Source organism: Haemaphysalis longicornis, unplaced genomic scaffold (assembly GCF_048455015.1).
Source record: "Haemaphysalis longicornis isolate Haplotype H1 unplaced genomic scaffold, Haemaphysalis longicornis Haplotype H1 scaffold_4, whole genome shotgun sequence".
Classification (NCBI taxonomy): Eukaryota; Metazoa; Arthropoda; class Arachnida; order Ixodida; family Ixodidae; genus Haemaphysalis; species Haemaphysalis longicornis.
Window position 1 is genome coordinate 113,009,737 of NW_027526361.1, and position 72,089 is coordinate 113,081,825.

The window sequence follows — 72,089 nt, forward strand, 5'->3', positions numbered from 1 at the left end:
CTCAGTCATGACTCCGAAGAACGCGCTGTCTTCATCGGAGTCTTGTGTTGGGGGGTCGACGGGGTCGCGTGGCAGGTAGTCGGCGTCGGAGTGTTTCCTACAGGATTTATAGGCTATTGTAACTTCGAATTCTTGCTTGCGAAAGCTCCGCCGCCCAGGATGCCCAGAAGGGTCCTTCAAATTTGCGAGCCAACACAGCGCTTGGTGGCCTGTCACAACCTTTAATGGTCTACGATACACGTATGGGCGAAATTTGGAAATCGCCCATATAATAGCGAGGCACTCTTTCTCAGAGGCTGAGTAGTTTTGCTCCTCCTTCCACAGACCGCGGGTGGCATAGGTGATTGCTTTCTCCCAACCGCTTTGCTTGTGGACGAGGACGGCACCCAAGCCTACATCACTGCCGTCTGTATGAATTTCCGTTTCGGCGTTTTCGTCGCAGTGAGCAACCATGGGCGTGTTTTGCAGGCGCAGTTGCAGCTCGCATGAATGCTTTTTCTTGGGCATTTTCCCAGCTCAAAGGGGTGCTATCCTTCGTCAAGCGTGTGAGTGGCTCTGCAATGAGCGCGAAGTTTGCGACGAAGCGCCTGTAGTATGCGCACAGTCCGCAAAGTCTTCGCACGCGCTTCTTTTCTTTGGGTCTTGGGAAGTTCGCTATGGCTGTAGCTTTTGCCGCTTCAGGCAGGACTCCCGCTGCCTTGACGACGTGGATCAAAAACCTGACTTCCTCGTACGCGAAACGGCACTTTTCAGGATTCAGCGTTAAACCCGACGTACGAATGGCCGCGAGTACAGACTCCAACCTTGCGAGGTGTTCGTCGAAAGTCCGGGCGAATACGACAACGTCGTCGAGGTATGCGAGGCAGGTGTGCCACTTCAGGCCAGCTAGCACCGTGTCCATGACTCGTTGAAACGTTGCTGGCGCCGTGCACAGCTCGAAAGGCATCACCTTGAGGACATCCGGGGTTATAAATGCAGTCTTCTCTCGGTCTCTCTTGTCCACTTCAATTTGCCAGTAGCCGGTCTTCAGATCAATCGATGAGAAGTACTTCGCGTTGTGTCGAGGGCGGCGTCGATAAGAAGGGGGGGGGGGCAGTACACATTTTTTTGGTGATTTTCTTCAGTCGCCTGTAGTTAACACAGAACCTTAATGTGCCGTCTTTTTTTCTTCACGAGAACGACCGGCTGTATACTGTCGTCGCTGAGCATGTCGTCGACTTGAGTCGGGATGGCTTCCCGCTCGTGTGACGAAACGCGGTACGGTGACTGTCGCGTGCGTCGGGCTCCATCTTCGGTTATTATTCGGTTCGTAGCATGAGGTGTCTGACGTAGTTTTGAGTTCGACAAAAAATACTCTCTGTAGCGACGCAGCAAATCCGATAATTCTTTCCGTTCTTCTTGCGGTAACGCCGGATTCACGTCAAAGGGATTCGGAAGCTCGAAGGTATCTTCAGGTGCGTGTTCAAGGTCAGAAGCTTCGATCACGTGACTGGCTTCTTGCGTTTCTTCGGGGAACGCAATTGCAGCGCCCCTGTTTAAATGCTGATATTCCTCGCCTAAATTAGTGACCAAAACTGGAATCGGCGTTGCTTAGAGCTCGTAAACCCTGTTGTGACGGAAAAACTGCAGTCGAGAAGCAATCTTTGATCGCTCTCTGCAATAGCGTCGAAGTCGGCAGTAGCATCTTCGCAGTAAACAGTGATCATCAAGCTTTGGTGGGGTGGCAGGGGGACATGATCATCGCCGATCCTTAAAGCAGCACGGTGTTCGGGGTTCGGTTCCGGCGCCATGGAGCGATCGGGGGACAAAGTTATGAACTTGGGCTTTAGATCAATTATTGCATCGTTGTCCGTCAAAAGTCCATTCCAAGAATTACGTCGCGGGAGCAGTTAGGCAAAATGACGAACCCCGCAGGGAACGTTGTGCTGTCTATGGGGATGCGCGGTGTGCGCGTTCCACTTGAGGGCACGAGGTCGCCTCCTGCTGTGCGAATGTGTGGACCGTCCCATCTGGTCTTAACTTTCTTCAGCTTAGACGCAAATGGTCCGCTCATGACTGAGTAGTGGGCTCCCGTGTCTATGAGGGCTACTTCTTCAAAGCCGTCGATGGACAGCTGAACGTCGTACGCTGCCTTCTTCAAGTTCCGGGTGCGTCGTTGCGTGCTATTTCGGCTTGTGCGTGTTGAAGGTTGGGCACTGTGCGTCGTGGTCTTCGCCGTATTCTCTTCGGCAGGCTTGGTCATGTCCGGTACGCGACGCACCATTTTGCTGTCGCCGTGTTCTGGAGTCACCTTAGGGTTATATGATGTCGTGGGGGTCGGGGCATGTCGTGAATCATGGTCTTCAGCGAGTCGCCGCGTCATTGGTGGGTTTTCATTTTTCCGCCGTTGTGCAACTTTGTCTCCCGAAGTTGCTGCTTTTAGTTTCCCCTGCGTGAGCTTGGGGACCTTCCCCGTGAGAAGAAAGCATTGCTATGGCGGCTCCGCGATTGGTATGGGTAGGGGGACGACGAACGGTTGAAACGGGCTGGTCCCCGGCAGGTTTGAGATAAGTAGTCGTCTGTCTCACGTGGTCATTGCCCAGGGAGAGGGCAAGGTTCGTCGACGGAGAAACCACGCAGTCCGAGTCTCTGGCATGGGCAACAACTATAGATGTCATCGGCCTCTCCGCAGTGGTAGCACAGCGGACGATTATCGGCTGTTGGCCAAACGTCGGTCTTCCTGGGCTTCTGGTTTTCGGCTGCGGACGGTGGCATGGTGCACGGCGGTGCCAGTGGGGACGGCGGCGACATTAGACGGCGGTACGGCCAAGCTTCTTGACGACGTGTTGGAGCAGAGCGGGGTCGACCAACAGCCGCAGGGTATGTCATAGCCTGTGGCTCGATAATTGTTTGGGACGGCATAGAAGTTCCCAAAGCGTGTTGCACTTCTTCCCGGATTCCGTCAGTCAGAGAAGCGACTTGAGGTTGTGGCGTCGTCGGGAAAAGTTTCCGCAGCTCCTCTCTCCCTACTGCACGGATGGCGTCGCGTAGTATGCGACGTTAATAGCACCGTCACCAATTGTCTCCGAAACCAGAGCATTCATTGGGCGGTCATGCTGCCTCGTTCGTATTTCAAGCGTCTTCTCCAACGCGGCCGCCTCAGACGCCAATTCGGCCACAGTCTTAGCGGTGTTGCAGACAATGCATGCGAAGAGCTCTTGCTTAACCCCTCGCATCAGAAACCTTAGTTTCTTTTTTTCGGGCATTTCTACGTTTGCACGGCGAAAACGTCACTTGAGCTCCTCAACGAACACGAGCACGATTTCATTGCGATGCTACGTGCGTGTCTTCAGCAGCTGCTCGGCCCCTTCCTTGCGTACAGATTTCTGGACGTTTTCGAGAGCTCGGTCTTGAATAACTCCCAGGTTGTCAGCGACGTTCGTGGTTCACGAACCAAATCCGTGCGGTCTTCAAAGTGGAAACGCACTTGTCTGAGCGTTTTGTCGTCATCCCATCGGTTATACGTTCGGACCCTCTCAAGATGCTCCAGCCATTCCTCAGGATCTTCCGAGGTGATCCATGAAATGATGGTGGTTCCCAGGGTTGCTGCAGGACTACAGGAGGGTTCGATGCGTTGGTCATCCTGGATGCGTTGTTGATGGCACTGGCCGTGACGTCTTCCGCCTTCAATTTATCTAGCAGTAGTCCCAACTCCGGCGTTAGGCCTTGCTGTCGGCGGCTGGCACGAGTCTGGCTTGCTTGACAACTTGAAGAGGGTTTAGGGTGCATGTACCCAGCACCTTTTCCAGATGTGACGATGCCAAAGATAACGCAGTTGTCTTCAAGGAAAATAAGTTTATTGGAGTGAACTTGTGCTCCCCTAACAACTCAAAGAATACAGAGGCGGCGAAGCAGCAGTCAGCAGAGTAACGTACGCAAGCGAGCGTAGGCGATCGGAATACCACGGCGTCTGCTCTGCAGGCTTTTATGTTTAGGCGCGACTGTTTCTCGAACCGTCGATTTACATCTAGATCAAACAAAATTATTCGAGGCTAGTGACATTAAGGGGAAACGCTGTTCGTGTTAGAATTACATAACCCGTGCGGCATGCAAATAAAGAATGGAACACGCACTTCGCTTGAACACAGATGACACACCCGGGCGCGGCCGGGCAGTGAAACAATAAAACAATACAAACCCATTGCTTAGTTCGCCGCAATATTAGCCTGTGACGAACATAAAAGACGTAACCTTGAACTCAACTCTACAAACTGTTAGATGGATGACGCCTGCTTAATGTTGCTCTTGGCGCTTCCCAATGTGACCAATGTTTTCTTATACTGTTGAAATATTCATCCGTACTATTGTTTGGCTTGCCGACCACTCCTGGCGTCTTTTATTAATAATGAGCAGTGTTTAGGTCCAAGATAAGTTGCATTTGCAACTCCTCATTCCGATGAGTGGTAGCCTGAAGCGGCGTCCGGGTTGGTAAGGACAGTAAAGGAAAATATACTTTGATGGTGAGGTCACATGCTTCCGCTAGGCCCATACGCTCGCGTTAGAACCTTTTCGCAACGTCTTTTTTAGCCACGCAAATCTTTGGCTTCAGCTAACATAGACTAGCTGAGAATCGGGATTAGTATTTGCCAGCAAGAAAAAAAAACCCGCCTGTTTGGTGTTTAAAGTAACGTGGCATGCAGCCAGAAAAATCCGCGCGAGAAAGACGAACAGAAAGAGGGGCGGAATAGAGAGCTCGAATACAGCCCCGCACAGAGTTGCAACTGATTGAGAATGACGTCAGGAGGTGCACTTTCCCCATGGTAAATTCAGGATTCCATCGCCGGTTGCAAATGTCGTCTTCGCCTTGTAGATAGCCCTGTAGATACTGCGCAGTTCAAGGTAACTATAGTTGCCCCGCCTTCTACTAGCAGTACGTCTTCTCCTGTGCAAGAGCGTCTACGACAAGATGCCGTGACTATGCGACGAAAACGTTCAGGAGAAACGGGCGAGCCAAAGATAACGCCATCTTGCTGTAGCTTTTTGGAATGACGTGCTTCTAAGCTTTTATTTTTTGCCCGTCCTATCAATTCGCGGGAATTATGAGCATGCAAAATTGACCGAGCTGCTGCCAAAGTATTGCAGCCACATTGTTCCCAGTAATCGTCCTCACAAATTTATATGGCCGTCACTAGCATTTGGATGCAATTGAGTTGTTGAGATGGACTTTCCTATTCCGCACGTCACTGGTCATCAAAATTCTAGAAAACACCACACGGGCCCTTACGGAAGAAGCCCAATAAATATGTGTTTTGAATTGATGACAGTAAATCCTGGGATGCACGTGAATTCTTGCAATTGTGCACAGAGCGCTACGCAGAGCTACGTTTTCACTAAAATATCAGTCTGCCACATTTTTTGCCTTCTGGAAATCAGCTGCATGCGTCCAAGTGCCTTCGCAAAAACTGCTTGTACGAACCTGCCCAACACATACAGCGCTGTGGAGAAAATCCCAGTGGACGGTATTTGAAAAACTTTAAATTCTTTAAACAAAACTTTAAAAACTTTATATTTAAAACTTTAGATTCTTGGGACAATGAAAAGAGTGATAGAAAGAGCGCAGGATGAAAACATCCGATCCTGATTTTTAACAATGAATTTATTTTGATGTACTGGAAGAACATCACAATGCTTTCTTTCCAGGTGACAATGAAGGTGATTTCACTAGTCCTACAGTGGGTGTTTACTTAGCTACAACAACAACAATGGGTACGTGGCGGCTCCGTTTCACAAATTGAATTTCGCTGTAAATAACTCTTAAAGGGCATTTAAGTGGGCCTGAATCTTTTAATTAGTGCAATACCATAATTGCAAATACAGTACCGCAGATACGATGAATTTCACAACCATTAAACTGCTATTATGTACAGAAGCTCGTCTGCTGTGCCTCAAGTGTAGGCGCCCGCAAACTGTATTCAAGTGCATTAACCCGGCGCTTCCGCGGGACTGTTCGGCGGACACGCGTAGTTATGCTTCTAGCGGGAGCGCGCTCTAGAAAATGACCATCTGTAATGCAATCTATTATCCCTTTAAATCTGCATGCCCATTACTTCGCCGTAGATTACATATTTCATTGAATGACGTGTACCTTGAGGGGTACACGCGTCTTGCTAGTAAATTAGGGTATTGGGTGCTGAAAGAGTTGGTGCAGGTTCATTAAAAAAAATACTCTACTTGAAAAAGAGCGCGGAAAAACACAAATATAATGCACGAATCACTGTCCATTAGGTACAGTGAAAACATCTGGACGTCTAAGCATTTCCGAGAAAAAGACTGGACATTGTATGCTGTTTGTGAGCCAATTAGCATCTGTCAAATGTATGGAAAAGTCAGATACAAATAGAAGTCGCAAGAATGTGCGGTTTCAGATGTTTAAATGGATCTTGGATGCTTTGATAAATTTTCTTATATTTTACCCCACCGACTTTGTAAAATATATGCGTCCTGGTTCTCCAGATACGTCGCTCAGGAGAGAGCCTGACCTTTTGAGCCTCTCTTTTTTAAGAGCGAGAGAGCCGTCGCTCAGTAAAACTAAGCGGCCGTTGCTTTGGAGAGACGTGGTCGCTTCTCGCCCACTTACTGAACCATGTCGAACCGAGTGGGCCGCAGACAAGCCACTGATCCAACTCACCCGCAGAGCCAACTGAGAGAGCCGGATCGCCGAATGAGCCGAGTTTTTGGTACGAGTCTCGTGGCATATTTTATCGGTGCTAGAAAACTGCCCGCCACCCCCTTGACCGGGTGCAGTTGAGCGCCTTCCCTGGCTCCTGTCACGTGAGCAGAGAGTTCGAGTAATGAGTGAGCAGGATCTCCTAAGCTGGTAGTCGCTAGAGCCGTTGATCGGGGGTTCTTGGCTCCGGCTGGTGGCGGGTCTTTGAGAGAGAGCTCCTCAGTGAGAAGCGGCTCCCCCGCTGTTTAGTGGCTCCTCGCTCGATCAGACAGATGTGCTGAACCATGTGGCTCTGGACAAATCGTGTCAGCACGTTCCGGTAGAGTAAGTAGAAGCGCATCGGCCGACTCAGCCGGGCCTTGTATTGAATTTTCACATCATCTATTATCGGTGCAAAAAAGCGGACCCATCTTGCTTCGGATAAACTGAGCAAAGTGTTGTTTATGAATGTCCATCTACACTTCATGTACCAAAAATTGCATTTTTGTATCGTGTTTTCCAGAATCTTTTTTTTCTGCTGCCACAGCTCACTAGTAGAGAGCGTGTTCATTAGCTTATTAATAATGCGGACAAAAAATTATAGGCCTGGTTATTTTTTCCGATTTCGGTATACGACCACATTGACTTCAAACTGCGGTGCCTACCCAAAACGACTACTCCAACAAAAAATTCGAGGATGCGAGCTGTCTTGCAATACATGTAGGAGTAACTGCTTAGCGTGACCACACCATTCGGTCTTCCGATCTTCGAGGCTGTAAGCGACAAACAACAGCGCATACGAACCGTACAATTTTAGCATAGTGTTTGTGCAGCCATTGCTCGCATTTTAGCCGCTTCATTGTACAATCAGTTGTATCGGTGCGCCACTTGACTCACGCCACCCGCACAGGAAGAAAAAAAATCGAGAGAAACGGCTTTCCCAAGATGCTATAAAAATAAGTTCTTAATGGCGAACTCTCCTATAAGGCCACCACACGGTAATGTTTCTCTGAAGTAACGTAACCCGTCGATTAAAAACCATGAGCTGTACGTGACACATTTTGGTCGGTAAAATCGTGTGCCAAAGTTTACGTAAATGTGGGTGTCTTGTTCCTACATAAAAACTATCTCTCGCTGTTCTCGGAACAGGGACGACCAAATGGCGCTGCACGTGGTTTGCAGACTTAAGTGCTGGTGTGGCTTTGTTGTTACATGCAGAAGTCTACCTCTAGCCTTGAGCGATGTGATTAGGAGAAGTAGGAAGAAAATACGAAAATAACGTTTTCTTCCCGCTTGTCAAAGCCTGAGATTTAACCGGATCGTTTGAACGTGGTGCTCTGTAGCTCCGTGCAGTGATTATTCAAGAATAACGCGACAAAGAACGCGCTAGCTATTGTTAGCCACGCCACAGTGTGAGAAATATTCCGTCCGCCTAGGGCCGGACTTCAGACGTACTTTCACTTCCCATAGAAATCCAGTTTTAAACAAATGGCTAATGCAACACATTGGTGGCAATAGGTGCAACGCCCAGCCTCTACCATGGCATACTTAGGTTGAAATGAACGTACGTGTGACAATAAAGGTAAAAAATTTCCCCGCATTTCCCCGAGGGGAAGAATGTGAAAGTGCGAATGCACGAGTTGAATTTGCGCGGTTCGGTAATGTTCGCGAAAGAGAGATCACACACACACACACAACTACAAAGAAAGAAAAATGCATTTATTCACAAACACCTATTTGTGTTGTCGTTGTACTTGATTGCTAGAGCGGATCTCAGCTTTGAAATTTCGTGTCAGTACTCCTTTAAGCGGGTGCATTAGCCCTTCTCACTCCCGATTCCTGGCCAATCCCCCACGTGGGTATGTGCCGTGTCAGCGGCCAGGCAGCGCGCGCCCATCTCCCCCCGTTGCCAAGGAAGACGAGGTGATTCCTGGCCAATCCCCCACGTGGGTATGTGCCATGTCAGCGGCCAGGCAGCGCGCGCTCATCTCCCCCCGTTGCCAAGGAAGACGAGGAGCGCGCGCACCCGCAGCTGTTGCTATGTGGACGGACGGCGGTCGCCGGAATTCAGGGTCGCTTATAAAGTGCATTCGCCCGTAAAAAACGTTTAGGCCTCCATACCACAAGAACCTTTGAATAGTAGGGATTTTCGACAAACAAGTCGCTTCTCTAGCCGACACCTTGTGCGCGGTGCAGGGGACGCCCGCCTTATCTTATGCCACACCCACCTACCACCTTTCCTGATCCAGTCTTGGCCAAAATAAAGCTACTCAGTCCTCTCATGGGAGCTTTCCTGCGAGTCAATTTCCAAATCCTCGAATACGTTAAGTGAAGGCCAGCTTTAACTGGTCTAAGGTAAATAGGGGAACCATCGTATCAGCGAACATTAAACAGAGACAAAGGCCTCTGTCTACCTTTGTCTGTGTAATGTTCGCTAGCACGATGCTTTCGGTAGTAACAAACTGCCCAACTTACCGCTTACTGGTCTAAGATAAACCCAACGACGCACCCCACCGGCTAGCAGAATAAAGAGCTGCAGCTGTCCCTCCGCCTCAACCGTTGAAGCAGGAGATTCCAAGAAAGCTTCACCTTCTAATTGCTAGAATCACAAATTGAAAAATATTGCAGTTAAGCAGCGGCAACCGACTTAGCGACGACTATCACCACGCTACGAGTATTACAACCGCATCGAGGGCCCAGGTTTCAGCCCTCGTGTTCCAAATTGCAGGGCAGTCAATGAGAACACTGGGACCACATTTGGTACCGTTCATATCGCCGCGATGACAGGCCTTACTGCGATTCCTAATCAGCCGTTTTGCCAGGTGAAGTGCAAGGGTTGGCCACAATAATTCTGTGTTTTTTTACTGTGGAACTGAAAGTTACCGAAAGCTACCTTGCACTGCGAGGTGTTCAGAAAAAAGAGAATTGCTATTTCAATTTACCCTGCTGCATTATCGTTCCTCTACTCTTCCAGAAACTGCCAGACCTACTGCCACCGCATCAACTGAAAGGCCGACTACCATCAAGGGATCTACCACCAGGCCAGACACGCGGTCCTTCTTATTCTGCACTGTGGGTGCGGGCTTGAAGGACGCCGAAGTGATCGAAAAAGGCTGGTGCGAATACATCGTATATTCGGATCTCACCTATTCGGGAGGTCGGCTTGTCCCAACGGCGAGCGACTCCTCGTGGATCGTTTTCCAGGAGGTAAGCTGGTACATGGTTCCATTGCCTGCCCAATAGCACCTGCGACGGTCGAGCTCTTCCCTCCCTAGAGAAGCAAACACTACAAGATGTTTGCACTCGAGGAATATTACCACGACATTCACAGACATTGTTTTGTTGACATTCTCTGCTTTAAATTCGATACGGCCACAGGGGCGGAAACACGATTGATTGGCATTTCTTCCACCCCTCCCCAAACGTTTCTTTCTCAATGCAGAGATCCTCTTTCTTCATTCGTACACGTCTGTTTTACGAAATGCTAAGTGAACTCTGAAAGCATCGGTTTTTTATATAGATTCCGCCAATAATCCTCCTCTGGGTGATGATTTGCGCAGGAACGTGCTTTTGGTCATATTATTGCCTTGCTTACCCTCGCGCGGCAGATTCTTTTGAACCAATGTTCCAAAGCTTCAACACTCCGGGTGTAATTGCTGCGTATATTGGTGGAGACACTTCTCTTATCGTTGTTTCACTAGCACCTGAAACCTATGTTAAACTAGCCAAACCTTCCTAAACAATGCCCGCTCCGTGACATTTCCCTTGACCTGAGATGTTCTCACTAGGCATCAATTTTTATTTTTTTGCTGTCGTTGCATAGATTCTATGATACTGCTCGTTTAAACATTTCGGTTGCGGACCGTTATGGCTGTTGTGACGATGCAGAGAAAAACAAACGCCGATATGATATGCCCGCAACGTCACGCCGGTCAAAAATAACAAGCTTGCCTAAATTATTGCTACACTGAGGCATTTCGCTTTCGTGTTGCTTACGTACAGGAAAATCCATCAAACAATCGGCTCCGTTGTCCGTGTCCACGTTTTAAAGGCGCTGGTCTTACTTGGGCAACTTGCCCCGTCCGTCCATCTTGCTGTCTGTCTGTCCACGCAACCAGCCGTTGTCTGCCTGACACTTATTCAGCCTACCAGTGAAAGATAAACAAATTCTGAGACGACAAATATATATAGGGAGTACCTTTCCAAACCCATCTGTCTGGTACCAAACTTCATAGGCGTCAACATTGTTAAAAATAAAGAAAAAATTACACATATTCGAGGCAAAGCGACGATTAGTAACTGAACTAGGCAGTGTTTTTATATGAAAATAGAGTTGCGCTTCATATCTGCGATATCAAATAAAAAACTACGAGTAGTAAACAACATCTGGCACAGAAATACAGAAAGAGCTTGCACCCGAGCCTAGGCAACGTGGCAGCATTCCAAGTGAAATAGTAACAAAAGGTTCTGATAGATCGCACCTGAGCAATGCTACGCGGGAAAATTGAAGTGATTGATCTAACATCCACCACGCTTGTCATGGGAGGGGCATACCCCCAACGTGGTGACCGCGGGCTACGCATGACGCACGTCCAGTGTCATGTGTGGCCCATGTGACGAGATCACTTTTATGAGTCGGCATAACACCACCCTTGGACACATACAGAGGGCATTAAAAGAAATACGAACAATGCAGGGCTAAAAATCTGACGAAATGGCACCTCATAATAAATCACCAGAGTCGCTTCGTGATCAACCTCTTCGTCTAAGAGTAGGCTACACCCTCGAGATATCAGCAGGAACTGCACATTTGTGCAAGTTACCGAATTTAAAGCCATCAACCACTTCCCCTAAGAGTAGGCTATACTCTCAAGATATCAGTAAGAACTGCACATTTGTGCAAGTTACGGATTTTAAAGCCATACGTTACAATAAACTTCGGAGGTTGTGCGCTGCATTCTATTTTATTTAATCCCCCTTTTACTACGCCTACTAAATATTCTGAGATGCTACTGACAGCTAAACTAACTGTAGGCCTAAAACGAGGAAATAGAGACTTAATTTAGCAATTCTTTCTTATTTCCCCAAACGCACAATCTGTGTTTTCTAAACTTTTTCATGCCCGAAGATACATGGCACAGTCTGCCTTAACAAACGGTGTTGCTTGTTTTCAACGTTACGGTATAATATAGCAAACCGTATTCACTTTTGCAATAAAGCCGAAGAGAGTCGTTTTGGAACATTAAATCTACTAGCCCGTTTTTGGTGGTTATGTCTAAACGAGTCATTTTTATTCCGGCACAATTAGTTTTCAGAGAAATAATCGCTATGCATATTGTTACATTCGTTTCTTAGTTTTAATCTCTTTCTGTACATACCAGGTGATAATGCAAAAAGAGAGCATAGTGGGTCGCCACAGGTTAGCTTGCACTTATGTAACCCTCTTACAGGCCGGCAGAGGGTCGAAAACGTCTCGTAGAGGCGTAGCGTTTTCGACGGCCAACCAAAACTCACCTTATGGAACCGTCAGCCTAATCCAAGAGTTCAGGCGAGAGCTCAACCGTCTGATAAACAACGGGATGTTGGCCCTTGGAGTGCTTAACTTCACCTTCGCTTCCGCGCATACTGATTACAAAACCACTTTGGCACGAGCCTTTTCGGTGAGTACCTGTTCAGTGCTCATTCCTTTATATCAAGTTTGTTAACCGAGCAGTGTTCTCGGGAGAGAGTGGGGTTCGGCGCCTAGTCGTTTTTAGTATATTCCTTAACAAGTTGTTGGTTAAAGTTTGTTGGTACTCCATGATAAACCACCATTATACGCACAAAAAATAACCAGACGAAGCCTTGACAAACGAGGAGAAGCGCTCGCAAGCGAGTACCGGCTCGGCTAAATAACTTCCAGAAACCTAACACCGTTTTGAGAACCGGTTCAATACGAGCAATGTATGGCACAGTGCAAAATAAAAAACCGTTAAACCCGCATGCGGAATCCGGGTACACAAAAAGCGACAAATCCACACAGGTGCATCCTTGGACTGCCTAAAACCGAGTACTCAATTTATAAAAACAAAGAAAATTCTGACCTGTCATTTTTATTGGTAGGGCGCAGGTTGGAAGGGTCATGAAGACACAATGCAACCTTGTTTTATTCGAAACAATGCCTCGCTACAATACCCGCACATGGCTTTTAACCCAAAATTTCTTAATATGATTGTACAATGAAAAAAACAGAATAGCCGTGCCACACGCTTGCGAATTTCGCACACTGCATTCATGATGTATTGTGGGCTGTGTGTCAGGACTAGCTGACGCCGTCGAAATTCAACGTCAATTTAAGAGGTTAAACAGGGATTATAACCACGCAGAACGAGCTATTGACGCCTAAACGTAGCGCGAATTTCTCTAATTGCAATAGGAATGTAGGGCTAAGCAATCAAGGTAGGACGAACACGTCAACAAAAAAAGCACTCGTGCGTACGGTATGCACAATGCGAGCCGGCGGAGCACAGCCATCAAGTTTGTTCGGCTTGTCTGACACAACAGTGGCTAACTTCCGTAAGCGACACTGCTAGTTACATGACCTTTCCTTCTGAGTCATATAAAATCTTTCAGGGGGTAATTAATATCAACAGTAACAATAGGAAGTCCGGTCCGACAAAAAGGCGTATGCGGACCGTGGTATTCAGCGGTATTGTCCTGCCATCTATGGCTGCAAGTGGTAACCCAGCCAACAAAGAGTATGTTCTTCCTGTGGGCGTCAGCCTTAATAAATATACTAACGTAAGTTTTATAACCCTGCCCAGAATACGCCATGATGCACGTCTTGAAATAGAGGACCTTGCAGCAGAATAAACATTTTGGCTCAAATTGCCTAAGTTTTAAGCGAATTAAGCATGACTTGCTGCCGGTGAACTTCATACGGCCCTATAAAGCAACAAATCTCCCGAAGGAAAGAAACTTCTGTTTCGTTTTCATCTCCACTTTCGCAGTTAGGTGACGATTGTAATGTGGATCTCGCCGGCTTTAGTAGATTAGCCAGCTTGTTGTCATACAGAACACCAGGCCTGCGAGCGCATTATCGAGTTTCCCTGTTACATCAACACGCACCAGTTGCGTGTAATAAATGTACATTGTTCTAATAGATGTACTGGGAGCCATGAAGAAGCCCTAAGTGATCTGAAAGAATTAAGAAACCTAATGGAAGAAGTCCAGGAGCTTAAATCTCGCAAGAAGGAAATGGAGAGCGTGTTGTAGGGGAACAGGGGTCTCAAATCTCACAGAAAAAGCAGACGCAAAGGCTGGAGCAGCTCGAGCAATACCAGCGGTGCAACAACATCGAAATGAAAGGCATCTCTTTCGACGCTGAACCAACAGCTATGTTAAAGAAAATGGGCAGTATTTGCTGAGCCAGTGGAAGATAACGGCATCGACATCTGTCACAAGGTACCCACCGCAAAGCACAATGATACCAATATCGTAAGATTCGTTCGAATGCAGAAGAGAAATGCTTTTCATACGGAGGCCATAAAGGCTAGGATTGCCAGGAAGGGCCAGAAGGAACGTGTATGCTAGAAAGGACGAGAACTTGGCGGTACTCCGCCTTGCCAAAAAGGATGACATTGAGAAATTGACAAGGTAGATAAGGCTAGAAGACGCAGTATGGCTAATTCAAACCGCGACAGGGCGTGAACTATTATGACTACCACTTGTTCAACAACACAATTCGCCTCTCTTTAAGTGTGTTTTAGTACTTCATTTGAGTTCACGAAGCATAATAAACAAAGCTTAGCAGATCAACGAAGTGTGTGCAAGTACAGATTTAAAGTTGTGTTCTTCAGGTCTCAGAAACATGGTTGTCAAAAAATGAACGTCCACTACAACCTTATGATTATACCTGCCAAAGTATCACCCGGGCATCAGGAAGAGGTGGTGGGGTCGCTGCATGTGTACGACAGCGACTGTGGCACGAGTTAATCCCCGAATTTACGTTTGTTGACCAAAATGTGGAATGCCTTGGTGTACGTTTTAAATCTGTCCCAGGTGCTGTTGTGTATAGGCCACCGTGTGGCAGTAGAGCACAGTTCTTTGCATTTCTTTAAAATATGCTGCATACCTCCAGTAAGATCTGAAACTCATTTGTACTCATGGGCGATATGAACATAAACGTGCTTACAGACGATCCCTACCGTAAAGAACTAGACACACTAATTAGCAATTATACTTGCCGAAATGTCATCGCATGAGCTACGCGACTTACGGCACAAAGTGAAACGTTTCTCCTCTTACGCATTACAAATGTGTCATCCCCCAATGTATCAGCTGTGTTGATAACTGCCGATATCAGTGACCGTTGCCCAATTTTGTGTGTGGTGCCGACAAGACAAGAGAGGAAAAAATTCACCCGCCCCCTCTTATCATGAAGTAACGCTAGACACAATCCAGCGCTTCCCTTATGTTATCACTGCAAAGAATTGGATATCGGTTTTCCATGAACCAGATCCCAATAAGGCTAAAAGTCTTCTCTTCCCCATAGTCAAAGGTTGGTATGAAGAAGTCTTTCCAATAAAATAAGATAACAAAACCTGAGAAGATCCAAAAACTGGGTTAATCACTTTGCACTCATGAAAGTAGAAATGAAAAACAAAATGGGTTATTCCTTGATCAAAACGCGAGACATTACTGATTTTATAGTATTAAAATATGTAAAAATCGAATTAACGCCAAATTTTAGCAAGCTAACTTAGCGTATTGCAAATCCTTATTTTCACGCCTCCATGGAAATGCTAGAAAATTTGGCAAGACGTAAATCATTTCACTGGAAGACTACCACAAACAACCAGTGTAAAAACTGTAACGTAAGGATCGATGTGTGCGACGGACACACTAGCTTAACTTAATATTTTACACAAAGGGGGGAATATACTGCGGACGGCACACTGTCCTTGCCGTACCCGGATGTGGGAAATTCCTTTTTACTCTTATAACCCGCCGCAGTGGCTCAGTGGCTAAAGCAATGCGATGCAGAGCACGAGGACACGGGTTCCATTCCCGGCCGCGACGGCCGCTTTTCTGGTGGAGGCGAAAAGCGATAACGCCAGGATATACGAGTTTCCTGCGCACGTTAGATCCCCAGGTGGTGAAAGTTATTCCGGAGCCTTCCACTACGGCACGCCCCGTCACCTGAGTTGCGTCGGCGAGTTAAACCCTACAATTAATCAATTTTTACTCTTTCAAACAACACCTGAAGAAATAACACATATAGTAAACTTCCTCAAACCCAATACTGTCACTGTGTTCAATTACATCGAGGAAGCCCCTTTGAATTGCGTTAGTTACCTAATTATGTTCTGTCTAACATTTGTAATAAGGTAGTTTACAGTGGAATATTTTCGATTAACTAAAAATACAGAAGGTCACACCGATTCCTAGAGGAGGAAATGATTACACAGGCAAAAGTTATCGGTCAATAACGGTGCTGCCAGTGCTTTATAAAGTATTTGAAAAAGTTTAAACATGCAGTTAAAAAGTTCTTTGGGTAAATATAATATTATCTCTGATGGGCATTATGAGTTTAGGAAAAACCGGTCATTTGAAATGGCATTGCTGGATAATAAAATGAGAGCATTAAAAACATTTCAAGGCGACTGTACGCTATTGACCTGTTTCTCGATGTTCGAAAGCGTTTGATTCAATAAACCACCAAGTCCTTCTAAGAAAACTTGAGAGTATTGGTATTCGTGGTATTCCCAATGAATGGTTTCGTAACTACTCAGAAAATCGATATCAGTATGTGCTAGTAAACGGTATACCCTCAGCTAATAGGCAGTAGTGTTGACAAAAATCAGTCGTTGTCCAGTTTGTCATGACGAGAACTATTCAAGCCAGGTGTATTGCCGGTTTTTGCGCATTTGTGTTACATCTGAACTCATTTCTAAAGTATTTTGAAACAAGTTATAACACGCAGCAAGTGGGCACTTCGAGGATGGTGAAGGCCCCGCCGATTCAGGATAGAACAAACTTTCGGAGAGCCACGTTGTAAGCCTTGACAGTTGAATATTCCCACTCGGACAAACTACACTCTCTCGTAACCAGAATTTAATTGTTGTAGACCTTCCCCAGGCCTAAAAAACGACGTTGACCGTATACTAAAGTGCATCCCACGTCAGAAACACAGGTTTGGCAACGCAGATTTTCCTGAAACCTTATTGACTGTCCAGAGTTGGAGAAGTGTCCCTCTGTGTCAGATCTGAAGAAGTGTCCCTCTGCGCAGTGTTGCCTACACGAGTGGGTATGGTTGGATCCGATTCGACAGTGCGTCGTCGTGCCTGCACCAGTTCCCACAAGAGGTACCCTTTTTGGTACCACGTTGGTAACCCCAGGCGGTATGGGGAGCATTGAAGTCACCGAGTATGATTAGCGGATAATGTTCAGCTGCGCGTATTGCCAAGACTATTAGCCTTGTTAAGTTATGTGTTTATGCCTTTGGGCTGCTATATATGTTTAACACGTAAAGTCAGGAGGCAGCTCGTTTTTCAGGGTACAGTGTGATTAAATCATGGGGGATGCTTACGCTATCAAATTGCTGATGATCGGCAGGGATATTACGTTGAACAAACACAGCTCTAAACGGCTTATGAGGAGACTGGAATGCTTGGTAACCTGTAAGCTTGACATTTAGTCCCGGTTCTTGAAAAGCGATAACTGCCGGAGGATTAGGCTCGGCAGCTAGAAATTGTTAAGTTGTGGCGTTTTTTGTTAAACCCCCTGCAGTTCCACTGCCAAGTCACGAGCGATTCGGACGATTTACACATCGTTGTCCATATCGTCGTGGGGTAGGGGGCTATTGTTAACGGCAAACTGGCTGAGGATGTCTGGTAGCTATGCACGCATTTTGTTGAGTGTAGATTCCGTGGACGCCTGCTTGGAAAGGAGCGTGTTGTGGAGGCGGTAGTATACATCCCTTTGATTATCGATTGTACGCTCAATAGTGACGAATTTTTGGTTCAGTGTGTCGCCACTTGGTGAGTCATTGGCCGAGAGCGCCTTGCGTTTGAATGGGGAAGGAGGGTTGCCGTTGCCGCTAGGGGGCATTGCCGGATTGTAAGAGGGGTCCACCTGCTTAGGCGCACTAGGGGGTGAGAGTGTGGGTTGGTTGCGAAGAATTGATATTTCTTGTTTTAGGGCAGCGTTTTCCTGTCGCAACGTAGCCAGTTCTGCCCGGATGGCTGGAAGCTCCTTGAGCAGCCCCGAGTGAGGATCGGGTGAGGAGTGAAGAGTAAGTTTTGTGAAGAGGGGAGAGTGTGAGACGGTGGGCTACTAGAGGGGGTGCGTGAGCAGCTCACCTGTCTTGACTTGGTGTCTTCTTTTGTCCCGATGTTGCGGGTGGAAGCCTGCTTTGAAGGGGTAAGAAAGCTTTCTTCTTGGTTGGGGTCCTGGTAGCGGTTTCGCCTGGAGAGCCTGCATTGGTGTTGGTCACTTGTGCGTACGTAAGGGGCTGTACGCGGGGCTTGAATCGGCGCGGGCACTCAGCAGCGCCCGTGACGTGAATTCTGTCGCACACGATGCACTTGGGGGTGCACGTGTGGTCGTCTGCTGGATTAGCGACGCCGCACTTAGGGCACCTCTGGGAACTTGTGTGTTGGAGCATACATCCTGTTTGTGGCCGGGTCGCCAACACACCATGCATGCCTCCGTTTTGCTACGGAACTGCTTGCAGCGATACATGGTGGCACGGTAGGGGATCCAAAATGGCACCTGAGTTCCGTGGAAAATAATTTGGGCATTTTTCGTCGTGCTCAAGCGCTTGGCGTCCAAGACTTGAAGGTCCAGGTTAAAGCGGCAGACACTGTCGAGAATTTTCTCCGGAGAATCTTATGGCGGGATATTGAAAATGATTCCAGTCGTTGTGTTGGCCGGTGCGGCAACATAGGTGGTTAGGGGGTACGATTTTTTGTTTACAGTGAGCTGCGTGAGCTTTTCATATGAGCGTGCACGTGCATCAGACGGCGTACTGGAAATCACAATGTTGGAGGTGTTTTGAATTCGTACTTGGTCCTCACCGTTCGGAGGTATTCCGGCTTGCTTTTGGAAGGCGTCCGCTAGTGCTGCTGCTGACACAGTTGCAAGGGCAAGACCGCCTTGGGGCCGTAGAATGATTTTCACGTCCGACTGCGGTAGTGGTGCTGCCGTGGGTCTGCGCTTAGGGGTGCGTCTCTTCAGGGGGCAGCCGGAGGACGGAAGACGGGAAATTGCTGCAGTGGCAGCCGCTTGTTCGGCAGCCACGTACGAGTGCTGCTTCCGAGGAATATAAGCCCAGCTGGGGTCGGCGAGCACGGAAGGGTCGATCTCTTCACCGTCGACCATGTATTCCATGGGGCCGTCGGCGGAGGAGTTGATGACAGGTTGAGGGGTTGCCGTGGCAGCCATGGCGGCCCGTGCCGGGGAGCGCCTGCTTGGGAGGATGGCGACCACACTCTCTAGGCCTGGTGGCGAGGCCAAGCAGTGGGGCCGGCGTGGTCGGTTGAGAAGGTCCCGTTGCCGAGCTGTCCGGTGAGTGAGAAGTCCAGACGGGGTGTCCGCAGGTTCCCGGTGATGTAAGGAGCCCAGTGGTGTAGTCAGCGAGTGGCCAGAAGATGTAGATCGTGTTTGGAAGAGCTTAAACGGGAGCCGAAACACGCCGTCTTCTACTGTGTTGCCCCCTGGCGGCCGATCTCTCATTTGTTCGAAGATTGCGATGATATTGGTATCATTGTTATCGAGACGAAGGAGTGTTTCTATTAAACCCAACTTGCATTTTGTCTTCATGGCTCCTTAAGGCGGTTACTACAAAAGGACGTTCCCTTCACCTAGCTCTAGTCGACCTCCTATTTCACGTCTATGTCATCCAGAGTGAAAGTATCACATGTGGAGTCTTTGTTAAAAACGAGAGCAGTTGTTGTACATCTGCTATGGTGTACAGAGCTATGGTGTACACTATAGAGTGTAGCGGTGCCGTTTTATGTTAAATTTCGCGGGCTCGGCTTATAGCGGCAAAACTCTGGCTGGGTTATTTCCATCTGTCACAATTTTTAGTGCAAATTGATATAATAATGGGTTGGTTTGCTAGGTCATATTGTCTTGGACAAGGCATCCTACGCTATAATGCCACTAAACAAGACCTGCATTGCCCTTTTCTACACCGAAGTTGCATAGGTCTATTCCCAGAACTTTTTGTGCTCGCGTGGAATGTAAATCCGGCAAATTTTATTCATGGTATGGAGAAATCCACAAAAATGAGAAAAAGTCGTAGGTTCTCGTATTTTTATATGAGATGTCCTGAAGTGCCCCGAAAAAGCAATCCAGCTGCGCTTAGATGCGAAGCTTTCTTTAGGGAGATCAGTGTGAGCTTGATATTTAAGAGCCGGGTATCCTACAATCTATTGAGCAGAGGGGAACATAGCCACTACCGAGGGAGAATGGTTACAGCCCCATTTAATTCTCCTCTTCACCACCGGCGCCTCCTTCCCAAATTTTCTAAAGTGTCTCCCACGAGCGTCGTCTATTTCTCGCAAGAGAGTTTCATGCATACATTGGGGGGGGGGGGGGGATAAATTTCACGCGGTCACACATCCCCGTCCACATACCCGTTCTGCTGGGAGATTTGAACGTGGATATCGCAATGCCCCATGCAACCTGAGTGCTGTACTTCGGGCTCCAGTGGTTTGGTTGGCTGGGTTATACGGACAGTAGCATGATTACTGTGTGGGAGGGTAGCAGGCTACCTTATTTTTCTCCCCATAGTGAAACTGCAGCCCACTAAAGTTTCATTTGACTGAAGCGCTAGAAATAATGGCAATCGCAAATTACAAACAAATGTGGTTTATTTCCCGCACGCCTTGCAATGTGCCCTGCTTCGCTGTCATCCTTCTTCACGGAGCGGGAGCGCACAGCGATTTTTCTTGAGCGATTTTTCTTGAGCGGGAGCGATTTTTCTTGAGGTTTACTGGCTTCCTCACAGTTGTAGAAGCAAATAGGTGTAAGTAATGTTGCATCTACCGCCCTTCTGTACCACTGAAAAAGGCCACTGGCGAACACAAGCATTCAGATGAACAAAGCAATGCCGACCTAGCTTAAATGTAAACAAAGCTCAATTGACATAGAAGGGAAGCGCCTGTTCGCCATATTTTTAAGTGAAAGCAATGAGTTACTGATTCAGCTCGTGCGTCGGCGTCGGTATATGCGTTAAAGGCCGCGATACGGCTCCTAAGCCACGCGTCTAGGAATCGTTCTTTAGCGGGAGCTGGAAAACGGCAGTAGGGAAGAATGACCATCTACCCAGTACACCACGCATCAAGTAAGAGATCAAAACGCAGTCCAACGACCCAATAGGCAGTTATAGCAGAGCGGAGTACTGTCCCGGTACTCTACCCGGTAGCCGACCGGCACCATTGCACGTGATCAGAAGGGGGAGACCAGCTGGACGCATGTCAAGGTGCACTGGCCGTCTGCCGGTTGCCGCACCGCGACTGGTTTCCCTTTGTGCTATACCTATCTTATAAGCAAGCACCGATATCACCAATCGTCGACATCCCGGCCATTATACTGCAGCTGAACGAATCGAGGCGTCACTGGTAGAATACAGACATCAGCCATTAAAAAGCGGTAACCCGCCAGCAGACCGTGAAGCAAAGCCTCTTACGCGTGAGAAGTAACGAAGTCCTTCGATAACGCCGACTGAACGCAAAGCGTCTCAGGTGTTCAGTTGGGCATTATTGCTTTGAAATAAAATTACAGCCCTTCAGAGACACTTAGCTGTCATCAGACCTTTTAGTAGTCTCGCATAAGAAGTTTCCAGCTGTCTAACGGTTCTCATTGTTTTAATGTCATGTCACAATAAAAAATAATTCGTTATTTCTTCCCTTTACTAGCATTCACACAATTCTTGAAAAGCAGTGGGCTGTGGTCGTATAACAAACTGAACTAACATGCCATTCTTGTTCTAGGAGTTTAAAAATAGACTTGGATCGAAGAAGGGATCTATGACTTTCCTGGGCGTTCGTCTTTACCGCCACATCCAAATCCAGACATTCATCAGCGCGATTCCAGATGTTGCGTAAGTCCCTCCTTCGTGGTTTAATATCGTATGCTCTTGCGTTTGCGTGGTACTACAGGAGCAGTGATACATGGCAACAAAGAAGCTCTCAGCGGCATTTGTGCTGGCACTGCGCTGTTGTTCAGTACCTGACGGCCTCACGGGTAATGGGATTATGGGGCGCTGACAGTGGCAACTCTGACTATGTTGTGCATATTTGTGTTGCCTCGAACGGGCTTTGCGCCGTATTAAATTGACCTCCAAAAATGGTTCAGGTGCTACTGTTTATTTTTTCTTTCTGTTCACCTTTTTTTTCGGGTCTTGTACGTCTACTTATATTACCAAGGGTGTGAAATCAAAGCTTTCTATCAGCACGGCTTATCTGGACTATTTTTATCAAGTGAGTCGAAGCCCTCTTCTAGAATCATCTGCATTATGCCGGAGGTTTTGCTAATATGTGTATAAAACCCATTGCAATTGCAATTCAGGTACACTGCCTGACTTTTCTACGATGTGAATATTTTAAAATGTTTTCAATTTTCCCTAGATTTCTACAGCACCACATACGTACCTCGATTTGCTGCGAGTATTTAGTCACTATGTAATTGTCCTCACTCTTGTACGTAACTCGAACTTGAAACCACACCGCACTGTTTGGTGCTCCACCAAACCTTATTCTTCTTTCATTTTGTTGCTTCTGTGCTTAATAGATCTATACTGACTTTTTAAGTTCCGTGCAGTACAACCCCCTGCAAGGGATGCTTGCGTATGTTCCTTTTTTAATACCCCTGGTAGCCATTTTACACAGGTATTCTTCTTCTTATATCCCTGCTGCACTGGCATTTCGAATTCCTTTGAACCGAAAGTCATTTTACTCAAATTCCACCTTTGAGGTGCTACACGACGGTTTTCAAAGGCATTGCGTTGAAATGCCATTTCAGAAGACGAGCACCACCAACGACCTTCGAGGTTGTCAAAGGCTTTTGATCCGCGAACGCTGGTACTTTTTGATGCAATTTCTGAATGCCGTTTTTACAAAAACAGTTATTTACCAGTGTACCATGGTTTTACCCAAAAAACATCCTAAAATTTTAACTTTCGTAGCTTTACGTTGGCTATAACTGGCTCGGCGATAACAAGTTAACATAATACTCGTAACATCAACGGTGCATAAAACGAAAAAAGTGCCTGTTTTGTGAATTTTCTGTGCGTCATTGTGCATTGTTATCAATGTTATCAGTATTGATTGTGTTTGTTTGGCCATTTTAACTGGAAAGATAATTTTTTTGTAGGAGAATGCAACTGGGCAACAGTGGCGCCACCAAAACATGGTGGGTTTACGCGGAAACTTTGAACTACCTTCGAGAACTGCCATGTAGATCGGCGGAACTCCTTCCAGTTCGAATGACATTTGAAATATCGAAGGCCCTTGCACTTTAATTTCATTGTAAATGCTCATGTAGCCCAGGTATTACTGCAATGTCAATAAATACGCTCTTTCACATGGTACGAGGCTTCATCCATGCAACCCTACTTTCGGACAATCCCTTCATTCGTTTTACGAGCTTTGCGAGAGAGTTCTGAAAAGCTTCGACCGCAGTTGCCATTGCCTGCGGTGCTGAGAGCTCCTTTCGCTAGAAGATCTCAAGAGGTTTTGTACTGGAGAATCCTAATTAATTGATTGTAGGGTTTAACGCACCGACGCAACGAAGGCGATGAGGCGCGCCGTAGTGAAGGGCTCCGGATTAATTTTGACCACCTGGGGATCTTTAACGTGCGCCGAAATCTCGTACACACGGGCATTTTTGCTTTTCGCCTCCATCAGAAAAGCGGCCACCGCGGCCGGGAATCGAACCCGCGACCTCGTGCTCAGACTGGAGAATCCTAATTATTTCTTCTGAAAATTTCAAAAACGAAGCTTTCTCTCTGTGGTGGCCTCGTCCTCAACTGTGAAGCCCCACTTTACCTTCAGGCGGCCTTTCTGTGAATTCTGTGAATACCCGTGAATTCTTTATCGCATTTCATCATCCCCTCTCTCTGAGCGCCTTTTTAAAGCGAAAGCTTCCTGAGTGGCGCAGCTGGCGTATTGTTAAAAATGTGATGGATTTCTCCCTGGACCGGTTGCCAGACCGAAAAGCTCCGTCAAGCTCTCTGGACACACGGCGCATGCGTGAAACCGGGCTTTCATATTTTTTTCAAAGCGCTCACATTAAAATCGCGAAAAACGAGCTAACCTACATAACACAACATACGCTTCGACACATGAACGAACAGTACAGCTGTATACTTTTCCCGCACAGACAACGTATCGGTATACACTCATATCGATCATCGATGCGTTTATTTAATGCGGGAAAAATCGTCGCATGGGTTCATTCTTCGTTTGCAATTTGGGTCTTTGAAGATTTGACTATCCATTGCACGCCCTTTCAGAGAAGGCTGGACGCACTGCTAGCACAGATTTTAACGTGCTTTTGGCTAAGTTTTTATTTCATTAAATCAATCGATCAAGCTTTATTTCAAATTTATAGGTACAAATTCCAGGAACACAGACAAATTCATTCAGACATTCTTGGCGTGGTCTGTGACCCCTATTGAAGAGCAAATCTTTCAGAAAGTGTAAACATTTTTGTAAGCTACAAATTAAAACTCAAGGTACATAAAAAAATGTACGAAGCGTTTAGTAGCAGCATCCCACATGATCAGGTTTTCCTCCCTAAGAATGCAATGACAGTCACAGTACCACAATTACAGCCACGCAAGGAAAATACGCCTTGTATTCCAAACAAAATCAATAAATAGGGCACTCAAAATATTCCCGTAATATACATTTAATACAATTTTATAGAAATAATTACACACTCACTACAAAGAAGCAATGTCACGACAGCCCCTTTAGTGAAGATGGAAATAAGTACTGGAGCAACAGTTTTCCTTAGTTTGTTCGCAGGAAATGGATGTTTCATTATTCAGAACAGCCTCTTGCGTAGCTGAGGAAATTCAGAGTCAATTTGGATAGCAGGCAATGAAGTTGTTATTTTGTTTCATTCTCATTTGATATCGCTTAAGCAAAGTGTCGTTGTTCAGGTTATGTATTTCATGGACTCCCAGAGATTGAAAAAGAGGTGAGGTATGTCCGTCATGCGGAACGTTTGGAATCGCAGGCACCGCTTTCTTCTGTAATCGTTGAAGCCTTGTAATGTTAGTAATCATGGTGTTTCCCCAAACTAAGAAGCAGTAGCTGAGGTGTGGGAGAAAAAGAGAGATGTAAGTGAGTACTTCAGTGGTGGTTGGCAAGACGAATCGCAATCTGACAAGAATTCTCCCAACTCGCGCAACCCTGCTTGTAACTAAGGCAGCATGTTTTGCCCAGTAAAGGTTGGAAAGCTATCGCGCTTCTCTCAACCTCCTTTAGAAAGGGATACAATTGTTTTTGCACCAAACGTTTTCCGGAGTACCTAATTGACTTGATGTGGCAGTGAGTCGTACAGGCTTTGGAACCGTATAGGAGGAATGTAGCGTGTGACAACCGAGCAACTGCGGATTTAAATGCAAACCCAAGCGATTTATGTCTTATGGCTTAATATTCACATCCTTATTCAAATTTAGCTGCGCATTTTTTTGTTCACCCTGGTGGGTCAACGGAGTAATGCGATTAGGATGGGGCGATGAATTTCTGCTGCCCAAATTAGTTCACTTCCGTCCCTCTTCACCTCTCACCACTCCTGTTCTCTCACAAACCAAATCCACCGTCTTAGTCACCGTCTACTCCTGCCCCTTTCTCGGAGACCTGAGCCAGCTATGAGGATGCCACAATATTACAAAATAATACTGATATAGTAGTCCAGTAAAATCCAAACGCCAACCGTTGTCCCTTTCGTGCATTTTTGGCAGCCCCGCAAATTCGCTCGTAATAATTCGCTGATTTTGCGCGTTATTGTGGTCACAAAAACGCGAGAGAAACGCCTATATATCTTGTTTTTCGTGTCATGTAAAACAAAATTGTCTTCGTTTCAGGACTTTTGACACTATCATCTTCCAAACACACATGACCGACACCGTTTCTGGGAAGTCAGCGTGCAGAACTCGTTTTCTGAGCATCTCGGCAGAATCGCTGCACGGAACTCAGCCATCTTTGGTAAGCTTCCTTTGTGGGGGACGACACGCTGTCGTGTATTGTGTGAGCAATATTTGGGGTATTTAGGCCAACATTTGGAATTGCTGTGAGACACGGAGGGATTGAAAGGCAGCGAATGACAGAGACCGTGGGGAGATGCGAATTTCGAATCCAGGTACGAGCCGGCAACGGTATGGTATAGGACGGCGCGGCATTTGCGGCGCTGCCCCTGCCGGACGTGCATGTACCCCGGCATCTCGACGCGTCCCGTAGCCGCATGTGCGCGTCGCCAAATAGAGTGTGACGCGACTGCGGGCCCGAGTAGGCGTAAAACCTGAGAGCAGGGAAAAAGGTGGTGACAAAATACCATACTCGTGTAAAACAAAATCAGTGACTCGAAATTTTGCCGCTACTGAAGGGAGCAGACGGCAACACTGAGAAGGATGGAATGACAAGCACGCGTATCATGGTTGCCCATTGGTGTGCGAGAGACGCAGTGTTTCCGGTCTTTGCCTTTCTACTTGTAGGCGTGTTACGATTTTTTAATGTACAGAAAAAAGAGCAAGCCCTTCCATGCTACGACAATGTTCATCTCATTTTTTTACGACCGTTAGTAGCTCCAACCCGTCTGCAAAACGAAACCGTTTCAGCTTCTTGGATAAGGGAGCAAATCTATTTAGCCAACGCCAGCATTTGTTGATGATGTATTAGCCTGTAATTATAGCAATTAATGCAAAGTAAATCTCTACGGCGTACGCAGGTAAATACACTTCGCTTTTCAGTTGCACACTCAGAATGCGAAAACCCTGTAGAATAAGCAAAAAAAGAACTCTTATTGCAGTCGACCGTTGATTGTGCGTATTGGCTCGCCTGGGGTGTTGATGTTAACGCATATTTGCGAATGTTGGCTATCGGATGCAGTTTGTCACTCAACGGGTTATACATTTGTCTAAAAGCGTGGTGATGCAGATCCATGCAGTCGTCGAGTTCAGAAAAGTACCCAGGAAAGGCGAAGGGGCACAGCCAACCCGTTGGTCTAGTTGGCACGGCATCCCATCGGTATTGCGAAGGTCGTGCTTTTGGATCTCCACCGGGGCACCATGTGTTTCTTCATTTTTACATTTCCAGCAGTTCTAAAGCAATTTTCAATCTGCAAAAAAAAAAGAAAAAAATGCACACGACCACGCGCACATGAACGCAAGCACGCACACGCACACGAGACAGACAGAGGCAAGTAAAGCTGGCAAAGTGCACTTAACAATGGTATGAGTAAAGAGACAAACACAGGGGAAAATCAATAAAAGCAATTAGGTAAACTCCGGTGTTATTGATGTCCCTAGGTGTTCGTGTGCTCGTTTCAGAAAGTAGACTGCCCTTCATCAGAATAGGGTCTGTTCTTTACACTGGAGAAGGGACGTCTACTTCGCGAAACGGTCGTGACTCCGTCGTTATAGATGGCGTTGTCTGAAATGTTTACCGGGCATAATCTTCGCTCCATGACATCTTAAAGCGGCATTTGTGTATCCGTTGTACCTGCGCATGCGCACCGCGACAGCATTGCGCAGAAAGCAAAATAGCAGAGTGCGTCGTCTGCCCCGTTTAACCTGATTCTCGACCGTGACATCAACAGGTGTATGTTTAAACGCACTCACTTTTTGTTGTGGCGCCATCCTCGCCTTCACAAACTTTGCATCTTCAGAGAGGGAAACAGCGGCTGCCAGTGAAAGCGACAATGTTCGCAAGAGGCCGACGCTGCAGTTGCCTGTGACATCGGATGTCCACGCAAGTGCCTGTAATGCGTGGTGGATTACACATACCAAATAATGGTTTTGAAGAATGGTTTCACGCGTACGCCGAATTAGAGGCGATGGTAACCTAGCAACTAGCGCGCGCGAGGCCCTCTATCGGCCCGTGCTGTGCTCGCACTCATCAGTCAGCACAAGTTCTGGTGAACCGCAAGCGCCCCGTGAACGAATAAATTACCATGGGTTTCGCTTCCGCACTGCGAAAGCTTCTAACACAATATTTCTGTTGGCATTGAACAAGTCAGAGACCTTAAAAAGACGATCGATTTTCGCCAGTATATGCGCTCGGCTTGGTCCATCACGATGCAGTTAAACCATGGTTAGGTCAGCTGGTATACCCCCAGGTAACCGATAATTGCGCCAATAGGATCAATTTGTCCTCTGGTGCTTGGTAAGCCAAACTGTCGAACCAAAAACAACAAAAATTCGATGATGCTGGTATGGCAACGCTTTCGTTGATGCGCGATGAGGAAATGCCGTACCGCTTATCGCCTGCTATGGGGTGAACGAGCGTGACTGTCTGTGTGTGTCGCAAGCGAGAACAAACACCGCTTGCATTTTGCTTTTCAGGTTCTATTGCTGCTGCACATCTTGTTTTCGACAGCTTTCAGTGGCTAATTTGTTTCGACTCTCAGCACGTGCACGAAACATTTGTTTGGATATCTTTCACAGCTGAATACGCGCTAGCCAGCACGCCATCAAGCGTGACAATTTTGTTTGGGGCAGAATAAGTAGCAGGCGGGAGTTGTTGTTTATTCACTTATTTTATTACCAACCTATTGCAAGCGAAGTTCAATACATGCCACAATAGCACAGAGCTGTGTATCTCGTAGAGTAAGTACAAATGTCCGCATTCTGTGTCGGATACACAAACATAACAGGCATCTTCATACACTTCATCGTATACAGATAATTCATTCAGAGGTCACCACGTTCATTTGCTGTACACATTAAAATTCTACAGAAACGATGTTTTATGAAAACATGCGTTTGTGAATAATAAAATGATTACGAAGTGACCTGACCAACTCATTTCGCAACCATTACCAACCCCTCCATATTGTTATTCTCGTAAAGTTGCTAGCCCAAAAAACCTTTTATAGCTGGTGAATTTTCTGCGTAATTTCGCCATACGTCACACCTAGTAAATGAAAGAAATTGCACCATGAATATCACTAAACAACACGTAAAATCTAAACAAATATTGAGACTGCGAAGAAGCTACCAAAATGTGTCCTAGCGAAGCGAAGCTCAGCCGTCGTGCCGGTAACTCGACCTTCTCGCAACACGGAATTGAAGCGGTCTTCTGCCACGTAAATAATTCTGGCAGCTTATTTTGTGTTAATAAGCATTCAAAGAGGGTAATGTCACTATAAAAAACTGATCGTCATAACTCTCTCAGGCCAAACCAGTTCCATGAAGCATTTAGGCACATTAGCTGAACATAATTTCCAAGATTTTCTCTGGCGGAAAGAAAATGAAGAGCAACCGCTCACCATAGCGATACCGAAGTGGAATTAGCGTCTACGTGTCCGCTGGCTTCAATCAGCTCATTAGAAACTGTCGACAAGTAGCTTCACATGCTTACAATATTACTGACGAATGCGTTGTACCAAACAAAAAGAAATGCACTGCAAAGCAACAGCGGCAGATTTTTCAGTTCGCCCTACATCTTTTTTGATAAGGATAGCATTTGCTTCTTCATTACTTTTACAGAATCAAAAGTGTGCTGACCTGCCGTCCGCTGGGAAGCGAAAAATTTTCGCTGTGCTATTCGTTCGCGAGTTGTCGCACCGCACAGCATCGAAGCACGCGTTGTGTCCCTTTTACAGTTTCACGGACATTTTGAGCCCAAAAAGTTTTCATTCAAGGCATACTACAGAACTTCTAGACATGCGCACAGTGAAGGCGGCAGGAGCAAACGGGCAGGATGCCACCAGAATAGATAAGAGCGAAAGCGTGGCCCGTCGGCGCAACGAATGAAGCGAATAAATAAATAAATAGGCTGCCAAAAAAGTAAAAATCAAAGAACACATTTTATTTCTATACCTAATGGAAGCACTTTACTTTATTACTGCATATGTGGAAAAGGTAAAGCCACATGTGGAAAAGTTGCTGAATTTTTTCTTGGTTACCAGCGTCATGGCGGCGCTTTATTTTGCGATACCGAAACTAGCCGAAGTGTCCGGCCCCTGGTTAAACGTGCTCGTAGGCTCCAAAGCTTTAACAGCTCTACCTAGTGGTGCGACGATTTTAGCCGTCAATGGCGATATGCACTTTTTAGAGTGCTGTACGAACCAGTACTTGGCGTCGAGCTACGGGGCACATTACATCAAAGAGCTGTTGCTGTTGTCATGTTCAGTGCTTTACCGCGCGCCATCACGGGCAAGTACTGTCGTCTTGAGAAGCCCGACGTAACCAAAGACATGATTTGGCAGCGTCGTGGGAGTTACATACAAGCTTGGCGATGCACACGCATGGTTACCCCGAATTCGTGCACGCCAGCGTATACAACCGGCTGCTTTTCCAGCGCGTTTGACTCTTTAGTCATGTTATATACACACAAAAGTATGTCTGCATGTGAGAATGTATGTATGTATGTATGCATGTATGTATGTCTGTATGTCTGTATGTATGTTACACAAGCGTATGTTGATGGAATGGTGAGTCGTGCTAGCTGCCCGTGTACGCTCACAGCTATCACATATGCTCATGTTCTCTGTGATTAGCAGTTATTTATCAAGAGGCGTTAACCACCCTGTATCCTTTCTGTTAAACTTCCAGGGTGTGGCTCACTCCGCCGTTAATGCCCTGCGACAAGAGAAACCCAATCTTGCAAAAGACATTCGCTCACTGTTTTCAGCGACTTTGGGTGTGATGATTTACTCCGGTACGACCGGTGGCCGTAATTTCACAAGGTCGGGCGAAGAGTGCATTTCGGGGGAATTGCGCAGTCACGACGAGCTCTGCAACGACAAGGTGCGGAAGGCGACCAGTTTCCACAGCGAAGTTGACATGGCCGACTACACCCTGTACTCGGACGAGGGCGTGCCGTATTTCATAGCTCTCGAGTCTACGTCCTCTCTTGAAGATAAGGTGAGAGTATTGCTATCTTTCCTGTGGACAACCTTGCATGAGCGTAAAAGAGCAAATACCGTCCTATCTATATATACTCGTTTTATAGTTTAAACATCGCCTACACTGCCTAATGTATATGTATGCTTACGACTCCCAATGCATAACAATTCCACAATGATCAGGATGTATATGTTCCTATAGAGACAGTTAGCAGATGACGATGAAAGTGTGGCTGGAGTAGAAAAAATCGAGGGCGAAAGCAGTGAAAAGACGCGAAACATTCTGGTTACTGTTGTCGTCACATGGTGTCTGCTCAGTGGTCCACGAGGCAACTGCATTCCCAAGAAACCCATCTCAGCAAATATTAACTACGGGAACTCAAAGCCACAATAAGAAATTCATTACGTGTTGCGGTTGGACATTTGCGAGTTTAATTTCAAACCTTTTCTTTTACCTTTTGTGGTTATGTTGTTTTTACTTTGAAAATGACTGTATTATATTTTTGTGCCAGAGACCGCACACATTCATACCTAGAAAAGGGAATCATGGAATTTTTAGCGTTAAACCAAATTCTAATTTCATACTTCGTTTGAGCTGTAGTATTGTTGTAAACAAATGTTTCCGTTTGCACAAAGGAGCTGTATATGCCTAATCTACCACAGATTTTTCTTTTTGTATATAAAAAATTACAAGTCATACTCCTGGGGTTCCACGTGTGTCGCAACGTGCTAGGAGTTTCAAGGGGTGAGACGTTCTATACCGTGTGCTTTGACAAGGCAGCATTGAAAGGTGCCCGTCAACGCCTATACACCGCAGGTAAAGTCAGTGAGGGGACAAGCACAGCCAAGCAAGCGAGCAGACAGACAATTTAGCTTGGTCCTGAATTGTACCAATTATGGCGACAGTAAATAGCAACGGCGGAACAGCTGTCAGAAAAATCGAATCCATTCGAAAACGCAATGCGGAAGCAGGAACGGAGGCAAATTGCGTAAAGTGAACAGTTTAGGTCCTTTCGAAAACACATGGTGGAAGCAAAGCGCTTGAATGTTCAATTGTACACTGTTACTTTCGTCTTGTTGACATCTAGTAAGTGGTCAGATGCTCCCGGATCATGCCCAGAGCGGATGCAAGTGGCGATAACCCTATCCCTTTGATAGAAGTCGGTAATTTCAAATTGGATATGTCCATACCAAACTGAGAGTTGCTTATGTCTTAAGTGCTGGATTCTTTTTTCCTGCTATGCTACACCGATCCGTCCGGACTGCCCACCCAGCGGCCTACGTGCATTTGTATCGTCGTAAACCAAAAAACTGTTTGCAGCTGTGGGAACGCTGAGCAGTGCATGCCTCGTCAAGAACAGAGCCATTGTCAACATTCTCAACAACGGCAGAACTTTATGCCGCTTTGTTGGGTCTGCGTATCTTTTGCAGCGTGGAATTTCCTCAAACCTAGGCGGTTCTGCCGACTCCCAAGGAGCGCTAGCATCTATAAACCAGACAAGCAGCGCTTTAAGTAATTCATTATAGTGTATAACATTTTAATTTTTCGCTACAGCATCGGCGGTGCATGATATTGTTTTTCAATAAATTTATGGCCACTGTATATTCTGGGAAACGCCGGGGCAGCTGCCGCTGCTCGCCCACCACATCAATTTGGAATCACACACAATTTGCCCCTGTACATGCCAGAATATCGAAATCTTCTAATGGGAGTTTCTGTTAGCTTTGTAACCCTACGTGGTTTGCTGGACGAGCGCAAAGCAGCCTTCTATTTGAAGTTAATCCTTTGTTGCGGTGTAAGTTCGAATAAGAATACCCTGAGGCTTTGAGACGAATATATCGCCAGCGTATTGACACTGCTTATACATAACATTTTGTGCACAAAATTGGCAAAGTTGGAAGCGCATACTGTCTATGTGGTCATCATAATGAAACCATTGTTCACGTCATTTTGGAATGTCTCCGACATATTGCTACGCGGCGGTGTTTTAAAAGTGTTCTGATGTCTTTAAATACTTCACAGTTTAACCTTCCAAACTCCTCGGCCCATCACCAACACCCAGCCAGCACGGCGTTTATTTCTTGCCCATTAGCAGTTCAAAGAGTCTAGTTTCATGCGGTGATCATGTTAGCTTTCAAATGGGGCTCCCTTTTACCCTGTGTGCCCTCCTTACAGTCTAGAAACATTACTAGTTACCGTTACTTTGCATTGTATTTGTTGTTGATGATGTTTGGACTTTTATGGCGCAAGGCCGACTGGGGGCAAAGAGTGCCAAAGGATTTTAGTGCCATTTTAGTGCCAAAGTTCATTTTAGTGCCATGAAAGTAAAAGCAAACCAATTCAGTAAAAATAAACTAAATAAAACTCGAAATAATCAAGATGACTGGTGTAAATATCATGGTTATCTTGATGCATGGTAAGAAATGATATGTCAAAACTTGACATCAGTGAAAAACTTGAAAACACGCTTGATGGAAAACATGGGCTCGTCTCCTAAAAAGTATGATAGCTGAAATGGGATGGGTTGTCTGTACAGATGTGGGAAGTGTTTGCGTCGAGTGGTGTCAGGTGCCTTGTATTGAATAAGTATGTTAACTACGGATAGCGCCTCTCCATGCATGCTGCACTGGGGTCTTGAAGATACCGTGAGCAGATACGATTGCGTTGCATGGGTGTGCCCTATATGTAGACTAGCCAAGGTGACTTCCGTGCGTCTATTCTACACAATAGACGCACGGAAGTCACCTTGGCTAGTCTACGTATAGGGCACACCCATGCAACGCAATCGTATCTAGGGCACACCCATGCAACGCAATCGTATCTACTCACGGTATCTTCAAGACCCCAGTGCAGCATGCATGGAGAGGCGCTATCCGTAGTTAACATACTTATTCAATGCAAGGCACCTGACACCAGTCGACGCAAACACTTCCCACATCTGTACAGACAGCCCATCCCATTTCAACTATCATACTTTTTAGGAGACGAGCCCATGTTTTCCATCAAGCGTGTTTTTAAGTTAACTTGAGACGGTACAGAACTGACTCACACGTGAGTCAGTTGGGTACCGTCCCAAGTGTGGTTTTATTACGTGTAGTTTGTTATCTGCCTGTTCATTTCACTATGCGTGCCGTTTGCTACGAAGGCGTTGTCGAATTTTCGGCTTAAGGTCACTGTGTGGTAGTATTGTTATGTCTACTGTGTTCCCGAGTGCGGCAACAACGGCCCTCTCATCGGCAACCTCCTTTCCAGCAATTCCAGCATGGCCTAGAATCCAGCAGAACACCAGAACTAGTTTTTGGGCATATATAGACATGATTGTGTTGAAAACCATATTGACAATTCTGTTTTTGCATGGCTGTGTGATTTCAATGCGCGCACAATAGTCAAGGAGTCGGTATAATTGATGTACTTTGTAATTTTGTGTTCAAGAATGTGTTGTGAAATGAGTAAGATGCCATATGCTTCAGCTGAGTAAATTGTGGTGTATGTACTCTTGGGTCTGTATGCATCAAAGTTTGGTCCATGAGCAGCGGAAGACGCTATGGTTGAAGTTCCTGATGCGTCACTATAAAACTCTGCAGATTGATACTTATACTACAAGGATAAGAAGTGCTACGAAATTTCAGTTTGTGGTGCTCTTGTTTTATCAATTTTTATGAGAGACAAGTCACAGCATACAGGGTGAAGATTCCAGGGTGGTAAAACGTCAGTAAAAAAAGATGTGTATATGTCTAAAAAGGAAATGTTCAAATTCAAAGCTTCCTGTCTCACTCTAAGCGAGAAAAGCAAAGGAACAGATGGTGATTTACGAACATAGGTGATGTGGATGTATGATCGAAACAGGTTAAAGGATGGTTATTCAGCGATGAAATTTTAAAAGCCTAGAACAAGTTCATGTACATTTGTTGGTCCTCAAGACACCACTTATTAAGTTTAACATATAGATCCTGGGCCGCGCTAGTGCGGAACGCACCCGACGCAACGCGAAGGCCCAAGTGATGTACTGGATGAAAAATATTTAGGGTTGTTTTTTATTCCTACCCGAACACGACACTGACGTAGTCTAACCTAGACCTGACTAAGGCGGTAAAGACCCGGAGAAGCAGTTCTTTGTCTGCACCATAGGATTTTTGGAGAGGACCTTCAGAGTGCTTAGTGTTTTGAGGAATTTATGTGTAGGTGCATTGATGTGCGTTGCTGTGATGTAATCAAATATCACACCTAAAAACTTGTGCTTCCTTTTCACAGGAATGGGTGCGTGGCTAAGAGTGCTTGTTCGAATTACATTCGAAAACAGTGCTTGTTCGAATTACAAGAAAGAAATACCCTCGTATTTATACATACTTACTGCATGATAAACCCGTTTTAGAAGTCAGTAAACATAAATATCTAGGTGTCACATTTACAAATAAGCTCACCTGGTCTGAACATATATCTGACATCTCGAAATCCGCCCTACGAAAGCTTTGGTTCCTAAAAAGAAGATTAAAAACAGTCCAGTAAGTACAAAGCTCCTCGCATATAACACATGTATACGTTCAAAACTTGAATATGCCGCAGTTGTCTGGGACACTTTTGCCAAAAAAGATTCCCACCAACTGCAAAATATTCAAAGGAAGGCGGTAAGATTTATTTTTTCAAAATATAATCGGTGTGATTCTCCAGCATCTTTGATGAAACTTAACAACATTCCAACATTAGAAGCACGCAGGAAAAATAGTCGACTATCATTCTTACATAATTGTATAACTGGCAAATTGAAAATAGCTCTCCCCCATATTGTGAAACCCCTGACTACCAGGACCACAAGACACAGTCATAAGGGCGCTCTAACACCGATTTTCGCTCGCACAACTGCTTTTAAAAACAGCTTTTTCCCACGCACAGTGTCAGAGTGGAACTCATTGCCGCCAGGTGTGTTTGAATCCGGCAAATTTTTATAAGAACTGGAGCGTCTTTCCTTGTTTGCTTAGGGCTGCACTGAGTTATGAAGTGATTGCTGTGTGTTCTTGTATTGTATGAAGTTTTTTTATGTATTTTATGTACCTCCTACATTGTCTGTGACGATGCTAGAGCTGTTTTGCTTAGTATTTTTGTATTATTGCCACTCCTGCCTCGGCCTAAATATTGGCCTGCAGTACCAATAAATAAAAAATGTCAGGGTCCGCATTATTCCCGCGCTTGCGCGAGAACACTACACAAGTGCTTTTGCCCGGGTTTAGTTTAAAACCGTTATGGTCCGTCCAGCAAGTTTCTTAACTCTGCGCTGTACTTGACGTTCGCAGATTGACGCGTTACAGGATTTAAAAGATATTTGCACATTGTCTACATAGATGGAACAGGAAATGGTTGGTGGCAATGCCTTTCGGTGGGAGTTCATCTTAACTATAAATAATGTGCAGCTTAAAAGTCCACCTAGCGGCACCCCATTTTCTTGCACATGTATCCCGGACAGGGATTACCCAACCTTAACACGAAATATCCTCTTTGACATGTAACTAGAAATGGTGCTCAACATGTTACCCGACACACCACAGGAGTTAATGTCACTGAGGATGCCGTACCGCCAGGCTGTATCATGAGCTTTTTCAATATCGAAAAATACAGTAAAGCAGAACTGGTTATGGAAAAAATGCATCGTTTATGTAAGATTCCTGCGCAACAAGTTGATCGTTGGTAGGTCGCCCCACACTGAAACCTGCCATGGCAGCTCTCGATAATACCATTGTACTCCAGAAAGTATACGAGCCTCCGGTTTATCATCTTCTCGAGAAGGTGCACAGGCAGCTGGTCATAAACAATGGGTCGATGGCTAGCGCGGAAGGAAGGGTCCTTCCCTTCTTTCAGGCAAGCTACAACTATAGCCTCCCTTCAAGAGTTTGGACTGTGCCTTGAAACCCATATCTTGTTATATAGGTACAGGAGTGTTGAGAGTGTCGGAGTTTAGGTGTTGTATCATTGTATATGTGATGTTGTCTGGGCCTGGAGCTGAGGGTTTACAAGTTCCCAGAGCAGCCCTCAGCTCATGAAGTGCAAACTGGGAGTTATACGAGGCACCTGACTTGTCGTTATCAAGTAGACTTCTTTTCAGCCGATTGCTCGTGTTTCATGAAAGCGCTTGTGTAGTGGGCTAAGCTGGACACGTGTTGGAAGTGTGCGAGCGTATTAGCCTGGTCTTTCAGTCTGTTCTTTATTGTACTAACCAGAGGAAGGTTGCGTGTCTGATGTAATTTGAGTTGTCCTATACGTCTCCAGACCTGATGTGTGTCAGTGTATGAGTTTATGGATGTCAAGAAAGAACACCAACTGTCTCGCTTTGCCACACGGCGCACACGTTTTCCCATCGCCTTTGCCCTTTTTAATGAAAGAAGGTTATACGATGTGGGGTACCAATGAAGGATACCCCAAGCAAGGCTTGTTCCGGGCCTGTCGCGCCCGCCTACAATCCTCATTCGACCACAGAGTCCTGTGGTTGCGCAGGGCACCTGTGGCGTAGAGATTTCACTTCGGCAGTGTCGATGATGTGCGCTGTGAGCTGTTGGGTTGCCTGTTCAACGTGTAGGTCTGTTATAGATGAGTAGTGTAGTTTACAGTCGAACACGGATATATCGAACTCCAAGGGGATCGCGAAATAGTTCGATATATAAAAAATTCGATATAAAAAATATGGGCTCTGAGACCTCACCTATGGCGGACGATCTCTTACCGATCGTCGCATTCAAGAATGACAACTAATTCCGCACTCACGACGCAACCGGACGCTTTATTTCCGTGAAAAAAAAATAGCTGATCTTGGCCTGCTACTTCGTCCTGGAAATGAAATTAAAGACGCTGGTCTCGATCTTCTCGAGGCTGCACAACTAGAAAATTCCAGCAGTACACTGCGCCTTCGCACACCATGCACAACACGCACGCAAAAGAAGAACAGTGCGCACGTACCACAAGAACTTTGAAGGTAACAATTCCAAGGCTCTCTGAACGGACTCCAACAAAGCGCTCGCGATGGTCATCTCCGAGAAAAACAGTGATCTCCGAAAGGTGCGGGACAACTCGCCAAACAGCAGCAACCGCAGCAAAATGCAAAAGGAGGAGGAGGCCGCCAGCGCCTTCGTTCCCTCTTCCCTTTCCCGAGATGACATCGGGGGAAGACAGACACAGAGAGAGAGGGAAAAAAAAACTATTTTTCGGCAAGCTGGGGAACGTACGCAGCCACAAAAAAAAAAAAAGGACGTGCGCAGTCGGGGCATCCCTACTTCGCACTGTCACATTTTCCGAGTGTTCGGGATTGTGTGCCTAGAGAGATTTAGCATACCGGGCTCCGTCCGCTAACGCTACGGCGGCCGGTAGCGGGGCCCGACTGGGCAAGCGCAAATTCGTTCGGGTAGGGGGGATTAGTTCCGCGAGCCAGTCTTCGCCATGCCCGCGAATTCCTCTACATCCTCCTCAACCTCAATCGGGGGTGCAGCGACCGCCGAAGAGCACCTTCCAGCTCGCGCGGCGTTCGATATACCCAATGTCGGGAAAAATACGGTTCGATATAAACGTACGAATTCCTATACTTTTACACAGAATTTTCAAGGGGATAATTTATGAGTTCGATATAGACAATAATTCGATATACCTGTGTTCGATATATCCGTGTTCGACTGTATTTGTATCTGTGAATGTACTCCAATTTGGTCTTGCTTCATTAAACCTAATATGGGAAGATGGACTGCTTGGGCCTGAACCTATATATGTTAGTGAAGTGGGGAAGTGGTCACTGCCATATTGGTCCGTGCCCACGCTCTACTCAAGAGAAGAAAAGAGAACTGCGGAACCAATAGCCAAGACAGTATGTGTTGTGTCTTATAATAAACGTATGTGGCTTATTTTTGTTCAAGAGGTATGCTCCTGAAGATGTAAGGAATTTCTCAATTAGGCTACCTCGGTTATCAGTGCGAGAAGAGCCCCAAAGAAAATCGTGTGCAATAAAGTCGCCTGTTAGGATGTATGGTTCGGGCAGCTGGTCAACAAGAGCCTAGACGTCGGAGCTCAAAAGTGCAAAATTGGGAGGAAGGTTATTGGAACATAGCGTTATCAGCCTATTAAATAATATTGTGCGAATGGCTACAGCCTCAAGGACAGTGTTTAAGAGGGTGGCACACTAAGGATTTCTGTGTGATTATGGCCACACCGCCCGAAGAGTGTGCGCAGCCATACCTGTCCTTTGTGTGTACCATATAACTGTTAAAGAAATTTGTTTGGAATTAAGGTGAGTTTCTTGGAGACAGATGATACTTGGCTGATTGGCATGCAGCATCTCATACACATCGCCAAGATTTTTAAAGAGGCCTCTGCAGTTCCATTATATGATGTTTTCTGTTCCGTTAATGGAGGTTTAGGAGCTAATGGAGTCTGTGTGTGTGTTTGTTCATGTGTCTTTCGGGGCTTGTAGTATTCGATGGGGCGTTTTAGGCCTTTCTGTTGGCTTGGACGTCGGAGGCCACTTCTTGCGGTGCGTTGCAGGCAAGAAGGGCCCGACGTCGATCTCGTCGTCATATGTCCTGGGAGTGCCCGATGAACCGGGCCCTCTGGATTTGGTCCCCCGTTGGGGGCCCTTCGTTTGAGCCGCCACCGCCGCGGGCGTCGGGGGTGCTAGAAGTGGCACGGGCTGTGCGGTGGCAGTGGAAGCCGATTCGGGGCCCCCGGTGTCAATCCCTTCGGCTCCTTCCAACGTACTGGAGGACGGGGAGGCAGTGGCCGGAGCGGCATCGGTCCCGACGGAGACGCTTGGCACTACAACCACTGCAGCCGCAGCAAGTGGTGTGATAAACGATTGGGGGCTCCCTGAGGCAACCCAGGGGGGGGGGGGGGTGCAGGGCGAGACAATTCTGATTACCGGTACTGAGTCCCAGCCGACACCAAACACCGCTCTGGCCCCCGGCGAGCTGCGTCGGCGTACTTCCCCAGAAGGAAAGAGGCAAACCCCTTTCGTTTCTCAGGGAAGGTGATGTTATCTGTTATTTTGAAGATATTTTTTTCTTGTTGGAATTTTTCGAATGTGCGGAAGTACGCCGCGTGTCCTCGCCCGCAGTTAACACAAGTGAAGGTTGTGGAGTTGCAATTATCCCTTCGGGTGGTCCGGTGCGGCACATCGCACAGGTTGTTTTGCCGCGGCAAGAGCTTGTACCGTGCCCGAACCGCTGGCATTTGAAGCAGCGGCGCGGGTTTGGTATGTAAGGTCGGACTGGACATCTATTAAGCCTGCATTGACCGACTCAGGGAGCGTTGAACAGTCAAATTTAAGATCAAGTGTTTTGTACCGAGTTAGGTGTGATTTCGACGCATGTGTATTCTTCGCACTGCCATAACGCCTTGGTCTCGAAGCCTCTGGACCAGCTCTGCCTCTGTATCGCTCATCAGGTCAGGATCGAAGATCACGCCCTGGGAGCTGTTCAGCGTGCGGTTGGGCGTGATCTTTGTCTGTATCTACCATGCGGGTTTGTGCGAGGATGTTGATAGATTGCTGCCTGTTAACTTTGATCAGGATTTCCCATGTTTTGAGTTTCTTGGCTTTGTAGGATTTTCCGACAAGGCCCTGAAGGAACCAGGAGATCAGAAAAACAGACTTTGCTGTGACAGCTTTGACTGGTCAAGAGATTCCATTATTGGAAAGCGGGATAAATTGTTACGTTTGAAAATATCAACTCAGGGAAGGGAGGAAAGAAGAGTTCGGTGCGGCCACTTTTCAGGGACCGATAACGTTTTGAGGGGGCACAGGAAGGGGGGTTGGATTATCCATATGGCATAGGAAAAAGCAGAGAACGCAGGTACTTCCTTCGTCAGCCTTACCGTAATAGCTGAAGAGGGGCCGGAGATCCGTGCCTAGTAAACAGACAGGGAGCCCATCCGCCGTAGCTTGACCTAGGCTCGGACGGCACAGTTTGTGGTTTCTTACCCTTCACCTCTAAACACATCACCATGGGAGAATACAACTTATGTTGGGAGCCTCGGGGTCCGCGGTGTCGCCAATACCCTCACCAAGATTGCTCAACGTGCCCCGTGCGGTGTCATATTTGATATTATGAAATCGTCCGACCCCGTCACGGTGTATTGTATACCGTGTCTTATTTTATGGGTACTTGCTACTTTGCATCCATTTGTGGTCCCCCTACTTTCAACAAGAGAGAAATTGTTGTATTCAGGGTCATGAGTGCACTCTGGGGGAATTTGTTGTGCTCTCTAAGACACCAGTTCTGTGAGATTTTGTACGTAATAAGAACTATTCACCTTTGCAGAACTGTGCCGGGAATACGGGTGCGTAGCAATGACTGTATAAGAAATTCAATGGACTCTCGTTAAAATGGCCTTGGTTAAGACAAACACTATGGTTAAGACAAATAACGTTTTTGCTCTCTTGTAACGACCACACCGCCAAAACCCCCGCTCAGATGAATTTCAGATAATAGGAACACATTTTCATGGTCCCTTCAAATTCGTCTTACCGGGAGTCTACAGTATCGACCATACGGGAGAAGTAGCCGGTGCCCATTCATGGCGGAAACCACTGTTTTTTGCAATCTAATAAAGGCGGAAGAAGAGGCCATCGTGACGTCATTACCAAATGACCGACAATAGTCTGTGCAACACGTTTTCCAACCGCGAGGTGTATTGATCCGCTGGTCATCTTTTTTCAAAGTGCAGTATGACCTAGAAGTTTTAAAGCCTCTTTCAGCGTTTTTCCCAGTGGATTCTTCGAAAGTTTCCTTGTTATTTAGTAAGCGCTCGGCAAAAGAACCACGTGTGCAATAAATTAAACGTAGGCAATCTTTTTCAGGTGCACAAGTATGCAAAGACCTTCAACGTTTCCCAAGGCTGGGCGATGTTTGACGTTCATCTGGACCAGAACAAAAAATGTGATGACCCAGAAAACTTCGAACGTCTATCCATCTTCAACTTAACGCTGAAGACTTGAACTTGTGGTTGCACGGTGTAAAAAAATTCCCCAAGGAGCATTAACATACCTTTCGCAAATTTTGCTTCATAAATACTTATTTGCACTCATGATAAAGTTTTAGCGCTCTTACTTCGTCCGGTGCTGAAAAAATACGGTAAGCCTGGTTAACTCAAACTCGGACATCTCGGAATATCGGTTAAGTTGAAACATTTTTGCGCAGTGCATTTACATCGCATACACGCTAGCTATTATTCTATTATTCCCCCTTTATCTCGACACGTTTTTGCGGGCGACCACGGGAACCTCGAAATCTTAACAGAGGATACAGAAGGCAAAGTGCGCTACATGCAGCTGATAGGTTTCCGTTCGAATGCTTAGCTCCCCCTACGCACCGAACACAATCGTGAACGGCAAATTTATGAGGTGCGCGCACTGTACGATGCCGATGTCGGTAGCTGTGGATCGCGCAGCTTATCATGGGGACGACGAGCAGATTTCAGATGAGCCTACAACGGCAGAAACAATGAACATGTGTGAGTGAGTATATTGACTTTGCTGTGCCAAAGGTAAATAGTGAATCGGCCATGAGCCCCAGCCAGCTGCTATGATCGTCACTGGCCTGTCCTATTGAGTGCATATGTTGGAATGGGCAGTTGGAATTGCGAGTTTTAAAGTAGCCGTTAGGTCTTCAGGGTCAACTGACATGCTTACTGCCAATTCCCTTAAAGGGTCGGCCAGGCTTTTGGGTTTGTTGACACTGTTAATGGGTGTCATAAAGAAATCGAAAGTACTGCTAAACAGACGCACATGATCACCGTCAGAGCAGGTTAATATTTACCTCAACAGGTGGGTGAGCATTGCTATCTTGGATAATTTACAATTGGTGATGTGACAAACCACAAAGGAATTTGGCGCAGATTTATTTTGGGCTAGGGGGCACATGGAAATCATGTCATATAACCAACAGAGGGTTTCCTCGCTGGCTTAAAATATAGATAAAAATAATGACAAACTACTGCGTACAACAGCCTGCCGGTGGTGGCGTAGGGTGCAGAAGCTAGGCACTTTACTAAGCGACTTGATTAAAATCTCGGGTCACCACAACGAACAACGTTCTGGTTATTCCAGGATACTAAGAGACCAAACGATTTACATTTTGGACATTTTGCACGGCGATCCAACGGCTGGGGTATGGGGCGCGCCATAGTGCACGGCGAGTGAATAATACTGAGAAGTCGGGGATCCTTGCCATACACGCAGTTACGTACAACCAGTGTTTCCGTGTTTTCCTGCCATACGAAAAAGGCCAGACATAGCCATGATTTAACCCACGTTCATTGGCTCAGACGCTCAACGGTACAAACACTAAGCCTCAGAGGACTTTGGGGGATTGGAATAGAAGTAAACGAAGACATTTACCCGGTGATACATAAATTAATAATTTAAAAGAAAATATGGAGAGCGACATCGCAACTCAGTGTACAGAACTGTTATTATTATGACGATGATGGTCACATCACAGTCAAGTGAAAATTATTAAGTGGTGCTGACAGTATGCTCTGACGTCTACGGCGGTGATTTGTCTTGGTGGTGTCGCTCAAGCTTGTTTTAGGCCAAGGGAAAGGAATTTTGTGTTCGAAGTCTAAAGAGGCCCGTAGTACACGGCTTTGGCGGAAGCTGTTGTCCAGCGTGCTCTGTGCATCTACTGTCACTGGTACAGCGTTTCGGAGCTGGACCGCGCAGCCACCCACTGCTTGAGGGTTGGCATGCGGTTAGTTGGGGCTGCTAGTGTGTTCTCGGCAGTTAAAATGGTGTCTGCATTGAGCTACTTTTTTGCAGTGTGGGCATGTTGGCGGACATGTCGTGGGATGTACTACAGTAGCCGAACCTTTGTTCGGACGTTGAGAAGAACCAAAAATAGTCCGAATAACATAGCGGTCGGAAAATACCATGAGTCACATAGACGAGCTCTTGTTCATTTATATAGGCCTGAGAAGGTCGCGAACGGTTCCTTGCTTAAAATTCCTCCTTTATGTGAGAACGTCGGCTCGCGTCTCTGCAACGTCAAGACTTCTTCGTAAACATTGGACAACAACGCCAAAGCGTTGGCAATGTGCTGCGTTGATGGTTGCGGGGGGTCGGAAATGTTGGGCCACGAACGACAGGTCTCCGGCTTTTAGGATTCCTTCCGCTGCAAACTACATGCAAAATTAGGCCTTCCCCCATCCCCATTCAATCCGAAGATGGCTCGGTGGCTCAGCATGGAAAATATCTTCGTCCTGGTGTCGCAGCATGCCTCTGTCGCTGGCAATTTTGTATGGGAAATCCAACTTTTGGTTTTGTGATGTCCAAGATATCCGTTGTTCATATACATTACTTTTTTTAATCGCGATAGATTGGCCTGCGGCATAACAGGGAGGTTTAAAGGTACAACATTCAACCAGGTGCACGCAGAAAGCTAAGAAGAGACCGGTACTGGAGTCCCCATATCCAACGCTCCAGATCGAAGGGTCACCCAGCACGGAGCTCTGTGTATCGGAGGTGTTCAATTCTGGCATTTCTAAGACCTCAACAACACCACAACTGGTGTTCAACATCAGCTTCTAGCGCATGAGTCACACATAATTGCGGACACACATAATTGCGGACACACAGGTGTCCGCAAATGGGGCGTGATATCGGGCAGGCCAAGCGTGAGTAGCTGCTGGGTGTAACGCCACCCCAACTCGAAGCCTCCGCAGCAACACCTCCTCCCAGCGAGCGAGCGAGACCAGAGGGAAGGTTAGTTCCGCGCGGTGGAAGTAAAGTACGCGTGGTGAAGTGGAGGTACTCTTTTTCCAGCAACAGTTCTTCTACGATAGATACTGGGAAAAGTGGTAGTGGCCGTTGGAGGTATCTTCGGTGGCAGGCGCGATCTGCCGCTGTGTGGGTAAGAAGCATGTGCAAGACCATCCACAAGACACAGAGAGGGCATGGGTAGATGTCCATAATCGTATTAATGCATGCAGCCACGCTAGTACACCGCGCAACGCGATGTAAATCCCAAATCGCTGCCGTTGGGTCTGCGAAAATTTCAAGCATCACCCCACCAGTCACTGTCGATGCAAGCGCCTGCAGTACGTTCTGTGAGCAGGCTAGGAGCAGCACGGAGGGTCTCGTACATGCAGCGTTGATTGTTTGGCACACACTGAGTTGGGAGCATGTTTAGCTTTGTGTGTGTTAGGATCGCCATATGACGAATTTTGTTAGCCTCACCTTTAGTGTCGTTCTCCCCGTTGTTATTTTTTTGTGCATGTGTTGGTTGCGTTCAGCTGTCGTCGGGCGAGTGATATGCCAGTAGCGTAGCTTGGCGGGTTTAATTCGGTCTTGTTGAGCGGTAGAGCAGCTGGCACAGCACGTTAGAGAACATACCTTTGGGTACGAAGACGAGTGTGATCCGTTGTTTGCGCTCGTTGGTAAGTGGTCACGGTGGGCCATGGAATGTACAAGCGGGGCCCCAGTGTGGCGCTTGTGTGCGAACCCGTGTCTGAAGTTCAAGGTCTGAAGTACTGAAAAAAGGAACTTTCAGTACATTCCAAGTGGACAGCAAGTCAACCGCAACGGGAATGAACAATCTTTGTTGCGCATTTTGAAAGAACATGCGTCCGTGAGTGCGTGAAAACACACCGAGCTTCCTTAAACATTTTTGATTGCTACAGGAGTAGCCTGATTTTGTATCATTGGGTCGTTCCTCACGTCTTTTTTTTTTTTGCTTAGAGGAAAAGAATGTTCCTGCATACGCTTAAAGCTTAAGCAGTGGATGGTACTATTCAATCGGTTCTCACGTTTGAATATTTACATAAATTAGGGGTTGGTTACTTTTAATGGTAGAGGGGGGCACGTATTTGTTCTCACGGGTACTGTGTGGCTGAAGGCTTTTGTTTTTTGTTTGATGTTCCGGAAGGCACACCTTTTGACGTGAGGATAATTGCTGGACCCTGGCACTGCCAACGTATATGACACAAAAGTTCTCACACATAAATAGGTCCCTAAATAAGTGTGCTGGTTCCCTATCAAGACTTGATACTGAAAATGTGTAGCGCATGGTAGGGGAACCACCCGCGGCCCCCAGCATGGTAAAGTGTATTTCTGCCTTGCTGGGTGGTGGCATCTCATGGCAAACCAAGAAATGTACAATATGGACTTCTGCCTGAAATTGTTACGTGGCATACACTGCAGAGTTGGCCATGTTTGCAATTTCCTAAAAAGGAAAAAGAGAAGCTTCTCTTCGTTTTGCGGGTCTTAGAGCATGCAGGGTCATGTTTTTCTGGGTAATGGGATATGCCATATGTAATGGCAAGTGTTCGTATGTGTGTATTACACTGTTGTGCGGGGCACGGCCAGGCCAAGGTTCTAAGTGGGCCGTGTGGTATCCGTTGTTGGTGCAGTTGGGTGGCTGCTAGTGTTGGCAGTGTTCGTGCGTGCCGTAGTAGTGTGGTGCTGTCTCAGTCGAATGGGATTATTGTTACCGTGCCTATTACCTGGGATAACGCACGTACGACTCGCGTGACTGCTTGAGTGTGTTTTGTTCTTATGCTGTAGTTAGACATAACCTGCAGTGAGAGTTCCTGTTGCACGTACAGTTGGTGTACGAAAAACATTTTAGGTGCGGATGTGTTAAGTTTGGGCTCCTCATTTAATTACTAGAAGCCGCCGGTGGCTCATGTGTCGGCGTTGCCTCCGCTTGTAGCTGTCATGCGGCGTTCCTTTCATGCAACCACAGGGACGCGAAGTTAGGGGCCTCCGAGTGCATGCTTTGTGTTCCTTCTTTTTGTGTGGAAAAAGACGGAGGTGCTTAGCCCGAGTGCCTCTGTTTCGTTCGTATGTGGTCAACTCGTTCGGGCGGCCTCAGTGAACGGTGGATTGGTGCACAGCAGTGAAGACAATTCCGTCGCGGGGTTCCCTCTCGGACAGCGTGCACGCCATTATTATGGCTTGCCGACATTGGGAAGTGGTTCAGTTGTTCTTCAAGGTTGACAAGCTGACGGGAAGCGAAGGGATGCCGTCGCTAGGTGTCGAAAAGGCGTAGGCGCCGTTCGTTTATGGGTCATTCGCCTCGAGAATGCTCTCCTGGGTTTGGAGCAGCTCTTCCCGCGAGTCAGACGACGGGTAGCGGTGTCTCTTAGTCTGGGGAGCGGATTAGGCACGACTCCTTCATTGTGCCCGCGAGCACGCGCGGACAAATGCGAGGTGGCAAGGTGATGACGCTGTAAGATGTTTGCCGCGTGAAGACCGCTTAAGCATTCGGCTTTGGCTTTGAGCAGGAGCCACCCGCTTAACGTAATGGTGTGACCACTCCGCGCGGTCAGTGCTTTGAGTAGCAGGTGTCGTGTCTTTGCTTGTCGGTTGCAATAACGTACGCGGGAAACGTACTATGAGTTGCATGAGAGAGTGTTGGGTCATGCGACCTCTGGTGGGGACATGTTTAGGATTGGTTGGTTTTTGTGGCCAATCTGTGGTGCATAGGAATCATGTTGAAAAGGGTTGTCGATCTTTCTTGAACGCCCCTTTTGGAGGCGTGGTTTTTGTGATCAAAACCGGATTGTTGGGTTTTGCCAGGGGTTCGTCAGTCAGTTGAGGGGATCTAGTTCAGTGTAGATCTGGGCCAAACAGGATGCTGTGGGCAGAATGACAATGAACCCTTCATTCTGTCCTGATGCAAATACTTGGATTGATGTATATAGTGTAAATAAACCTAATATCCAGCGAGAAAGGCAGTCCTCATTACTTACCTGCTTCAAGCATAGGACAACGGTCATAGGAGTGAGTCAAAATCGTCCTCTCGGTTCGATCGTCTAAAGAACCTCATTGTTTCGTCTTCATCATTCACCAAGAATAGCGAGGGCAAATCGAACATTGGATTGCAGCAAAAGAAATCCTCTGAGATTTTTTTCAAAGCAGGTTAGGGACGGGGATGACGTATTAGCCATTAGTTCATTAATCCAAAATGTGACAGCTGCAAAACAAGTGGATTTCTTTCCGTAAACGGTGTGAACGAAGTCAGTAGTTAGAAATTGTTACTGCTTGAAAATCAAGTGGTTACGCGCAAAATAGTAACATCGAAAAGGTTATATGAAAGGTTGCAATGCAGCAATTTAAAAAAAAACATTCCTAATTTATAGCGAAATATTGCCTTGACACAGCAGCGACATGAACTAAATGTTTTAATGCGAATAGATTGGTTGCAACCTGAGAAGAGACAATGCCGTAATGAAAATGGCCTTGTACTGAAAGAGCCTTGCTATCGAGGTAAATAGTATTCATAAACCTTAGAACTCTCCCTTTTGGAACACGAATGTTCCGCTGCGAATCATGTCCACTTCCAGCGCTTCCTTGCTGATAGGACGTTTATTGTCTGCAAATAAAAGAGATGCAGAAAGCTTCCTATCCCCTAGAGTCATCGTAAAGCAGAAGCTTCTTGTAGAGGGGTTAGAATTTGTTTTACCCTCAAATACCCCCCGGCGACTGTATTCGTGTTGACCCCTGTCACTACCAAGTGCAAATGGGGCATGAAAATTGATTAAATCCGGTTCAACGCAAGAGAGGGCGGCACCGCCTCAGCTAGCGCGTAATTGGTCGTCCAATCGGCGCTACTCCAGCGCCCAATCAGCGTGAGTCATGTGGCAAGATAGACTTACAATCGTACAGCACATCTATACACTATGATTGGCCCTTCCCCGCTATTTGCGTTAGTCGAAATAGCCCGTTTTTTTATCTGAGGACACTCGTCCTGTCTTCAACACTGGTCTTACGCGCTGCTTTATTTCATTTGCTACCAGAAAAACCAACGTAATGCGTATTCTTAATTCAGAAAACGCTTAAACTCTCGCTTATGCACAAAAATGACGCCTCAAATGTGACTTAAGCTCCCTCTTTGTCGAATAAAGTTGGCTGGTGCAAGTTGTTTCACTTGTCATTTTTAGCGAAGCAAACAGATGCGAGGCCATTTTTATGCCGGCCCCAAGAAGTTACCAAATATCTGACAGAGCTCCAGATCAAAGTTGTTTTGTGTTTAGGTAGTCTAAGAAAGGTTTTTGTAATTAAAAAGGGCTCTGCCATCGCAATGAAGGTTAATCAAAAAATGTGTTGATAGACATACAAAATCACACAAGGGAAGTATGCTTGGCGCCAGAGCTCCTACCTACTAAACAATTCAAACAAGCATTTCTGCATTTTAAATTGTGCGTCGTTCCGTAAAAGCAACTGTCCTTTCTCTCTTATTCATGCACGGCTCCCGGTTACATTGCATAACAACGAAGTTGCTTAAGTACAAAGACGCATGACCTGAAAGTGAAAATATGGGCTGTCAGCCGTATTCTTATCTCTGGGGTTGTAATTCACAAACCCCTCATCTGGCGTAAATGACCTTGTGTGTGTCAGAAGACCTTGCGTGTTATGTCAAGCGCTGTCTAGCTCCTTTTGCCATCGCATTCTGTGCACTTTGTTCTCCAAAACTGAAATTAGCTTGTTTTGATAATGGGAAGGGAGAAGTGCTCAAACCACATTATAACACGATAAACGTCAGCTGAAGCTTATGGATATAATTACTCGCATTATATTAGCGGGAGTACCATCGCCTCTGTACATTTGTATACAGTACAGTATTTTATGTGTATTTAATACAATGTCAATACAGCATTCCAATCGTCGTGTCAACAGGCGCAGGAACATAAGGAGAAATAAATTTAACCCTACTTCATCATGCGTGAAAAATTGCGGTAACTAATTTTAAGAGGGATACCCTTAATGACCAAATAAGGAAAAGAGCCGAAATCCGGCGTTCCTAATACAAAAGGCTGCTTCGGAAGCGTACCGTACCGAATGGGGCTGGGTACGACGAGAGGTTCTACAGCGCGAGCTCAGACTCGACAGCGACGACATTTGGCCCATTTGGAAGCGTTCAATATCGCGATGCGTTCGTTGCCGCGAGCTTAAACTTTGAACTTTGCAGCGGAGCGAGAGTTGGCCGTGCACGCAAGTACACCGCAAATGAAGACACAGAGAGAGAGAGAGAGAATAAAAGTTCATCATAATCAACACTTGCGGGTGGTGTCCTTAGTTCAGGGTTGCTTGTAGTTCGCCCTCTTCGGAGTCTGTCTTCACCAGCCTGAAGCTGGCCTTCGAGGTCGGAGATTGACAGCACTTCTCCCAATGCTCCCGTGAACGGGTATAGACTGTCTACAGCGTGAGGGAGGCTGCCGACGTCCATGTGACCTTTCACCCGTTTTCACCGTGAAGTGGAACACCAGGGAGTATAGATTAGAGTCGCTAAGGAGGGTCTTTTGACAGATTGTGGATTGTATTCATCTCTAGGAAACGGATGAATTTTTCCCGCTTTTTGAAGGGCGCTGTATGTACGAAGGGTGTAACGCCTTCGTATTGTGTAATTTCCTAGTAATTCTCGATCGTGTGTGCACACTCCTGAAGTCACTTCTAAGTGTAACTAATGGCCGGCTGCGTCGCAGGGGGTCCGACCAAAACAAGTGTCCACGCTACGTTTATATTTTCTTTCAAAAGCTTCGGTTGTGTGGTGTTGATGAACCAGCGGCGATTCTTCCCCTCAGGCAATTACGTCAGCCCTTCTGTGAGTTAGTAAAAAATGTAGGAAGCTCACAATAACGGGTAAGGCTTCAAGCTAGCGATGCTGTACGCAAGCGTCATGACCGTCACTTCGATATAAGTCGCGATTGCAGCCGATTTGCTTCTTCTTCACTGGCACGTCAAGCCATGCAGCGAACGTTGGAGTTTTTTTGCCGATTTTGGCCAGTATATGTGGTAATGCTTAGCTTGAAAAACGTGCGCTCGAGGAACGCGTGCACGAGCACTCGGTGCATTCTTGGTATTTTTAACTGCAGACACAATGCAAAAACGGTTTCCTTAACAGCTTCAGTCTTAATAACTGTGTCCGTCTGTATTTGAGCTATGGAGAGAAGAAGAACGCAGTCTGCCGAGCAAATAGAGCAGCCAGCAAACGCCCCATCGTCGTCAACTCTCGCATTACACGGCGACAGGAACGAGCAGCGCTGCAACGATTAGGAGACAGATCGAAGGCATTCGAAAGCGTTAAAGGGGATCGCAAATCGAAGTAAGGTTACGAAGCCCTTTGCAAACGCCGGGCGGGAGCAAGGCGGTTCAGGCGTTCAACTAGGCATTCATGCATTTGCATTCACGACAGAGGAGAAGACTACAGGTTTTCCCGAATTTCCTTGTTCTTGGCCGTTCGTAATTCCTTCTAGACGTTCATAGTTTAGCAGCACACTAGACGGGTCTTGGACATTCAGGGATGCCACACTTACCAGTCTACATAGCTTGGCCGGCATAAAGAAACCCATGAGATGCGTGGAACGCTATATGCTGGGCTCCACCTCGGTTAGCATCAACAGAGATATTTCACGGACAGATCAGTAAAAAGTTTGAACTTTGATACAGCTTTCCGTAAACTAGTCATACATGTCCTGTTCGTCGTTCGAAGCCTAATAAGTTAGTCTTTTGCACTGTAGAATAATTTGTAACTGCACTGGACGCGTTCGCCGGATATTCCGGCGCGTGATGCTTCTAGGCACAAAAGGAAAAACAAAAACGTGATTAACCATATTAACTTAGAAATACAAAATTTATGCTGCAGAAATTCAATCCTTAATCTCCAGGCGTTAAAAAGCAGTGAAAGCACAAACCTATTCGCCAGTCTCTTGATTGTAGCGTTCTGAGAAGATTAATACAGGAAAAACTAGAGATAACAAAATGTAAGAGTGGCACGCAGGCAGGCTCAGAAGTTGCCATCACTTGTGAGGGAAGAATTCAACATCAAACGTTTTCCGGTGTGGCGTAATGCGGCGTAATGCACATTCTGAAAAGCATACCAAAGAGAGACGAGGTCTGCGAAATTCAGGAGAGTCAATTGTGTAGCTGTATCACGCTTGCTGAACAGGCATTTCGAAACGTGTTATACAAAGACTGCGTTTCCGGGAGCCCCCTGGTTGCAACAAAAATGTGACTAACCGACACCATTTGTTCGCAAGTCAGAAAGAAAAAAAACTCATTCAGCCGCCTTGCTCAAGGCGGGGCAATGAAAAATTGGGAAGTAAGCCAATACGCTGATCCACACTCTCGGCCGTACACCCCAACACAGAGTCGAGCGTGCGATAGCCAAATACGGTGCCAGCACATCTCGAGTGTCATCCACTGTCGGTACAGAGCACAATTCAATGACTGGACCCTTTTTTATTCTCGGGGCTGCACAGCACACCAATAACAAGCGCTGAAGGAGCAAATACAGTGGTGGAGTCAATAAGTGTGGATTGGCTTGCATTGCTAGTATCTGTACCAGCGCGGGAAAGGTGCCTAGTTTTCCAGACGAGGGGGAGAAATCCACTCAGCACCAGTATTGTGAATATAGGGGCGCTAGCCTAAGCCCTTACGCACGAAACACGCGGAGTGACACTGTCGTTTTTTTTGTGGCTATGTGAGTTCTCAGTGGGTCGAAAACGAGTTCATTTTCGAAATACGGCAGCGGCTGGTTAAGGCTGCTCTGCCACAGCAGATAGGGCAATGCGTTGATGGGAAGTTTATCCCCAACTTGCGTTGAATTCATTACTGGAAAGGACAACTTTTTGAAAGTTGCCCGTCGTCTGTTTAAACGTACTTGGCTGTATTTATTTGAGCACTTTTCGCAAAATGGGCAAACGTAAATACAGACACATGCGGAAAGAAGTACTCATGTAAAAAATCGATATTTAGCTGTGAAGTGCCTCAGTAAGATATCTGACGCATCAATACATATATATTTCCGGATTTTCTTACTTTGGCTTTGGGGAACAAGTTCATAGGTGTCAATGTTTTGTTTCGACCCATGCGAAGTCACGGTCACTTTTGAGGCACGACGAACGGGAGAAATGATGGCTACCAGTGTCCTGTTCATGACAACACCCCGTTCATTTGAAAAACGACGCTTTCATCTTTCAAGCAACTTTATGTCGAAAACTTCCTCTCGGCATCCGGGGGGGGGGGGAGGGGCAGAAAACTTGACAGGAAAAGAAAAAAGGCTATCCGCAGAAGCGTCCGGTTCACTACTCAGCACGATTGGAAGGGGTCCGAGGGATTCAAACAGAATGCAAGAGCAATGAGTCTCAACCGCGAGAAAAAAGCGAGAACTCAGAGACAGGGACACCGAGGCGATACGACACGCAGTGACAGCTGTTTATAGGAACTACTTGAATAGAACGAATCCTCACAGTTCTTCATAGCAGATGTTCAGCAGTCGTACGTGAACATCGGTATAAAAAAAGGGCCCATCTCCCCGCGAGGGGGACTCGAGTAAATGCGTCGCATAGGGGGTGGGTGTATTGCGTTAACGTTTAGTGTTTGGGGAGTTGGTGGTAGTGAATGCGTTGTATCAGCAGCTTCTTGACGTAGTTTGAATGAGTCAAGGATATAAGGCGCGTTCGTAGCCTTTCAATCTGTGTCGGTTTTGTGGCGCAGTGGGAAGAGCACCATGTACCTCGCGTTCCGCCCACAGGTAGTGAATGCGTTGTATCAGCAGCTTCTTGACGTAATTTGAATGAGTCGAGGATATAAGGTGCGTTCGTAGCCTTCCATTCTGTGTCGGCTTTGTGGCGCAGTGGGTAGAGCACCATGTACCTTGCGTTCCGCCCGCAGGGTCGTGGGATCGAAACAAGGCGCCGGTAAGTATTATTTTTTATATAGTGTAGGGGGAGGGGTGCGGACCTGTTGTTGAGAGCGAGGAGGGTAGCGTGATGCGGGAGAGGAGGAGTGGGGCGGAGGGCGAACCTGGAACGGCTGTTGCGGACGCCGAGGCACGCCGACAACACCGGGTGACATCGTGAGTTAAAGAAATGCTCTCCATTTAAAAACGGCACATGGGTGAACTGCGACAACTGGCGGAATATAGCGCGAGAACAGCGTACATAACTGTTTACAAATTGTTTCAATCACACTGGATATGTGCTCCGCTGTGGTTATGCAGTGCTTTGCTAGGCTTCACAGAATGCAACAGCGGGATTGAGACCATGGTGACGAATTTTTGACAGAAAAGCTGCTCTTTGTCGAGGCTTTCGTGGGACGAAATGTGGTATCTCGGGAGCAGTGATGTTGAGCAGGCAGAGACAAGCGAGAAGGAGAGCTAGCGTCACGCACACAGGCAGCACGTAGAAATATTGTTTAACGAGACGCCTGCAAACCTTTTGCAAACCACTAAATCTCGTGGAAATGTTTATAAATGTACACTTTCTTGAGAAAAAGAAGATTTGTATTAGGCATACATGAGGCAATACATCAATACACAGTGATATTTGCATTGTTCGTTTATTTAAAAATATAGGGCAGCCTGATTCTTGCGCAAAGAAAAAATACGCTGTGCAAAAGCAAAAAGTGCTCGCGCTGCTTCCTAATGGCAGCGCGACAAGTTCAAAAGTGACAAAAGGTTCTAGTAGATGGCCCGAGCAGTGAAACAGGGATAAAAATGGCGCGAACGGGAATCGATCTGCTGGCTTTCAGAAGTTCTATGAAGCTTAGCCCTGCGATTAAGAAACACCAGGGAGTTTTTCTGTCATCAGAGCTCGCAACGTTAAGTCAGTGAAACGGGGATAATGTTTTCTCATTCACCGGCCAGGTCCTTGAGCTCAAACTTCTACAGCAATGCGAGGGCTGCAAAATATTTAGCACAAATCATCAAGGCCGTTCATTCACATTGAAACCTCCGCGAAATAACCATAAAACACTTGGTTACTTTATTGCGCGTAGAAATATAAAACATTCACGTTCTGTTCTTTACGCGCGGCGGCATGTGGCCTGACCAACATGGTACCATGTTAAATCGTTAGAAGTTTTCTCTCATTTGCTGAAATTACAGAAAAAACCTGTAGGACACCAGCAAGTGGCGTAGCCAAGGTTTGACTACTATGCTGTTTATTTAGCGCTTTGTTTCGTTTTTCGCTGGAAAGTCACCTTCCTGAATGCCTCAAGCATTCGTCGAGACAAGAAAACATTTTTAGGTTTTTCATCTTTGCAAAGCTCTGTAGCTCATTATGCTATCTCTTTTTGCAACATTTTAGGCAACATAATGAAACGCATCTGCAAAAGCACATGAAATGTTCCTACTTACTCGCATACTGATAGAATAACTGATGCAATCAATGACGCCATTTCTTACACGCCCTATTAAAATAAACTCATAGTAAAGCGTGATGCCCAGCTTTGCGGCTAATTAAATAATGAATAGCTGGCGAGCTCCACGAACAGACTACTGCGCTGTTTTGAGGCTTGGTATGAAATTTTCCAAACACAAATTTTTTTTTTCCAGAAAGCCGGCCGCACGCACGACAACTTTATGGGGCTGTATATTGATACCTGCCTAATAAATGCTTTTGATTTCTCGTCGTGCTCCAAGTCGCAAAGATTCGGTTCCCCGTCTGCGGTTCAAAGAACCTTTCTTTACGACTCTTTTTTCGCCAACTATAGACGTTTACCAAGGCTTACACAAAAATTGTAACCTGAACCTCTTCTCGTAGCCTCATTAGTGGAAGCATTCACGGCCCCTTGATATATATGTAAGCTTATTACGTGCACATTGTTTTGTGTAATACTTCGTAGAAGGCTATGACCCTGCCACGATACATAAAAGCAAACCATCGAATTGAGAGCGCTCTTATGTGTCATGAAAAATTATAAAATCTCCTCAATTTCGACCCCAGTTTTTTTGGGCAAATAATTAATCTGGGCACGTCACGGTACAAAAAGCGAAAGCCTGTTGCCATGGTGAACTGGATAAAATTATTTTAACAAATGCTAACATCAGTAGTTCTGATAGTATTCCTTCAACATTTATAATATCACTAGGGGTAGTACCCGGCGATTCCCGGGTGGGCCACTAAAGTAACTACAGTAACGGGCATAACACCTGTTCAGTTATTTGTTGTCATAATTAGGTAGTTTACCGTGAAGTGGTACACAATTAGGAAATCTCATGTGCTGTCAAGACATGGGCTCCTACCGGAGGCTTGTCGCAATGGGAAAAGGCTGTCACTCGTGTTTTATTGGAACTCTCCCAAAACAAATTTTGTCAGGATGGTAACGGCTACTTACCCACGGGAAGGGTTATGAATGGTACTCGTAAGTCACAAGTTTAGGATAAAAAACATGCGCTGGTACGGGGTGGAGCGTAGGTGCAGAACCTTACATGGCGGGAGCTATGCGAATGCAGGAACATTTAACCTAATGCTCCACCCGCAGAGGTGTGAGACAAAAAATGCCGATCGCGACTTTCAAGGCGTGTTAGGATAAAATCCTGAAATGGGTTTTTGGACGACCGTATGGGCTGAATTTGCAAGAAAAATGAGTTGGATATGCCAAGGGGCTGTTTAGTTATTGAGAAATTTGTTAAATCATGTAATTTTCTCTAAATATTGATTGTCCGTATTAGCTGGGTGTGCTAGAAAATACTTCTAAAACAGAGTTTAGATACCTGTATAAGTTGCCTTACCAACAAAAAACAGTTCAATAAATGACCTGCCCTGCGGTAAAAATAAATAAATATATTAAAAACTATGTCAGCGCTCCTCACTCTTTCCAAATGCAATTTTTAAAAATTTCAGCAATATTCAGCTGCTACACGATAATGAGTATTTGATCACTAAACCTGAAGTGCTTTGAATAGATACTGTGCCTTGGCATTCATATCACCTGCTAGGTCTTTCGGCTCGTTTGGCGTGTGATTAAAAAATTATTTTCGCCCTTTTACCGACTCCTCACAGCGAATTCGTCCGAATGGGCTTTTGTATTTGTATTAGTAACATTTATTAGAAAAACGGATTGATTATATCAATCAGTGAAACATTTATTGATTATCTTTCCCAATGCCAATTTCGCTCCGAAATGCAGAATCGTCCCAATAGTGTCGGTTAGGGGAAAACCGTAAAACTCTGTTTTAAATATTTGTCAGGGCTGCACATATTATCAGGAAGCACTTGGATATGTGAACGGGTCAGCAAGACAACGGCGAATTTACGAAAGCACAGTTACTCCTTTTTTGCAAGTTGAATTTCGAAAAATCTCGCCTTAGGTAGTCTCTACTTCATGACACAAATGCACTCCCTAAATTTCAAGTCTCTTGATGCAGCAGTTTTCGTAGGGTGTTAAAGAGTGAGTGAGTGAGTGAGTGAGTGAGTGAGTGAGTGAGTGAGTGAGTGAGTGAGTGAGTGAGTGAGTGAGTGAGTGAGTGAGTGAGTGAGTGAGTGAGTGAGTGAGTGAGTGAGTGAGTGAGTGAGTGAGTGAGTGAGTGAGTGAGTGAGTGAGTGAGTGAGTGAGTGAGTGAGTGAGTGAGTGAGTGAGTGAGTGAGTGAGTGAGTGAGTGAGTGAGTGAGTGAGTGAGTGAGTCAGTCAGTCAGTCAGTCAGTCAGTCAGCCAATCGGGCGCTTCTTTTTGTAGGTATATAGATGACAGTAAAGGTATGCACTATAATCATGCGCAGTGTCTGTGAATGTTGCACTAGTTCAAGCTGCGTTCTCAACAGCTCAGCCGCTATTTAATTGCTATTCATGCTCCTCGTTTTGTCGTAGCTGCGCATCGCTTTCGCGCTCTTGTATGCAAGGATTCAATAGAAATAAGCTTTCCCCACTGGCATTACTTAAACTTGCGCCCTGCAGTCTCCTGCATTTCATGCCCCCATTTTCGGTTAACCGCACTTGGGCAGTGTGCGCCAGTAAGGTACATCGAAATGAATATTCGACTCCGCTTTTTTTATAAATACCAAATTTTACATAAATTCCCCAAGTTTACATAAATTTCCGACTCCACACTAACGAACACGGCGAACTTTGTGGTAGAACATCGCGTCCGAAAGCATTGTTTCAAAGCAGGGAATGTCGTCCCACTACACCCGAAGGTACCCTTCACAGCGGTAAGATTGTTAGCACTTTGGGGCTGACCCTCAGAATTGATTGGTTTTCAGCTCAACCCACCCAGACGTGCAATGTTATTGATAGGATACTGAAGTTATCTAGTAAGCACACAAGGTTACCAAATCTGTGTGACAGTCGACGCTTACCACAAACAGTGTTTCAGATGTCTTTACAATATTGTCACGTATGACAATAATTGTTGTCATATTGAAAGTACTGCTTTTAAAGGCAAAACCAGGGGTCCAACAAAAAGCGGGGGGGGGGGGGGAATTTGCATAAGCTTATCTGTCACTCGGCCATTAGCACAACTGCCCTATTTGAAGCCCGTGCCTCCTATTGGACAACCGCAATTAGAGGGGAGCTGCGTCATACTAATTTGTACTTTACTCTTTATTACATTGGCAGCAGCCATCCAACGAGAGAAGTTCTGTGGGGTCATCAGCAAGTTCCGAAAGGCGTAATGATTAGCGAGGCCTTGCCTAATCTTCTTTATATCGTCCCTGGCGTGTTGCGTGTTTTTTTCTTGTTTAAAAAAAAAGAGGCGTTTATATATTTTGTTCAATACCGACGGCACTACTTTCCCCTGGCCCGTGCTCCCCATGGCCTCATGATTGCTTTCCCGCCCGAGTTTTACGCGTCATATCTACGCCAGCAGGGTTACATGAATGCGCTGTAGTAGAAAGATAAGGATTGGGTAAGACTCCTCGGTATAATTTCATCTGCTCCCAAGACTCGTCCCTGTCAACAGCCGCATTGGAGCGTCACTAAGCATCACAGTGCAACGTAGTTGGAACCAGCAGAAAACCAGTGCGGTACCTTGCACCGAAAGCACTGTGAACGAATGCATCGAGGTTATAGCATCAACAAGACACGAATTTGTAGAAAGCTGGGTGAAGCTTTATTCGTAACGCATGCGAATAGCTGTTTGCTCGACGAATCAGAGGTCAGTAGCTATTTGGCATAGTTGCTGCGAAATTTACGCTCTGTTATGCTTTCAATTATTTGCACTCCGTAATAGTTAAAAACATGCACAATTAATGAAGTTCTTTGGTTAACCAAAGCTTTTGTATATTTGGTATTGCTAAAGAAGTACGGCTGCCCGTTCCTGTACTTACCAAAGGTTTGTTCACTGCGACAACAAAGGTTCTTTCCTTTATTCTTTATTGACTCGCTAACAGACCCTAGGTGATTTGCAACTCCGCGCTCAGAAGCTACAATCTTATTGTGGTAGCTAGAGGAACCATCACGACACACACGCAATTCATACCACAAAGTATCCACAGGCGTAGTCATAATGCATTCGCATTTGATGAATGCAAGTAAACTGAGGTGCCCGTATTATTTTTTTCTCCATTTGCCACCATCACGTTCGCATTTACATTGCATGCACCTATAAAGTTTTTTTGTGCGTTGCGACGGGGTAGGTAGTGGGAAATTGACTCATTTGTCACCACGTATTCTTGCGATTGATTTGCCTTACTGCCACGATTTGTTAGTTACATGACGGTGCGCGGTTTTTTTTGGAGCCATCGGCTGGTTACAACACCCGATTTTTTCATGAATTACCCAATTATAATTGCGCGAAATTATATGCGTAGAGGCAGCGATTACTAAATGACAATGATCTGAGCATCGCGAGAGTGTTCGTAGAACATTAGCTCTGCTTGACGGAATGTGTTCCAGGAGAAAATATTTGGTTTTCCTCGTAGTTGTGAAAATGATGTAAATTTTTTCTGTCGTTTTTTGGTTGATGGTTATCTCTTGCTAGAACGGTAATTTAGTTAACAATCCTAACCAATGTAAGCATGCACCCAGCCCTAGGAAGTGGGTTCAATTCCCCGACCACCGCGGTCACTTTTCGTATGGAGGAAAAAAGAAAAACGCCCGTGTGTAGATTTCAGTGAACGTCAAAGGTCCACAAGTGGTTAAATTAATTATGACGTCTTCGCTACGGCACGCGTTATAACCCACCTGCTGTTTCGGGGCATAAAATCTCCACATGAGAAGAAAGTTGAAGAAATGTGCATTTTTTTGCGAATTCTATTTTGTTAATGCTGTGCAAATCCTGACACTCACAAAAAAAACGCATGCAAGAGACCTATTATTAGATAAAACGTCCAGGAATCTTCGCAATGGCAGTTAATATTTTGGAAAACCAGTGGCGGCCCAGTAATCACGCCAATTTCACGTAAAATATCCAGAGTCAATAACTGGTACTCCAGTTCAAACATGTTTTTTTATTTCTGCCATCCTCGTCAACACGCAGAATGGATTGTGGAGAACCATCTGTTTTAGACGACCTGGAAGCCAGGGCATTCATTTTGTGTTTTGTGTATTTGTGTGTTCGGTGTTACTACTCTACGCACCCCACCCTACTACTGAAGTAGTCGCTCGCTCGGCTTCTTGACATATACCAACTTCAGTTTCATAGCCAGGGGACTTACATTTCGGCGCAAAACACAAAGAAATGGAGATATCACTACGGCGGCGCTTATCGGCCCCTAATTGGCTGCGACACGTCATGTGACCCGAAGCTCACGCCATGCTTCGGACATCAAAAATAAAAAAAAAAACAGTGAACCTGTAACGTGTAGTCGGTGTTAGCCATTGCTACGGCAACCACGCCATCGTCGTGGTTGCCGCCCCTCGCCGTTATCGCAAGAGTGCGGCTTGACGCAGTAGCTCGCTGGGCGTGCGCTGTGCTGCGATAAGCCCAACCAGACCCACTCCCCTTAAGTCACATTCTTCCCCCTCTCTTCTTTCTCGTTCGCCTTGCTGGTGGAACAGCAGATGGATGCTGCTGACCTGGGGAATGACGACGAACTCATTATCTGCGGACACCTTGAGGATACGACAACTACGACGTCTGAGACCAGAGAATGTTTAATGCGTATCCTCCTCTATTACGATCTATTTACACAAGGTTTTATAGATCGTCCAAAGCAAAAGATCGCCGGTAGCCCAATCAAAAAACAGCAATTTCCCTCTCGTGAACTTCCGATTGACTGCAGTCAAAATGTCCGCCCCGTACTTCATCCGGCCAATTATCCGGTGCAAAACTACCACTCCTAAGCCGATGATATTTCGGCTGTGGTCCTAGCGTGGTCCTTGCCTCATTCTTTGTAATTCGGAGGGCAACCTCAAGTTGCATGCGTTAAATGCGCCAACACACACAAAGCGGCGAATGCGTCCAAACACCAGGGTGTGGAACCGGCTCCGAAACGAACAGAAAACCGGAACCGACCCAGTATTTTGGGGGGAACTGAACCCGAACACGAACCGCTATTTTTGAGCACGCTAAACTCGAACGGGCACTGAACCGAAAAAGAAATAACGGTTATCGGTTGACGAAGAAACGGTTCGACCATCAGAGGTTGAGAATGCGTGGTCAACGCTCTTCGTGCTTTTCTTTTTCGTATCATCGGTTTACTAACTTCTCATGCACTTTCCCCTTCAGATTGGTCAATACAATCAACGCTCTGTTCGTCGTTACAACATGAGGGAAAATATGCGCGCCAGTGTGCAATGGCATGCTACTGCTGGTAGCGCGAGCAGTATGCAAAGATGAGCAAACGAAATGCCGATCTCTCGGAAGCCTAACGCCGATAGGAAACAGCATTTTTAATTCCCTCACTGCGACCGTGTAATTGCAGTAGGGTCGCAAGATAGCTGCACTGCGCAACATACTTTTCTCCAAAAAGGTCGCACACCTGGGGCGGTATTCTCGAGTTTTGTCCCTTTTGCGCCCCTTTCAAAATTGTCTCCTTTGGCAAGCCCTGATTGGCTAAAAGCAACCAACCGGAAGTGACGTAACGCAAGCGCGGCAAACATACTGTCAACGCTTATTGCTTAACCGGAAGTACGTCACGAGGAAGGGGTGCAAAAGGGACGTTTTCAAAAGGGACAGTTACGAGAATACCGCCCTTGGTATGTGTAAGTACTTGGACGCTGAACCATTGGCGGCCGATCAAACGTATGCGGATTCGATCCCCGCATCCAGATGAGAGCGGTTTTGGGATGTATACGAAAAACCAGAGTCATTCAATGCTTTAAAGCATTGAAGGACTCTGTAAAAACGAAAACTTGCATGCGTAAATTTAGACGCACGTTGAAGATCTTCAGGTAGTATCAATCGTTTTGTCGGCCTGTATTGTATACGTGACCCTCATAGCACAGAAGTAGCTTCAAGGCATCAAACCCGCCAATATTTTTGAGAAATGTGTTTCTCCGAAAAAGAAAAAAGTATAGGCTCCAACACATGGCTTTATATTATTCTAACCGAGTTCACACACGAGTGCCTCCTGATTTTTTTTTTTTTTGTTGCATTCAGCCATCGAATAAACAAAACACCGCAGGGAGATTCTGCTCTGGACTTTTCACAACCAAACGTGGCATCAGCGAGCGCTCTGGTGCTCATTTTCCAGCCGCTCATTCTTTCTGCTTGCACTGCTCTTTCTTCTCTTTCAGGCTGCTTTGTTTTAGCAGCGGGACGATTGTCCGAACCGTAGATGTGGTGTTTTAGGGAAAAATGCCAGGAAAAGGCAGATCACTCGTGAGCACTTGGCTTACGGCGACGGCCGAGCGTTCTAGGCACGCACTGTGGCTTTAGCAAAACAAAACTGGGAGGCAAAGGCATCGAAGTGAACAAAAAAAAATTCCCGCGCCTTCCCGCGAGGGGAACACGAGTAAATGCAGAGCATTGGGGCCTCAGTACTGGTTGAAGGCAGTGTTGCTTCCATCGCTTCTTCCGTGATGCTGGAGTAGCAGACACGAGTAAACGTGGGCACGAGCGTCAACCAAGGAAGGAAGGAGCAACGCAGTGACTGAAACACGAGCGACCGCTAGCCGCTATATTTGCAGCGCACGCAGTAGAGGGAGAGCAGTACGGGGCGGAGAGCGCGCATGCGCAAGCAGCGCGCGCCCTTCCACGCCCCACCGCGCTGCTATCACGCACCTGTTACGCCGAGACCGCGACGGAGCGAACGGGCTGACTACGACGCATGCGCGCGCCAGCTGCTGTTGAGAGAGAGGAGGGAAGGAGAGGCGCACCTGCTGCGGACGCGGAGCTGTTGACACCGTCCGACGCAGGAAGAGGCGAGGCTAAGAAATGCCCTGCATTTAAAATGCTGGGCGCTCGTGAGCGCGTGCCTCGCGGCGACGGCCGAGTCCCCGGCTCACCCAGTGGCTTTAGATAAAAAAACCTCCAGCCCTGTAATCAAGCGCTACTGCGCATGTAATGCTAAGCTTGAGGAACCCAACGATATCGATGCATATGGTGATGACTAGTACTAGCAGAGGGCAAAGCAAAAAAACAACTTCAAACTTGTACACATGTGCGGTGATGTGCCCTTTAGTGGTCACGTATAAAGTAATCCTGCAGCTTCGCGATTGTTCCAGTGTTGCGCGACTTAGTGCAAGCTTCGCCAGTTAAACTAGTAGAAGTTTACAATGCTGAGGATGACTTTCCATCCAACACACGCCCCGAAGGAGGTGGCGACCTCTTCGATGCTTATTCAATCAATCAATCGATTACAGAGTACAGGGAACAGTACATTTGTCACACATGAAAGGGACAAGATTCGCAAAAAGGCAATTTAATGCCTGACAAAGTGCCGCAACCTGTCCCAGTCAATAAAGCACACAAGGAGCATGTTTGTGGCGTAAAAAAAAAAGTTAAAATCATCTGACTTCACTACTTACTAAAAGTGACACATCCGTACACGTCGATTTTTAAAGTCAACCAAAGTTAAATTCATCTGTCTTCACAACTTACTAAAAGGGACACATCCATGCACGTCTATTTTTAAAGTCATCCTGAGGGATGCGAACCTAAATGAAATTGGCAAAAAAAAAGAAAGAAAAACAAAAAAGAGAAACACAAGAAAAGAAAAACTGAAGATTACTAGCACCGCAACTATGCGAAAAAAAATTATACGGAAACTTATGTGACCGGCAATGCTCACCTACAACAGCCTTGCCATTCAAGTCTTCAGAGTTAGTGCAAGCTTCCCTGAATTTCTTTAATGTACACTTTCACTTACTGTTCTAACTTGGTACTCTGCTGCTCCTGCTACTCCTTCCAAAGGAGGTAGTGCGGAGGGGTGCTGTTGCCGGCCAATTAGATAGCGTCTTCTCAAAAGACTTCTTTCGCGATTTACTCGTTCAGTCGCGCTTTCAGTTTCGAATCGCGTGATTTAATATAAGATTCTGCAACTTAACAGAAGGAACGAGGGCGCTGGTTAGGCGTAACGGAGACGTGTTCATTGTTGGTGACGCACACATCCGTAATAGCTACCAACAAAGTTGAAAGTGACTGAGCGTTAACTACTACTCACTTATAATAACATATTAGCTCACACCCTCGGGTAGGTGGCCGCTAGAAAATTTCCCTATTTGACCAAAAAACCTAATTCATAGGCCCCCTTCACGTGGCCGCTGTAGGATTTTTTTGTAGGCTACAAATGATGACAAAAAGCACACCGCTGGTATTTACAGTCCCCTGCTAATGTGCGGAGGCGAATAGCGGGTACGCAGGCCAAACTGTAGTGCTCCAACGTTCGCGGTGATGGGCGATCCCAGAGAGAACCCCGTTATTTCAGAAAGAACAAAAAATAACGAAGCGGGGGTAAGTATATTCCAGCGACAGCCTGAACCTTGGTGGTCACTTTCAGTAGTCCCAATAGAGAACATAAGGTTGGGGTCGGAAAGCTGCTGCTAAATGTTCACTAATTCATCTGTTTTCCTTAATATCTGGCCTAATTGCTAACTTTTGCGTTTCAAGTTACGCAACTTTTACTGAGAAGAAGCAATATTTTGAATGCACCAAAATTGTATTCCGTCTGCACGGTCGCGTTCGACTATAAACACTTTTTTCGCAGTTCGGTACTAATTGCAGTCACCGAATCGGTTCGGGCTGTGATTTTGTTAAACCGGAACTGAACCGGAACGAAATTAATTGTCCCGAACCCGAACCGCAACCGAAACGGTATTTTTTTTCGGTTCGACACGCTGCTAAACACACACACCGTACAGTGGCATTGTCGGTTAAGCCGCGTTGCCTCAACCCTGAAAATATCAGATGCCCATTGCATACTCGCACGAGTCCCTCGCAGACCGGAAGCAGTACATGTGATGCAACAGCCAGCGCGGCTCTGCGTTGAGTCACCTCTCCGTCTTCCGGTCGCCGACGCTATGTGGTCGAACGACTGCAATGCGGAGCCAATGATCACGCTGCGTGTCCTTTGGAACCCAAGATCTTAGTACGAACTCCTTTCCAAACTGGTCCTACCGCGCCCACGTATGAGGTTGCCCCAGAGATGTTTTCTGCGTATAACGGACCACCAAATTTTTCTGTCCTCTTGCCAAATAAAGCTTCTCTTTAAGGGGGTGCCGCAACGGCGTTATTGTCGCTAACGGTCGAGACAAACAGCAGGTGTCGAGGCCGGACGGGAGACGCGGGTATAAACGACCATGACCTAAACTTGCACTTCCATGGTAAGAGGACAAGTGATGCAGCAGGCGCAGCGCCCAGCTTCGCACTCAAGCGGCGTGTGCTCCTCTCTGGAACGACATCGACTTGTTAAAAGTCTTTCGGTCACTTCGCCATGCGCGTAGTAAAATAGCAAACTAATTTTGCAGACACCACGCAACCCTCCAATGTTTACGCATGCTCACACATCGGGCGACTTACGTCCTTTTATTTTCTTTTACTTTGTGTAAAAGAAGGCTTCCTTTAGTTATTTCATTTACGCTATCTTCACTTCTCCAAAGCCACATGTTTTGATTTTAGTTTCCTCTCCCTAAGTGGTATTTTCTTACTTCGCCCCTGCGTTTTCCTCGTCTCGGTTCGTTCCCGCTTTCATATTTTTTTCCATCACTGCATGCTTCAACAAATGCGCCTCGAATGAAAAATGGAATGTCCTGTGGCAGAAATATTAAAAGAATCACATTGTTTGAAGAAAGAACCCAACTTACGCAGCAGCTAAGTATGTTTCTGCCAGGATCCTATACAAAGTGTCTTTTCAAAATAGGAAAATTGGGTTCCTGCATAAGAGAACACCGAGTCATGGAAACTTTTTTTGCAGGAAGGGCTCCGAGGCCTCGCCTTCCTTTCACCAGCCTACTGTTGGAAACTCTCCGTATGAAAAAATACCTTCGGAACACCCACTACTGCAACATGCGATAAATCATGCTTCGTGCGCACCTCACGCCGGAGTCCTTACTAGGGCTCTATCCGCATTGATTTAGGGAGGTTGTGCCATAGGTTCCTACATTCAACTATATCGACAGCAATGGCATCGCAAACGCATTACGAGAGAACGAAGAGAAACCAAAACCACGCATAGAACCCTAAGTTTGCAGTGCAGTCGCATTGTGCGAGTATACGGGGTGTGTCATGGAAGACAAAGGAACATTAAAAATTGGCTTTCGGAGGCAAAATTCTTTTTTCTTGCGCGAAGAGAACAGATGTCATGGCGGACGCAATAAAACATGTTCCAATTGCTATGTAGAGCAATAATCAATTAGCATTTGTTAATTAACTTTTTAACTTTTGCAGTTAGCCGTGTACTTGTAATCTGGAAATTGTAAAGGATCATCAGCCAACCCCATATCCAGCGTTATATTTGTGAAAATGTAATAGCCCGCAGGACTATGGGCAGAGTAAATCTGTCCTGCAATACCCGCCGTGGTTGCTCAGTGGCTAACGCGTTGTGCTGCTGAGCACAAGGATGCGGGTTCGGTTCCCTACCGCGGCGGCCGCTTTTCTGGTGGAGGTGAAAAGCAAAAATGCCCGTGTGTGCGAGATTTTGGCGCACGTTAAAAATCCCCAGGTGGTCAATATAATCCGGAGCCCTCCATGGGTTGCGGCGCGCCTCATCGCCTACGTTGCGTCGGCGCGTTAAACTCTACAATCAATCAAACACGCGCATCTGGAGCACGGCGGCTGCGAAGCACCACAAAGCCATGATCACGTGTTGACGTAACTCGGAGCTGCACACGTCATACGCACACCGCGCTTCATCACGGCCGGGCTAAACGGGCGAGCGCCTCCACTCTAGCCCGGCAGCGCTTTTATCTTGCCTCGAACGGAAAGTAGGCCGGTGGTCTCTGGGTTGTCTACAGGTGAACTCTCTGCAGACCTCAAAAATATCCCCAGTGCACTTCCTCTCCTTTTTCTTTCCCACAACCCACAAACCAAACCTCTCTGAGGGACGTCAACACGTAGGCATGGCTTTGCGGCGCTTCAGATCCGAAGCGCTCCAGATGCGCCTGTTTGGAGGGCAGAATTACTGTGCCCATAGATCCGCGGGCAACTACGTTTTCGCAAATCTAACGTTTGATATCGGGTTGACTAATGATCCTCCACAATTTCACAATTACAATCACACGCCTAGCTGCAACAATTAACAAATACTAATTGTAGCCCTAAATAGCTTTTAGAAATCGTTGCGTGCGCCACGACCCCTGATCACTTAGCCCTAGAAAAACAATTTTGCCTCCGAAATCCTTTTTTTGACTCTTCAGCCTTCCCTGAAACACCGTGTACAGCAAGTTCGATATACGAAGTCTATAGTCCATACAGCGAGGACATTTCCATCGTATTTATGACACTCACACAATATGCGAATTTATTATCTGGTAGGATAGTATTTTTAAGTACTATTTCTACGCATAATCTCAAAGCCAAAAATTTATTCCCAGAAGCAAGAATCGAAAACAACGAAACAAATGCATAGTTATATTTATAAAACAAACTGTAATTTTGGTGCACATGGCGACAAAGGCGAGAAGTGATGACACATAGACATGGCCAATTTTCTCTTAACTGTTGCCAGTGGCGTTATATGTCTGCATGGCTTGTCCGCGTGGAGTCGCGAAAACGTGCAACAAAAGGGAAAGTGGTGCTGGTAGCCTTTTCTTTCACACAAATGAGGCCCGCTCCAAGGGATGCTAGCACATGAGCATTCTTCCCATGTTTTTAAGTGCGAATGCACTTCTTAAGCGAGCCTGAAGCGTCCGCCGCCGTCCGCATAGCAACAGCTGCGGGTGCGCGCGCTCCTCGTCTTCTTTGGCAACGGGGGGAGATGGGCGCGCGCTGCCTGGCCGCTGACATGGCACATACCCACGTGGCGGATTGGCCTGGAATCTCCTCGTCTTCCTTGGCAACGGGGGGGAGATGGGCGCGCGCTGCCTGGCCGCTGACATGGCACATACCCACGTGGGGGATTGGCCAGGAATCGGGCGTGAGAAGGGCTAATGCACCCGCTTAAAGGAGTACTGACACGAAATTTCAAAGCTGAGATCCGCTCTAGCAGTCAAGTACAACGACAACACAAATAGGTGTCTGTGAATAAATGCATCTTTCTTTCTTTGTAGTTGTGTGTGTGTGTGTGATCTCTCTTTTGCGAACATTACCGAACCGCGCAAATTCAACTCGTGCATTCGCACTTTCACATTCTTCCCCTCGGGGAAATGCGGGGAATTTTTCTATTCACATCCCGTCAGAGATCGCTGCTACGAAAGCCTTCTTTCTATTCAGGATGGGTAGAATGAAGAGGTCTGTGTTTGTTTCACCAATCCACACAACAACAAAAATGAGGAAAGATTTTACTTCTTCTTTCACCCTCTGTAGCGTCCCTTAGGTCTATTTTTTATTCGAAACATTAATTTTCGAAACCCCAGGTAGCTTTTTCTGGCGTTGATTTTATGGACAGATTTTCTGAATCTGATTTGAACGCACCGGAATCATTCAATACCAAAAATAACCCCCTTAAAAAATTTCAATCGAAATGTTTGTACATTAAGACGATTTCTCTGTTGCTACCGGCTGTGCCAGAATTATCACTCACCCAGTGCGCTTAAATGCGTTGGTGAATTGTTCGTAGCACAATCGACAGGTACAAGCATGCATACTTCGTTAAGGGGGCGAGGAACACAAAATGCACCTTCGTTTGTTTGTTTTTTTTTTGTAAAAAAAATAGCCTTTCGTGACTCAATTGAAGGTATTCCACATAAGAAAGACGTTTTTACAAGAAAGGAATAAAATAATTTAAACATTTTCAGCATTCGCGATACTCGACAACAATGGTAACGTCACAGCGGGAATACTCAACCCTGATTTGTCAATGAGTAACTACACGTTATTATTCCACGGATACGAGCACACCTAACTAGAGGAAGCGCTGAAATCATACACTCATGTTTTTTGCGGTGCTTTTGGTAAGCGGTTGCCAAACTAACCACGAAACCTCTATGACGTCATTAGAAGCAGCGATAACGGGATTGGTAAGCCGTCACTTCACCAGTTGGGTTCCTTATTTATCTGCCTTTGTGATTTTATGCTTGCGTTAATATTGGAATCATATTTTCGGGAGAAATGCACGGTTTGAATAAACGAAACTGCAATTTTGTGTCCGCGAGGTTTCACGATTCCGTGTAAAAGCAACATCACTGATCGTAGGCTTCCCCACCCCCGCTTGTGGCGTTTTCTCGGAACTGTGTGCGAAACAACCAAGATGGCTGGTGCAGGCCTAATAGGAGTGTTTCATAGAAGCAGACAGAAATAACACTGGGACAATGCAGTCTGCAACTGTACCATTTCAACATAAAAGTAATCTTCCCGCGATTTACGTACTAAGTCACCGACACCTTGGTAGCATAAATCCAGGCGTGAAGAATAATCTGAAAAAAATTATCTTTAAAGTTTATTTTTCACTTTCACATCTTGAACATGCCCACATGTAAGCCAGGCGTAAACGCTTGTAACTTCCAGGCAAAAACTGCCCAATATGCCTCCAAGCCCGTAACCGCACCAATCAAGCTACCAAAAGCAGACTTTTCTCTCCTAAAAACGCAATCCCGCGGACGTAACATCAGACGAAAAATTCCTAGCTTTTTGCATACAGTACGAGCATTTTATTTCTAATGAGGGGAACTAGAGGAGAGCGATGGGGATTTTATTTCTAATGAGGGGAACTAGAGGAGAGCGATGGGGAGAAAGGCGAAATGTTACGTGGTATGGGTGACAGAAATTCAGTCGTAATTTGGCGTCGTTTGCAGCGAAGCAAGCAAGTACGCTGCAAATTTTTCAGCTTCAAATAACCATGATGCTAGACAGCAGCCTAGGAACGTTTGCACTAAGACACCGGCCCAATCTGGCGTGCAAGCACATGCTGTTGTGCCAACATTTGGGATGGGGTGCAGTGTCCCACAGTTTGACCATCGAGAAGTAAATTTTTCTTTTCATGCGGTCTCTTGCCACAAATAGTATTTTGATTTCGCCCTATCGGATTCATCACTCACAAATATGAAAATTGGGCTGGGCGGAGTAAATGTTTCGAATGCGGATGTCATCACGCGGTAAAGACATGTTCCGCCGCATCTAATTTTGTGAGAGAATTAAAGCTTGGGAGCTTGCCGTACAACGTCCGCCACTTTCGGTAAATAATGCGTAGATAAAAAAAAGAAAATACCTACTGAAAGAAGTGCATAGCTTTTATTTTCAGAATATTTTTCAAATAAGAATCTGTACGTACTGTTTGAGTGTATTGAACCAAATACAAAAATTACAAAGGGCGAATGTCCCGGCGCCAAATAGGTAGGAATACCTGCGGGTAGTGCAAATATCTTCCCTTAATAGTTTATACTTATTGAATTGCTGAAAAGAAAATGTTGAAAATCCGTGTCTAGCCAAAACATTAAATAGTAATTTACAGAGAGCCCAAAAACAATGTGAATGCAGAAGTTTCTAGGGGTCTTCAACGAGGTATAATTTATGGTTAATAAATGAATAAATAAATGAAAGAAAAAACTGAGCATGAACGTTGGTTATTTCCTTAATCCAGAAACCACGAGGCAGGGTGACAGCCTTTTTTCGACCTATGTGGTTTCTGGTGCTTGCTCTGGTACCACGACAGGGCACGTTTCCGATGCGGGTAGCAACGTTCTGTTTCCTACACGGATCAGCACTCAAAGCAGCTAGGATGTCCAGGTGTTGGTTTCAAGGGGATTCTTGATTTACCAGTCCTAAAACGTCCGCGGGAATTCCGAGGACGGCGTTCGGAGCGGAAGTCCTCATGAATACATCAGAAAATCGAGCGCCGGGTCACGTCCAAGAAGTCAGGGAATAACCCGGGACTGAAACTCGAGGACGCCCACGGTGTGGGGAAGTGCTGTCAACGTCAAACGTTAGCCGCCTGTGTTGGGGGGGTCAAATCCAGAGGGAGTGTTAAAGTCGAGCTTGGCGATAGTGATACAGAATTCCAGTGCACCACTTAGACCACGGTGGATGGAGACTGTGGGCTGAGGCGTTCAACCACAGATGAAAATGCCCGCAACCAAAAACAGGCGTGTAGCTGCGTGTGCCACGTTTGTACTGAGGGAAGGATGGTCTACACGATCTTGATGAGAAGGGGTCGTTAACTGAGTCTAGAATCTTCCGAACCGAGGGCGAGGCGGGGCCCTCGGCGAAGTACCGCCACGTCTGCTGCGAGTCGATGAGGATATCCACGTTATCGGAGGAAGCTGTGGTGGCCGCCACAGCAAGAGCTTTGTGAAACATCGCAAGGTAGTGGTTCTGCACAAAATTTGGAATTTATCATGCCAGCTGATGACAATGTCGGCTGCCACAGTGCGTCGTTTCGCGTCGATGTCCACTAAGGGAGCGTGCTGAAGCACTGGAGGCTGGAGTCATGCTCACTGCGGCGAGGAGGTAGTTTGAATAAGCCGCGGTTTCTATGAAGCGTGGGAAAATATTATATCATAAACTTCTTCCGCACACTCACGCATTAGCCTATTCTTTTGAGGCTCTCGCAAATCTTCAATTCAACATTTTCTCGTGGATAGATTCTTAACAGAAAATTAGGCTCTCTTACCGGATTCACTCATTCAAGAAAAAGAGAAATACTACAAAATATTCCACACCGCCCTTAAGTTGTGCTTTGTACATTTTTTTGAATAATTTGTAATTTTAGTTTACGTCCTTGGTTGAGCATAACATAAACTTCTGTGTATGCCTTGTGTTTTCTATCACAAATGCACTAAGGTAAACCCCTCATCACGGCAATTATGACCCTGGAGCGGTAATTGCGAGGGAGAGAGATACTATGGGATATAAGCTTGTAGGCCAACCAGTGCCTTCTTTCCGGTTTACTACGAAGAGCAACTAACTTGCTCGACTTATGAAAAAGTACATGGTTGGAAAAGCGCTTATTTTGTGACACAAGGGACAAACGTGGAGCGAAGAAAACCAGACAGAACGAATGAGGCGCTCAAGTTTGCTCAAAAGTTTGCTCAAGTTGCTGAAAAAGTATGCTCAAACGTTTGCTCAAAAGTTTGCTCAAAAAATCAACAGCTGTCTACGTCTTGTGATAATGACCAAGTTTATATGCCACATGCCGCATGAGTTGTTTTCGCGGGTATGCATAGATCTAAAAACAC

The 72,089-nt window shown here is 46.3% G+C and overlaps 1 protein-coding gene across 1 annotated transcript; it reads left to right on the forward strand.

The window, feature by feature from the left end:
* The first annotated feature begins 21,666 nt into the window (after window positions 1-21,666).
* LOC144180499 (uncharacterized) lies at window positions 21,667-41,741 on the forward strand. Its single transcript, XM_077708831.1, has 4 exons — window positions 21,667-21,776; window positions 25,773-25,893; window positions 30,462-30,773; window positions 41,578-41,741. The coding sequence occupies exons 1-4, from the start codon at window positions 21,703-21,705 to the stop codon at window positions 41,713-41,715; spliced, it is 645 nt and encodes a 214-aa protein (XP_077564957.1). The 5' UTR covers window positions 21,667-21,702; the 3' UTR covers window positions 41,716-41,741.
* The last annotated feature ends 30,348 nt before the right edge of the window (window positions 41,742-72,089 follow it).

Excerpts from the sequence above, each read along its gene's own strand:
- LOC144180499 (XM_077708831.1), top strand. The coding sequence starts at position 21,703 with ATGACTTTCCTGGGCGTTCGTCTTTACCGCCACATCCAAATCCAGACA. Across the intron at positions 21,777-25,772 it reads AGCGCGATTCCAGATGTTGC|GACTTTTGACACTATCATCT; the intron begins GTAAGTCCCTCC and ends TCTTCGTTTCAG. Across the intron at positions 25,894-30,461 it reads ACGGAACTCAGCCATCTTTG|GGTGTGGCTCACTCCGCCGT; the intron begins GTAAGCTTCCTT and ends TTAAACTTCCAG.